Genomic DNA, 72089 nt, shown 5'->3' with positions numbered 1-72089 from the left:
ATGATAAGAGAAATGGGCGTTTTGAGATCGCCAAAAATGTTTTCGTTCAGAGAGATTTTTCTTGTATCTCTGATTCCTTTGCTGTTTTTGATCCTTCACTTGCTTCGGCTGTCGATGGATATTGGCTTTTTGCTTTTTCTTCTTGTCAGCCGGTTCACTTTGAACTGATGATGTTTCGCTTGAAGGAGTGACTTCTTCTGCAGGAGCTACTTTTTCTTTAGGAACTTCTTTTGTACCACTAGTACTTGGCACGTCGAAGTTTTCAGGTTTGTTTAGTGGCTCTGGCACATATCTGCCTTTGGTTTTCCAGGACGTCTGCTCCGACAGACCAACGGTTTCGTCAGCATTATCGATAGGGGTGGACCAAAAGAACTCATCACAACCATCAGCATTATCTTCATTTATAATGGTTGTGGGTTCGGCTGTCTGATGTTCGGTTACTCCTGTGACCTTATACACCTGATTTCGAGTCGTCCTTACCTTTTGGTATACAACAACTTTTTCTTCAAGGATCGGGGACTTTTTTTGGGACAGACGAGCAAACTCCACGAATTTTTTGAAATAAGATTTTTGTGGTTTTCGGGTTCGCTCTTGACAAACTCAGAACAGTCAACCTCATCCTCTACAGAAATTTCACTCATATCATTATCCTGATTAAGCTCAGATGCATTTTCAACATCACTTTTATTTTCTGAGCTCAAGTTGGCATTCAATGAGTCAAACTTTTGTATGGTTTCTGTCCATAGTTTCAGTTTATCATTTTCATCCAAAAGATTTTTCAGCATGTCCTTATGGTCCTTGGACTTTATGAAAGATTCGATTTTGTCTAGACCATACATATAAGTCGGATTTACATCCTCAGACGAAACTACACTTTCGCAATTATATGCTTCAGCGTCAATTTCATCTTCCTTAAACTCAAAGAAGGGCAAAATCATGCGATGAATTTTCTGTCCTATTTCACAGTTAAGATGAAGTTGAGTGATGTTAGAATAAAGACGCTTAGCAATAAAACAAAACACATTTCTTTGTTTCAAAAGTTTTAAATTGTCTCTTTGTAAATAAATGTTTTCGTCTTTGGATTTGATCAACTCCGACTCCTTCAGCTCTATCCACATCCTCCGTTCCTCACTCTTTGAAGACACCCTGCTTATTTGGTCAGTTAGGTTAGAATTGGTGACCTGTGTTTGTGTTAAACTGCTGTCTAGATGAGAGATTCTTGAATTTACATTTTTTAATTCTTTTTCATATGAATTTTGTGGGACTTTGAATGAAACAAAAATGGATTGTACCTTCTTGATTAATTCATCAAGCTCATTAAATTGCACGCTGAGAGGTTTTGTTGTGAAGCACAAGTCCTCTCGCTCCTTTGTGTCTTCATTCCCACCGTCTGTGTTGTATCCCCTCATTTGAGATACATCCGACACCATCAAACACTTTCCACTGCTTCCTTCACCTTTCGCAATGTAAGCCTTTCCGTGAGATGGCTTTCTGACTTCATCATCCTCAGAGTCAGTTGACCAGACCTCCACGCCACCGAACTCATCATCCGCTACCGAACCCTGCACAATTAAAGCATTCATAGAAGGGTTAGCAGTAGTTTTCTTTCTCTTGATCTCTTCCAGCTTTTTCATCAACACAGCTTCTTCATCTTTTTCTTCATCCTTTTCTGCCATTCTCTTTAGGACACAGTCTTTGGCATAGTGGTTCTTTTCTCCACAGTAGTAGCAGTTCATACCTGAATCTCCTTCAGCATTCGGCTCTTTCTTTGGTTCTTCTGCCTTCGGTTCCTCCCTCACTTTTTCAGAACTATAGCTTCCCTGCCAATTTTTGTTCTTATTGGTAGGAAACCTTTTCTTAATAAACCTCTTTGGATTTGACACCATCATTGCATAATCTTCAGAGGTAAGGTCATAGTCTTCTAAGTTAAGATCTTCATCTTCTACCACACTTTTGCTTTTAGATAGAAGGGCCAAGGAACCCAAGCTTGAAACCACATTTTTCTCCTGCAAGACAATCTTTTCTTGGGATTTCAAAATCCTTACCAGTTTAGCCAATGAATATGATTTGAATTGCTCATGAGCTTTAGCAGTGGACACAACCGCTCTCCACTCAGATCTAAGACCATTCAAAAACGTAACTTTTTGTTCAATCAACTTCCTTTCAATATCGTGTTTAATCATCTTACTGAGAAGATGATTGAAGCAATCGAATGTCTGAGTAACAGTTTCCTTGGGATTCTGCTTAAATTCGCCAAACTCAGATAAAAGTAAGGTCTGAATGGAATGCTCCAGATCTTCATCTGTAGAATATAACTCTCACAGCCTATCCCATATTTCTTTGGCAGTGCTGCATGAACTTACTAGCCTGAAAGTATCCGATTGAAGAGCGAATCTGATTAGTCTCAATGCTTTAATATTGCACTGAAACTTATCCTTTTCGTCTTGAGCAATATCTTTTACGTCCTTCAACAGATCATTATACTCTTTCTGAGTTTTAATGATTTTAGACGTTGCTGAATGAGCGAATGGTCCAGACACGATTGCTTCCCAAATAAGATATCCATTGCCTTCAGATCCAATGACATAATCTTCAAAGTGATGTGCCCAGACTTCGTAATCTTGGTTGTAAAGGATGGGAATCTTCATCGTTGATCCAATGTTGTTAGAGATGTTTATGGGATTTGATTGTGACTCGTCCATGCTTGATCGTATAACCTTTTTCACAGAAAAGATGTGTATGAATTACACAGCCTCCTGCTCTGATACCAAATGATAAGTCGTTAATTAACTTGATGATCGATTAGATCTGCTTAACAGGTAATGCGATGAAGTAAAAACAATAAATAACACAAGTATAGATCAAGATGTGTCGAATGATTAGACCAAACAATCCTCAGCAGAGCTCGACTAAGAACTGCCGCTGTAGAGGGTTCTAGGGTTACAAGAACGATAACAATAAACTTGCTGAATAATAACTCGCTTATCGTTCTATTATATCGTTACTTTCTAGGAGCATGCAAGCACCTATATATAAACTAAACCCTACTAAACTCACGAATGGACAAGCCCATACCGGAGATACATAATGGACTAGCTAACGAGCCTAATAGACGCAATACATAACACAAAACACGACCCAACACCATCAAAGGACGTGGGTTTTGCGTTCATGAAATCCTTATAGGAACCCTCTTTTCGGTGTACCTGACTGCTTTCTTGGTTTTGGGTTTGGGTACCACCTCCCGAACTACCGGAACCGCCAGAGTTCTGTTCAGACATGGCAGCTGCCACCGCTGCTGTAACAGCTGCCTGGAATACTACAGGGTCAATTTGGGGAGGAGGTGGTGGTGGAGGTTTGTTGGTATTGGAGCTGGGTCTCTTTCTTGGAGGCATCTTGATCTAATATTATCAAGGAAGAGAGGATGATAAGTCCTGTGAATTGAATCAAGAGATATGACAGATATATGCTAACAAGCGATAAAGCAAGAAAGAGTTATCAAAGCGGGAAAATTATCGCTAAGGGAATGATCAAAGAATAATGCATGAACGTGGATTTCTACCAAGGATTGTCTCGAGAAATACTCCCATAGTATTTCATGATTCGTTACGACGTTGGTTCGATGTTTGTGGTATTAGGGTAAGTTTTAGGCATGCCGCCTACCATAGTCACTCCCAAGCACATGTTGGTTGTGTCTCGAATGAATATAGTTGGCCAGGCTATATTGATCCTAGACACGACTACATAACTGCCCAGGTTTAACCGCAGTACACAACACCCATTTACTTATGTTTTGTTCTACTTGTAGTTACGGATCTCGACGGTTCGGTATACCTATATACTTTTGAAAATACTTATATTCTGAAGATTACTTTTAGTTCAGATCACTTAGGCCCCTTAATGTTTATAGTTTTATACCATGTAAGCTTTGGTATATTTCATTCACTATAAACAAGGGCTCTGATACCAATCTGTCACACCGCGAAAACCGAAGGCGGAAACATTTCCGGGGTTGACTCCACGTTGAGTATCAAATCCAATGCACATAGTAAGTAAAGTAAAACAACCATTACATTACATATAGAAAAGTTTACATTTGTTTCAAAAGTAGAGTTATACATGTGATACATAGTATATATGAACAAAATGAGACGAGTCTTCTGCGCACTCCGTCTTCGCCAAAAGAGATTGTCGGGTACCTGTCTAATGCGGACCTGAGAATACAAGCGGTTTGAAAATCAGCATAAAGTTGGTGACTTCATAAGCGGTTAGTTTTTCTGAAAATGTACGAGTTCCTTTACTCTCCTGAAAAAGTAGTTATCCAAGAAAATCCTATATTTTCTTAAAAGTTGGTTACCAAATCCAAAATGTAATGTAAAAGGTGTACAATGAAAACATGATTGTTCTTGTCAATTGTAAATTTTGGTTATCTAACTTGTTACACTTTTCTGGTTACGTACCACTGTTACCCAGGAAAATCCTATATTTTCCTACATGTGTGTATGTGATGAACTGTTACCAATTTTGATTATGTTCAATGTTATCCCCAGGAAAATCCCATATTTTCCTGAATGTGTGTGTGTGTACTATTACCAATTATGTGTGTGAAGTCTCCTGAAGGTCCAATTATCCTTAAATGTACATTACTTTTATTACGAACATAAAACTAATAATTAAGTGTAAAATGATAATAATCTTGATTGCGAGTTCCATAACCATACTTCAGACCAGATATGACTCGAGCCGTGGCCAGTATCCTTTTTATGACTTTCGTTACCCTTGAACTTTTCGGTTCGGATGTAGCTAGCAGCTAGGTGCGGGATTGTCAGTCACGTATAGATCTATACACTCAAGTCACGCTCCCTATCTAAGAGATTCTAGTTACAGGTGCGGTCCTCCACTCGCGTATCTCTGTGGAGTGTTCACCGAGGACGTGTCTCCAATCTTTAAGATTACTCTTTACTCTCGTGTCTAGGGAAGTAGTATCTATGACTAACTAAGTTCTAATGGTGCCTGTCCTTTACACTCGAGCCTAGGTGTTTTATTAAGGACATTACAAATGTTTCATGTTTTCTAATGGTGTCTATCCTTTACACTCGAGCCTAGGTGTTTTATTACAAACATTACAAAGGTTTTATGATCTCTATCAATATAAGTGTGAACAATCAATTTTGAAACATAATAGTATATAATAAGAATTGAAATCGTTTAAACAAACAACTCTGCTAGTTAAAACAGTTTGTTAGCAGGTTTTCAATTCTTAAAAGTGTGCGAATTATGAAACCATTTAAGTAAAATAATGAATTTAAGTACAAGATATTCTTGTACTTTTGCTTGTATTCCCCCCTGAAAACATTTAAAAAAAACATTGAAAAAGGGTAGGGGTATGAACTCACCGGACGCGGAATGTGACGACTAGGATGTTAAACGTCGAATCGAGGCTTGAATACGAGCATGGCTCCTATGTAATATGAAATGGTATACAAATATATCTAATTAGATTTATAAACTCTAATTAGATATGATATTACACTCCAATGAGCGAAAACACTTCAAAACGAGTGTTTGGAGTGACCCGGGTGACATCTACGGACTTGTATTGATGCGTGGGACTTGGGAATTGAGTTTACTCTTCAAGAATAAACTCCTTATGGAGTTTTCAGCCTCATATACCATACACACATGAGTTCACGGCCGTAAACTCACGTTGACAAGGGTTATGGAGCTTAAATGGCCAATATCACTAAGGAAGAGTTGGAACAATTTTTCCTAAGGCTTGGGATTGATTTAATTCATCAAATAACACCACTTAAGGGAGTTTATGGCCCTAGCATGGAGCTTACGGCCGTAAACTCCTATACCCCCCTTGAATAAGTGTTTTAATGTCCCAAAATTAATCACATGTGATTCCTAAAATTTATACAAGCCTTGATATGAATTTGGGGCACCATAAGACACACAATTGGGAGTTTACGGCCTTGGAGCACATACTATGGTCGTAAACACTCAAATGAAGAGTGTGGTTATGTTTAAGGTCCCCAAACTATTTTTGGTTGGTTCTATGATTTATTCTAAGGCCTTTGGTGAAGTTATATGGCTTTCTAACATGTTGGAAATGAGTTTACTCCCCATGTATGAGGATTTTACGGCCCAAGCAAGATCTTGGGCAGTAAACTCATTTTTACTCCTCTAATTTAATGTTCAAGGTGTTCCAAGGCCAAAACCAATATTCTACAATTCATATCTAAGCTTTAATGGAGTTTTGGAAGGGTTTAAGGGCATATAAACCCCATTTATATGATTTTACGGCCCAAGCATGTTCCTTGGCCGTAAACTCTTATTTAACCCTCAAAATCCATGTCTAGGGTGTTCTAAGTCCGGTTTTGCAAGCCTTAGGGTCATATCTAAGTCCTAATGATGGTTTGGAAGGGTTAAATTGCTCAAAAACCCATGTTTTTATGTGTTTACGACCAAAGCATGCTCCTTGGCTGTAAACACATGTTCCAAATCCAAAATGATAAATTAAACATGAATTTGAAGGCCTAAGAGGTTAAACAACAAGTTTGGGATGTTACCTCAAAGATTTGGAGCCTTAATTCAATGTTTTGGACCTTGAATCATTGATTGAGGAGAGAGGTTAGAGAGATGGTTGTGAAATGAAACAAAAGCTTCAAATGAAAGCTTCGTTCACTTTAAATAGTGTCCAAGTTTGGGACACGGTGGAATTCTACCCGATACCGGCGTTAGATGGGGCTTTTGGTCGCACCCGATTAAGTTGCCGTAACTCGATATGGTTGATTCTAGAAATGATTCGATCACTAATATGGGGTGTTTGAATGAGTTCTAAAGGTATTAAGACACCCATTAAGTCATAATATAAAATACACATTAATGACTTAATTAAATGACGGAATCGAAAACGAAATTGGAAACGGCGATCGGATTATCGAAATGAGTTACGAAAAGGGGTACAAGCAATGAAACGAAATTTCGGGTTGTTACAAATACCCAAGTGAAGCGAGTGAAGTCATCAACTATAACCAGTATGCACCTTTTGTGATGAAGACCGGCTACGGTTGATGGACCGCAGAGATCAATGTGTAGAAGTTCAAGTGGTTCAGATATTGATGAATCAATTACCATGGGGTGACTTGCCTTGGAATGCTTACCACATTCACAAGCAGGACATAAAGTGTCATTGCTGAACTTGTGAATGGGCAATCCTCTGACCAGCTCTCCAGTGACCAAGGTGTTGATATACTTGAAGTTTAGATGAGCGAGCTTGCGGTGCCATAACCAGCTAACTTCTGTGACATCCCCATTTTCACGGCCAGAAAAGACCGATTTTGTTTATGCTTTATAAAAATCAGAGTACTTCTTTTCATAAAAATGTTGCGGAATTTGTTCCCAGAAAAACACGATAAATACGTTATTAAAACATTTTCGAAGAAACGTATTTATTTCATTTTAAAACGTTTGGGATGTCATTGTTAATACAGAAACATAAGCATAAACAGAACTTACAATTATTTACACTAGTGATCTACATCTCTTTTAAATCTCTCAGTGTAATGTCACTTCACTTCGTCACCTGTGATATACATAAACTGAGTGGGTCAGGTTGGGAAACCTGGTGAGTACATAGGGTTTTCAACCCACAATAATATAATTATTATGTTCAATCAAACAATCAACCCAATTACCCATCCCCATTATCTTCTTTACTCTTTAAGGATTTAACCTAAGAGTCATCTATCATGCATTCGTTTATTCCGAAGTCCCTTACCTCCAGAGTTATAGGACTGGCACTAAATCCATAGCTGCCAATGTTCATTCATAAAGCACTAATTCCATAGCTGCTATAGTCTATTCATCGGGTACTAAATCCATAGCTACCAGTCTTTATCTAATAGGTACTAAGTCCATAGCTACCAATGTTCAACAGGTACTAAGTCCATAGCTACCAATTCCTACAGGTACTAAATCCTTAGCTACCAGCGTCTAACTAATAGGTACTAAGTCCATAGCTACCAATTCCCAACAGGCACTAAATCCATAGCTACCAACGTCTAAAAGGTACTAATTCCATAGCTACCAATTCCCAACAGGTACTAAATCCATAGCTACCAACGTCTAGAAGGTACTAAGTCCATAGCTACCGGTGTTTGTCCCATAGGCACTAAGTCTATAGCTGCCAATGTATACTCACGTCATCTTCTATCTCTCATCATTCATCTACCCATCTCATACCCAACATTTTCGTATATATAAAATATGTATACAGTTTAACTCCTTTAAAACATGTATAAAACGTTCAACCAGCATAGACAGCAAGTATTCAGATAATGTGCACACATAGCACGTAGTTTATATAAAATACTTCATATCTATGTGTAAGATGAAAGGGACTATGCACTCACTTGAAAGGTGGTGAGTCGGCACTCAGACAGCACTTCGTTACTCTTAAAACAATTATCCCTTGATGAAACCTAGTATCATTACCACTAGAGTTTAGTCTAACGCTTGACGAGACTAATTTAATAGTCTAGCTATTATTACTATTATATAAGCGTTAAATAACACTCAATATAACTCATAATAATAGCCTAAATAATTATTTTAAGGTCCTAACAATGTTACTATAATTAAATAAAATCTATATTAAATATACTATAGGCGTAGCTCAGTTACATCGGGTTTTTATTAAAAACCGGGCTTCGCTGGAGCAGCGTTTCCGAGCCGAAAGCTTTTCTTCTCGGAGTCGTCAGGCGCTCCGGGGCTTTCTTCTCGTGATAGGGAGGTTCCGTAGACTTGGGAGGGGTTTAGGGAGGCTAGAGAGAAGTTAGAGAGAGAAAGAAAGGCTTATGGTGTGAAGAAAATATGAGGAGTTCACCCTTGTATTTATAGGAAGTGTATAGTAAAGTAGTCTCCAAGCTTCGTCCGTAACTTTTGCATACGAGCTCCGTTTTTGTCTGTCTTTTTACTGTTGAGTTCCTATTAATGAGATCTTCAACTTTCATTTAGACCTCGTTGGCTAATTCTCATTCTATCTCGTATTTACAAGACTGTATCAAATTCGCCGCGCTCGAAAAGTAGGGACTAAGCTTCGTCCATAACTTTCGCATACGAGCTCCATTTTTGTCTGTCTTTTTACCGTTGAGTTCCTATTAATGAGATCTTCAACTCTCATTTAGACCTCGTTGGCTAATTCTCATTCTATCTCGTATTTACAAAACTGTGTCGAATTCGCCGCGCTCGAAAAGTAGGGACTAAGCTTCGTCCATAACTTTCGCATACGAGCTCTATTATCGACGTTCTTTATATCCACGCGTTGGTATTTGTGAGTACTACAACTTTCATTTAGATCCCGTCGGCTAAAAATCGACCGATCTAAAATTCAGATTTCGGGCTGTGCACTGCTATGCTAAATCTTAGAAAAATCATAACTTCCTCATACGAAGTCAGATTTGGGCGTTCTTTTTATCGATGTTCTTAGTTTAACATATTCTACGACTTTCGTTTAGATCGCTAAGGCTAAATCTCGCTCTATCGTAAATTCACTATTTACGCTTCCCGGTATCGTGCCGGTTCCGTCGCGAAACTTCAACGGGTCATAACTTCTTCGTTATAACTCGGATTTCGGCGTTCTTTATATGTACGAAAACCTTGTAACATACTCTACAACTTGATTAAGATTATTTATTCTAAATAATCTTTTGTCGAAAAGTCGTTTTCGACCCCTATTGCCTCTAATTTGACTAGCCTAGATTTGCGGGCGTTACAATTTCGGATACAACTTTGGAGAGAAAACACAACTGCGGTTTTCCAATGATGAGAGAGACATCCAAAGGATACATGGTACCTTCGGATTTTGACTTAATCAAAAAGGTATTTCTGTCACTCGTCATAACATAACAGAATTGATCATCAAACTCAACTCGATGTCCTGCCTTACATAGTTGGCCAACACTGATAAGATTGTGTTTAAGGCTTTCTACATAAGCAACCTTCTGAATTGAAAAGTTCCCCGTAGTGAGTAAACTGTAACCTCGGATGATTCCATTTGCATGGTTGCCAAATGTAACATTTCCACCATTGCATATAGGCCTGAAATCCTGAAGGTATTCTAACCTTCCGGTCATGTGCAAGGAGCAGGCTCTATCGATCAACCATTCTTCTTCTTGATCCTCCTTGTACAAAGCCTACAAAAATTAAGTGGTTAATTTGGGCACCCAAGTGAGTTTGGAGCCCGGAGTCACATACGAGATATTAATCGATGCATGATCTGAGGTGGCAGGGACAGGTTTTAAGTCAACTTTTAAGCCTAGTCCTGGGTGTTTGAGATTTTTTGAAGTTGTGTGAGATTGTGGATAGTTACGAGTCTTTTGAGAACGATGAGATTTGTCATGAGAGAAGATCTTTTGACATTGACATTGACACGTGAACTTTATATCATTTTCTCTGACATTTGGCTTAGTCTGTGGTTTTGAAGAAAAAGTATGCATTTGTCCAGTCCGAGGATTGTAAGATTTGACCCTTTTGTTTGTGTGTTTTGAAAAGGTGTTTTTTGCAGGTCTTGCAGGTGTGTAGACACGTGCATGCCTTTTGTGAGGTGATTTCGTAAACTCTTGAGGTGACCTTTTGAGTGCCGGAGTTGGCAAATTTTTTTCCACTTTTGAGTTTTTGAAAGTGACTTTGGAAGGGTCGGAGTAGGTAGAATACCTTTCCATTTTGGATTGTCTAATGAATAGACCTGAAAACCATTTGATCGAAAAGACTTATCCTTAGAGTCAGGTGATTTTTGAGCAATGTCAGAAATAGTAAACTCCTTCCTTTTTGTTTTCTTGGAAACAATTGATTTGAAATGATAATTTGAGAAAACAAGTTTTTCCGGACTCTTTGACTTGGGATATTTCTCAAATTTCTTTCGTTTTGAATGAGTTTCCCGTTGCTTCCCACGGGAACGAAATTCTTCTTAAAAAGCTCTTTTTGCTTCAGTCTTAGGAGAACCACAGTCAATGAAATTTAATTGCGGTTTCCTTAAATCTTTGGGAGATTTTAAAAAACAGGGACTTGATTCATCCGAACTGGAGAAGTCAGGACTTTGAGAACATTAACCAAATTCAAAATTTCCGATCGGTAATTCATGATTAATTGGTTTAATAGTCACATAACTTTTGACTATGGTCTGCGATTTAGTGCTTTGGACAACCGTAGAGTAAGTCTTGGTGGATACTTTAGTGGGACAAATGTTACTGGGTAATAGCACGGTTTGTAGTTCATGACTGCGGTTAGGAACACTACGGTCAGACTGTAAAGATGGGAAGTCTAATGTGACTTCAGAACTTTCTACAACAATTTCCTCATAGGCTACGGATGATGATTGAGAATCAGAGTGATCTATGTTATCAACATGATTATAAAATTCAGGGAGAATTTCTTCGATAACACAGTTATTACTCAGATCATGGAGTTTACCAAAATGAGCTTGGATATCTTCAGGAAATGTTTTGGCATTGATTGGGAATAAGAAGTTGCGGTCTGGAGGGACATAGGGACGTTCCGGTGTGAACCGAGGTGAGGAGTCTGTTACGGTTGGATACCTATTGGACGAACCCCAATTAAAAGTGTTATCAACATTCCCATTATTAACAAGATTCTCAATGGCCTTAGTTTCATTAAAAAGCTTTTTAATTAAAATATTTAAGCGTACAATTTCACTCTGTGCTAAATCTCTCTGATTTAAAGCTATTTCTAATTGTGTTTCGCTTAACATCCTAGCATCCTTTTCTAGCATCAAGTCCTTCTCTAACATTGCCATTTTGAGTCTCTTATTGTCCAAACGTCCTCTAACGTGGAACATCTCATGCGAAGCGATGTTCTTCTCATCTAAGGCTTTATTGTAGTCTATAAGGACGGCAGCACATGTGTCATTAAGGGTGCCCAAGTAAGGTTGACAGTCATGCATGCTATGATTTAAAGTTTGAATCATAAGTTATACCTGTTCCACAATGCTGAGAGTTCCATTTTTCGCCATATAGCAATGGTTCTTCTTTAGCTTGGTTGAACCGTCTTCATCAACAGTTGCCATCATACAGATCTTGCCTTCTTCTTTACTGCAATCGTCTTCATCTTCGTCTCCGGATGACCACACTTGATGATTTCTTTTCACTTGAGCAACGTAGGCTTTTCCCTTTTCTTTGTCCTCCAGTTCTTGAGGCATTCTGAGATAGAAGGCTCTATCTTTCACTACGTTTTCCTTGCAATTCTGGGAAAAATGGTTTTCTTTGTTGCACTTGTGACATATAACAATGTCACTTTTGTCTTCTAAAGAGGTGCCGGAGTCAGTTGATTGAGGTTGTGGTGATACGTCTTTAGATTGTGTTTGCTGAGACTGCGGTGGAGGGAGAGGATTCTTGGTGGAAAGAAAATGATTGTTTTGAAAGTTGCGATTGAAAGGTGGTCGATTGTATTGTTGGTTTTTACAAAATGAAGGTGGTAAGCGATTGAATTTTTGACTGACAAGGGCAATGACATTTTGAAACTCTTCTTCATCGTCATATTCTGAGTCTGGTTCATATGACTGCGGTGATGAGTCATACGAAGTGGGATAAGTTTGCGTGTTAGGTGATTGTGCTACAAGAGCAAGTGGACCTCCGAAGTCTGAGCAGTCCTTGAGTACAGTGAACTCTTGAGCTTGCAACTCTCCATAGAGTTTATAGAGTGACAACGAGTGAATCTTCTTGTCTCCTTGAACAATCATTTTTCAACTTGATTGTCACAAAACTGTCCAATGCGGGCACCGTTCATAACAATGATTTTGGCTGTTGTCCAATGTCTTCCCAAGCCATTAAGGAACTGTAAGTTTTTTCATGATTGTTGCGGACGGTGGCCACATTGGACAGTTTTGTGACAATCAAGTTGAATCTCTTAAAAGAGTCTTCCAAACTTTCACCGGAGTGAGCTTTGAAATTGTTGAAGTCATTGAGGGTCGTAGTGAGCTTCTTGACTTGAGCCTGTTCTGAACCTTCGTACAAGTTTATGATGATGTCGAAGTTGTCAGGAGCAAATCCACAAGAGATTTCATTAAAGGCAATAACATCATTTTCCATCTTGTCGAGATCATCTTTGGTGGGACGGTTCAAAGTTGGTTGACCTCCTCCTAGCCTTGTTGTAGCTCCATTAGTTTGAACTGGTGTGAGGACTGGAACATGTGTTCCTTCTTCTACAGATCACCAAACATCTCTACCAAGTCTTCTGAGATATATCTTTCCATCCTTTGAGACCAGTGATGGTATTCATTCGCAACCAGTATTAGGGCTCGATTAGAACCACCAACACTGTTGGAGACATTTAGTGATAACGATTGTGCCATTTTGAAGTTTCTTTTTGTGTTTTAGAAATGAGCTTCGGTGGTATAGAAAGCTCTTCGACAAATCAGAGTTCCGATTTTCAAAAAGCAACCAATATGGCTCTGATACCAATTGTTGAGAGAAAAACTTTGAGATACACTTGAACAAATCGTTAGTACAAGTATATAGCGGAATAGTTAATCTCGAAGGATCTGTTAGCTCAACAATAATATTAAGAGTTAGAAGTTAGTGAGTTAGATACGGAAAAGTAAAGGAATGTAAATGACAACAATTGTTATATCAAGTATACACATAGACAGATTCATAACAAGGAATGCATTCAAACCAAGTTAGTAAATGAGATCTAGCTTAGTGATTTTGTCACAAGTGACTTGCTCTTGAAAAGAGATGGTAATTGATTATGAGAGTAAGAAGGTTTGACAAGTAAGATAGAATATGAACTGATGTGTATTAGAAATTGAAAAGAGATTCACACCGGTGCTGATTACATGAGAAATGAACTCTATTTATAGAGACAAGTTTACAGCTCTAAAAGTAGTCATGCAAAGCATACTTGATATTAGAGTGTTTTACAGAAAAGAAAAAATAAACTAAGTAAAGATAATGACTGCGGTGCTGAAGACTTCGGATGGCTTTTGTTGATAGATTTCTTGACTGCGGTTGCTTGGAGGCTACGGTAGCTGAAGTTCAAGAGGGTCAATTTTTGATTCAACAAGTATGTTGATCTTTAGATGTCTTTTAGTTCATGCACTTTATCATATTTGTCTTATTGTCAGTTCTTTTCTATTTAAGGAGTTGTAACCTTGTGTTATGTATGCATTAGTGAAAACATTCACCTTTCTCATCAATACCAAAAATCATTCAGACAATCATTCTCTCTATGATTCTTATTATTCTTGAATCTCTTTACACTGTTCATATGTATTATTTATATACTTTGAGCACTTTGATGAAATTCTTAATTGCGTGACAAGACTTGTTTAGCAGACTTGACTGGACCTTTATTAGTGGTAGACATTGATCTTAAGTTAATTCAAGGTTTGAGTTTTCAAAACTTGTCCGCACAGATCTTTGCTTTCATATCTGGGGAAACGAACCATGTATGTAAGGATAAACGGTTGTTTGAAATATTAACACTGATTGACGATGGATCTGTGTAGAGAATGGGAGATGATTATTTATACCTATTTGTGGTGTCGGTGCCTTGTGTCTTGAATTTACTTCCTAAAAGACTATTAGGTTTTTTGATGTTTTGTTTGTTCCTAAGATTCAAAAGAATCTTATCAGCTTTAGTTGTTTGAATTATGATGGTTTCAAACAAGTTATTTAGTTGAATAAGATTAACTTATGTCGAGGTGGAATGTTTATTGGTTTTGGATATTTATATAATATAATGTTTTGTTTGAGTATTGTTGACAAATTATTACTTGTTCAAAATTTTGCATTTGTATCTTCTAGTTCTAATGTTGATAAATCTATGCTTTGGCATGTAAGATTAGGTCATGTTAACTTTAGAAGGATGCATGAGATGTCAAAAGATGGATTAGTTCCAGCCTTTGACATGACTTCTGATAAACGTAAAACATACATTCTTAAAAAAGTAATAAAACAACCCCTTCCTAGTGTCCTTAGAAATTCGGCTATTTTGGAACTTATACATAGTGACATGTGTGATTTTTACTCCACTCCTTCATTGGGAAATAAAAATTATGCAGTCACCTTCATTGATGACTACACTTGGTTTTGCTATGTGTATTTGTTACATTCTAAGGACGAAGCCTTAGATAAACTCAAAATATACAAAACCAAGGTTGAATTGCAACTGGGCAATCTGGTTAAGTTTCTTAGGACTGATAGAGGAGGTGAACATATAAATCTCATATACTTTTAATCAGTGGGTATCATTCATGAGACCACAACACCTTACTCTCCTTAACATAATGGAATTAGTGAACGCAAAAATCAAGTTTTAAATAAATTCATAAACTCGATTCTGTCATACTCAGGATTATGTAATGCATTCGTATGCCCTTTACTGAGCAAAAGTTTTTAAACAAATATTCAAACCAAATATCCCTAAACAAACATAAATTGCACCTGTAACTATAAAACAACAATAAGTTATAACCATATATCATTTCATTTCATTACTCCTTAAAAGCTCCCACCCCCCCCCCTCCAAACATTCAAACGAACGACACTCCAACACATTTATAAAAAACAATATATATATGCATTCCATGAAAAGTATTGTGTTGCCACACCTTCAATTCATCAATAACAACTTTGATCTTCTCACGCTCTTCAGTGGATACAAGTTCAATAAACATGCAATTCTAATTTCACATAAAACACACCAACAAATACCGACATACAATTACGAATGTATGTATGAAATTTAACAACAAAATATACACCTCTAACGCATGATAACTATGAACAATGTTTACCAGCCAAAGTCATTGCAACAACCTCTTGTGTTTAGTGATAATTCTATGATTCGTTAGCAACTTAATAAAAGGCAAACAAAGGATGAAATAGTAGATATAGGAGAACCACATGAGCACTAAACCACACCATTTAATCAGCCAATAAAAGCACATAAACTCAATGTAATCTGACCAATTAAACTCAATAAAGAATAGAAATATTGAAACCTTTTATGACCAAGTGCTTGTACATCTATTCAAGTTGATTTTGAATTGATTCCAGTCACTTTCGCCAATTTGAATCAATAATCAGGTTGCCAAAAAATTCCATCAAACCAATGAATTCACCAATTCCATCCATAAACAAGAAATCAAAAATCAATCAATGATGCTTTAGATCAAATTTTAAACCAATTAAGGAAAAACACCATGTTCGATTACATACCTTACTTGTGGATATGGATAACAAGGGCGGTTGATGATCTACGATGGAGTATGTTCAGTCGTCTAAGTTGCTTTGATGGGTGGAGGAGGAGGGTTGCACCGATGCTGACAAAAGGGCGATCAAACTCCAATGAAGACTTCGGGAAAGGGAGAAAGGGTTGGGTCGTTCACGATGGAGTGTTGAAAGCATGCGGGAAATGTGGGAAATGTTCCAGCCAATGCCTTTTTGACCTAGGACCGAATCATACATTTTCTCATAACCAAACCAGCTCATTAGACGGGGTTCGACAAGATTAGCCCTTTATCAAACAAGCTTACTAGACCGAGTTAGCCAAAAGAGCTTACCAGGTGGCGGAACCTAAGGCCCATGTAGCCAGCTCGCGTAACAAATAATACTTGTCTGACTTCCAAAGCATTGTCATAGCATAAGACCTCGGTTAAAGTCCATACTTTTCTTAACCTTGTAATCGGAGACCTTTAGATAGGTCAAATTTTACTAACTACAAAATGTAACGCACCATGTTTTATAATAAGTATGATGTATTTCCTTTATTAAACCCTTTGCATACCCCTCAAATTCATGAGTTTATCTACTCTCCTGATGAGTCGAACTAAAAACCCTATTCAAGGATAAACGAAACTTCTAATATAACAAATCACTAATGCGCGACTCTCGAATCATTAAAACTTATAGTTTTTCTTGTTATTTCCTTATCAGAACAATGTCTCCTCGTAGATCAGCACGTAGAAACGCAACCCCACCACCACCTCCTCAATATGACCCCAACATAGTGCAATCTGCTATCACTGCGGCAGTAATAGCTGCACTGTCTCAAACAAACTTTAGCGGCGCAGCAAGGGCCGGAAATAATCAACTTACCAACGCAACCCCATTCCTACAATTGGACACCGCCACTTTGCAAGCTACAGTTATAGCCACAGTGGCAGCCATTATAGCATACAATAACTCTGTCAACTCAAGCAGGGAAGGAAACAATATCAAAAATCCTAATCAAAGAAACAATCGAAACCACCTACCAGTAGATACCTATAAGAATACCGCAAGGTGCGAACACAAGAACATGAAACAAAAACCCTGGAGAAAGAAGGGAGGCAAATCAACTCAAAGAAACGCCAAAAAGCAATCAACAAACCATACCCCTACACCCAAAAGGTCGTACAACGGCAACCAGCCTAAGTGCAACCGATGCAACTTTCATCATCACGGACCCTGCCGTGAAATGCATTGTGTTAGGTGCAATAAAAAGGGACACACCATCCGCTACTGCAGAGAACTAGCCCAACCAACTGCTCCAACCACAAATGTAGGAATAGACCGTGCTTGTTATAAGTGCGGAGTATCAGGACACTTCCGAAGGGACTGCCCGGAGTCAAACGTCGTGAATGCTGGTGAAGGAGGCCGAGTATTCGCAATGGGCCAAGGGGAGGCTATTGCAGACTCCACAGTTATTATGGGTACATTTCTCCTCGATAACTTATTTGCATACATTCCATTTGATAGTAGGGACGCAGAGGAGTTCCGTGAGTCACAAGTTTAAAAATCTACTCGAACAAACACCCCAATCATTCAACAAAACTTTCATAGCAGTAATAATAGAGATAGACTAAAAAGCACTAAAAACACATATGTATATTTCACTATCCCACTAACAAGCGTCTTACAATGAGAAGTACCGACATCGGCATTCGACGTGGATTGGTATGGCCCTACCCATACCAGTTCAATGTGTTATAAAAGACCCTTTCACTTTAACCATCGACTAATGAAACACGATCGATTCATAATGACAAACCCAACACAAACCCCAATTGGTTTCTAGTTTCAAAACCCCGAAGTACTCATGTGAGGAATCTTTACAACCTTCCCGTAGTATCCCCCAACAGATCATTTAGAAATACCACGCATACAACAAGTCAAATCCAAGCTCAGAAACTAGTAGTGAATTCAACCATGAACTTCAAAACGTAGCTGCCCTAATGCATCGAGTGAATATGCTAACATTTAGAAGAACATAAGTAATTAAACCCAAAACCACACGATCCCGATCAGTCGAAGTGATAGGCGGAGTAATGAAGGTCCGCTAAAACATGCACATTAGGATCTAGATTCATAAAGGAACAAGCGGAACAAATGGACCAGAAGCACTCACTCCGGAAACAATCAGCCAAGCAACGAAACCCCGATCCTCCATATCAACGCCGCTACATTACAAGTTGCAGTAGCAGCTGCTGTGACAACTTTCCTTTCACACATCAACTCAGGCAACACAAGCAAGACCGACAAAGGAGTCGAGAGTTTCGATGGTAGTACCAAACCAGGAAACCAACAAATGGCAACAGTCATAGACTTGCGAAGCCATAAGACCGAAAGGAAGTAACGATATCGTCAAGCCCTAAAGGAGCGCAAGAGATCCCAAAGACTTGCCATGCCACAACAAGTGGCAGCTCCTGCAGAATGCTTTAGGAAGCAATTTCCAAGGTGGGGTAATGAGGAAGGCACTCGTGCCCACATAACACTGGCTGAACACCTCACTCCCGCCACTAAGGCTAGCACTAGCCAGTCATGCCACCAATGCGAGGAGATAGGGGCACCTCAAGAAGGATTGCCCTATCACAAAGAATTCTGGCATAGACGGTAGGATTCTCAGGACCACAGTTACAGGAGAACCTACTCCGAACCCACATTAATGTAATTTAGGCGTTTCGTTGTAACAGACTTATAAACCATCCAAAACTAGTGCAACCAGAGCCTTGTCTTTTGCGGGATCCCGTCGGTATAGGGATGCTCATGCTGCGTATACTTGCCTTTGTAGTATACCTTATTCGCAGCAATAGTCTTGTAGTAGTCTAAAGTACTGTAACTCTGTTGATGGTTTCACGGTTGTGTTTTGTCGGTAAACGTCTTATGTTCAAATCTAATGTCTTTAACTTTCCTTATGATTTCGAAATTATCATACGAATTGATTCAATTTGATTCTCACAAAAACAGTTTCATACGTACATCTCTTTCTTCGAAATCGCCTTTCCAGCGAAGTCGTCGTATCAGAACACCAATTACTCATGAATGGAGTACCTCATAATTCTTTTCCTTTCCGAAGAAATCCCTGAAGTGCCACTCGTACAGTACGTCAAGTTCAAATCCAAAGATCCATACGGTTGATCTGTCACTGATGAATGTATACGTAGGGGTGATATATAATCAAGATTCTACAGGTTTAGAATTGACGATTCCACTTTAACTTTTTTTTCCTCGATGGGATGTGAGCTAAAAGAAGAATCAGTTATTCGACTACCTTTTCAATCTTAATTATATACGACTTGTATACACGAGATTATGATCGTTGAACCATGTATGAATTTCTAATATGAACTTCAGGATGGAGACTGCCTAAGACTAGGAGTGATCATGCTGCCATACAAATAAACTTAGAAGCGCAACACATGCCCTTTCTGTCGATTGGTACAAGAGAGACAGATAGAACAAAAATACCCATCCTTTTTCCTTAATTCGGGAGTAATCATACTTTCTTTTAGATCTTCATGACATCTAATCCACTTCCAAGATTTTGACATCATAATCAGTATGAATTGGTTGTGTTCTCATGCAAAAGGAAAGGTCACTACCTATACCTCAAGACAGCTTAAGACACAGGAAGTTAACTATACAACACATGAGCTTGAGTCAGGAGCATCGGTAATTACTTTGAAGATCTGGAGACACCACTTGTAGGGTACAAGATGTACTGCTCTCACAGCCCACAAAAACATTCAACATACGTTCGACCAAGAAGAGTTATCATGCCAGTGAAGTCAAACGAAAGAAGCAAAGTCGTATCCCGATAGTGAAAGGTTCGCTGAAATGCCAAGCGAGGAACCGAATTCAATTAAGAACATGAGGAGCAAATAAAACTTCTATCCGTAGCATGAACTCTAATTTCGGGATGAAATTCCCTCTAACGGGGGGATGATGTAACAACCCGTCATTTCAGGTCATTGAAAATCGAGTCTTGTAACCTCTTTGAAAAAGTAATTAGAATATCATCAAAAAATGAAGTATTCAAAGGCTCTGTTTGGAGTACGCTATGTAGTAGATATCGTCTTAAGGTTTCCAAGCATATAAAGAACACTAAAATCCGAGTTATAACGAAGAAGTTATGACCATTCTAAGTTTTCTGACAAAAACCAGCAATACGAAGTTACGTAAAAACGTAAAGTTTCAATAAAATACTTTTTGACCTTAGGTGTCTAAATGACAGTCATAGATATCGTTAAACTGCAAACGCACATAAAAAGAACGCCCAAAACGGACATCGTATGAAGAAGTTATGAATTTTTAACGAATTTTCTTACCCCGACCTTTTAAAAATAAATAATAAAAAATAATTTCGGAATTTGCCAATGGAATCTAAACGAAAGTTGTAGATCGTAGTCTCACCTTCACGTGGATATAAAGAACATCGAAAATGGAGTTCGTATGACAAAGATATAAATTTTCGAAGTTTGCTAAATAATAAAAATATAAATTAAATTAAAACCCGATATTATCCGAAGAGTGAGTCAGCGGTCCGATCCTTCGTACGCCCCGCGTACCCTCGTACGCCCAGCGTATTAGGATGCAAGGCTCCGGTTCGTCCACGTCGCTCCAATGCTTCGACCGAGGATGCGGTCATCCGTGACGTCTCATACGCCCCGCGTACCGAGGTCCTCCAGCCCCTATATAAAGGGTGCGAGGGTGCCGGCCAAATTTGCTAATTTCCTTCCTTTCTCGCGCCGAAGCTTTGCATTTCAACCCTCGGAGTCATCCCAAAGGCCCGGTTTTCATATCCAAGGTGGGAAGAAAGTTTTACACTCCCGAGACTCCCAAGATTTTCCGAGAATCTCGAGATATCCGCTTTCTCGAGTAGAAATTCTGCTCGGTTTTCGTCACGCTTTCTTCAATCAATCAAGTGAGTTCATACCCCTACAACCACACTTTAAAGGCTTTTTAAATGCTTTTTAAAAACTTTTGGGGGGGGGGGGATACAAGTAAACACACGACTAAAATCGTGTGAAACATCGATCTTTTGCTATACTTTTCATACTGTTGTTTTAACTATCTTATGAAGTCATCATCATGCAAAACACCTCACAACACAGCTTTACCCTCTTGGGATACAATATGTTTTGATAAATAGAAATAATGTTTAATTATACGTTTACATACAAATACATCATATCAAGGGTAACATTCTTTACTAAATCATTTTATGCATTCAAAGAACTTATGATTTATGCTTTGTCAAACATTGTGAAAAAGGATAAACTTTGCATACAAAACTACTACTTTAATACAGACTTAGTTGAGAATCCGTGAGACGTGTACATCTTCAAATCATACCTTTTTGCTAAAAGGTACCGCTTCAAGTCCTGTCTATAACCAGAGTCTCCCATTCGGAGAACGTGTCAAATGTGTATAGATCTATACGGGAAGTCATGATCCCACGCCCTGACTGTTAGCTACAGTCCGTCCTTTGGGGTGACAGTTTGTCATAACGCTACGACGCCCGAAGAACGTCGCTACAGGCATATTATGTTCAGTATGGTTATAAAACTCATCGGATATACAATTATTATGGTATTATGCTTTTATGAACAAGTAGTTACTAAAACTATTCTTCATCTAACAAGTGCGATCTTCGCATAGCTTTATTATATAAAACTATGCCACACCTTTTAAGCACGTCGGTTGCTTGCAATTTTCGGTCTTAGAGACTGCAGTTACTTTAGAAAATAAGGGTTTTTCCCGCATCTAGAACAAACAACTAATAGGAAAATAAGGGATTTTCCTGGTACAATTGTTTACAACTTATAACACGAACATTCATATGCATTTCATACTTTTATAAGAAAATAAGGGTTTTTCTTGGAAAACACAACAAATCAAATCTCAACTATTAGGGAAAAATATGGGATTTTCTGGATCTAATACATTCATTTTCAACACAACGAATCATAACTCTTTTCATTTGAAAATGCCGCATTTTCTGGAAAACATACACGAACTTTCGAATGGCGTACATTTCTCAAAACATTACTTATGAACTCACCAACTTAATTGTTGACACTTTCTCTTTGAAATCACTTGTATTCTCAGTGAACCGCTAAGCAGGTTTGGAATTCAACTTTTGGGGATTAAACGTGTTGACGTTAATTATTTCTTTTGATAGATGTTTATGTATTTATCTTTTGAACATGTAACGAATACAATTATGTAAACATTTTCTAAAACCTTAATATATATGGTGGTGTGTACTTTCCTTTCTATGAACTGTTATGATACTGAATATGACGTCCTCCGCCCCCGAACGTTTCCGCCGTTCTGGTTTGGGGGTGTGACAATTATTGTTATTTAAAAAAAACTTATATTTGTAAAGACTTCAACTATATAGGTGTTTATGCGCAACACACGGGCATTCGCCTAGTGTGTGTATATATATATATATATATATATATATATATATATATATATATATATATATATATATATAACAGGCGAGTAGCAAAATCGAGAAGTTTGTACAATGGTGTCGTGTTTGTCAAATGTTAAAGGACATGACAATAAATGTTGGACTATATATGTTGTTAAATGTGCCAATGAAACCATGGGTTGACATCAATATGAACTTTGTAGTAGGGCAGGTGTGTTCTTCTTATGCACGTACATTAATCCTGACAACTAATGTTAATGCTCTTTTGTTAATTAATTTGATATCTATGTTGGTAAGTCATGTATCCCTACATTTCTGGAACTTTTTGTTATTACCGACCTTACTGCAGAGGCCAAGAAAAAATTCAAGGCTAAAGATTATGATATAATTCAAGAGTTGGAGTTTTGTACACCTACTGCTAGAGCAATATGTGTAATTTATCTTTTCCTTTATAGATAATTAGTGCTTCAACTTCAAATAGTACAATAATAACAATCGTTTTGTTTTGATAAATTGTAGGAGAGATACACTAGTGCCATGGTTGAAAAGTACGGGGATGACCTAACTCAACATCCAGAGGGTGATGTTGACTTGTGGGTGCAAGCACAAGAAGGGAGAGGCAAGTGCAGACGTATTTACGGGCTAGGAAGTTCATATCTACATTTCGTTGTCACGGGGACATCATCCAACGGGAACAAACCGACCTCTTCTGAGTACCAGCAGTTACAACAGTGGGTATTTTTCTTTGAATTAAAAAAAAAATGCAAAGTAGATAAAATATGTTGTTATTATAGATAAAAAAAAATCAAGTTTGTTACTATTATGGATAAAATAAAGTTGTTGCTATTATTTAAAAAACATAGAAGTATATGGTCTTTGATAATAAATAACAATTATAGTATGTTGGTACTATGAAAAAAAAAAGGTAAAATGCTATAACTGATAGTGTTGGGTCAAAAATATGGTTTATACTTTGCTTTTCTAAGAAAATATATTTTTCTGTAATATAATATGTAATATTGTGGTTGTGTACGGCTACACATGTGTGTGCGGCCGCACACGCGTGTGCAGCTGTACACTTGTGTGCTGCTGGTGGCCCATGTCTCATATAAATAGAGGAGTGCATGTGGGAGTGTACGGTTAGAAGAGAAAAGGCAAGAAGAGAGAGAAAGTTAGAGAGAAGAAGTGTGTGTGAGAGAGAATCTATTGTAAGGAGCATCAATCATATCATCAATACATTAGATTCAAGTTATTCTTCTTCTCCTTCTCTTCTATTTGATCTGAAATCATCCAATTGATTGGGATTCCACACCATCAATTGGATCTAATTGATACACAAGCAATTTTAGGGACTTACAATTGGTATCAGAGCAAGGTTGTATCTGTCAATTTTGTCAGATGTAAAGCTTATTTGATCTTATTTTGAAAAGATAATTGCGTTTTTGGATAGATGTCGGAAAAATAAGGGGGGTTTCTTCTTTGCATTTTTCATAAAAACGAGTTTTTGATCAAGTTTTGTAGCAAAAAATGGTGAAAAACGTCGTTTTTTCGCGAATCTGTTGAAGGTGTGCGGCCACTTGAAGGTGTGCGGCTCGGAGTGTGCGGCCTCGGTGTATGCGGTCGGCTCGGTGTGCGGCTTCGCACCTCGTTCTCAGTCTTCGCTTCGGTCTCGGTCAATAGTTGTAGTGGTCCTCGCACCTCGCACCTTGCACCTGTTCAGCAACCCTCGCCATCGCATAAGTTTCATATAAAAAAAGGAAATCAGATTTTTAGAGGTGTTGGGGATCGAACCCGGGACCTCTTGGTCACAACTCGTCTAGGAGGCTCCTTGTGTCCTCGCACCTCGGTCAACAGTTGTAGTGGTCCTCGCACCTCGCACCTGTTCAGCAACCCTCGCCCTCGCATAAGTTTCATATAAAAAAAGGAAATCAGATTTTTAGAGGTGCTGGGGATCGAACCCGGGACATCTTGGTCATTACCACAGCGCCTTAACCAACTCGTCTAGGAGGCTCCTTATGTCCTACATCCGAAATTTAGAATATAACTCAACCTTTTCGCATATAATTTCGCAAATTGACATTTTCAACCCCAAAAATTCAAAATTTTGTTTTTAAAATCCTTTTTCAACCCAAAAATTTTAGTTTTTAAATTTTAACTTTTATTTTTAACTTTTTACTTAAAATTTTGACTTTGACTTTTAAAAGTTGACACTTGACTTTCTCGTTTGACTTTTAATTTTTCAAATTTGGCTTTTCGGTTTGACTTTTAAGTTTGAATTTTGAGTTTGACTTTTTAAAATTGACTTTTAAGGTTGACTTTCTCGGTTTTTAAGTCAAAGGGCAATTAAATATATATATATATATATATATATATGTATATATATATATATATATAATAAAAAATAAAAAATAAAGATAAATAAATAAATAAATAAATAAAAATAAAAAAACAAAAGAAAATGAGTTCCACATCAATTCCGGTAAATGAAGTTTCATGTACTCCATCTTGTAAAGTTACAATTAAATTTCTTCGCGAACAAATTGATTTGCTAAAAAGGGAAAATGAGGACCTTAAATATGAAGACTATACTCTAAGGAAAGGTCAGAAACCGTTAAAAGCACAACTAGAAGCAAAAACTAAAGACTTTAAAGGAAGAGTACAACAACAAGTGTGAAAATTACGATCACATTAAACGCAAACTTGTTGCTGTAACTGAAGAACTTGACGCTTTTAAAATTAAGTGTGGAAAAACATATATTAGTTTCAAAAATTACACTGCATCAAGTAAGACAGTCGATTCATTATTTGAAAACCAATTAAAATTCAAAGATAATCAAAACAAGGGTCTAGGGTATGATAGTGTTCCTCCACCTTTCAATCACAACTATAACCCACCCCTTGAGACCAATGAGGAAGAAATGCCTGCTCAGTATGGCCAAACCCCTGCTTCAGCTTCAGTTAAGACTGAATAATCAGGGCCAAGTGAGGATGTTGAGATGAACGATACTAATGATTCTACTTCTTGTGCAGGTAAAGTAGTAGAGAATGAGAAAAAGGAGAAAACTATTGAACACACCAATGACTCCTTGAACTCTGAATCTGTTGCTTCGAACTCAATTGCTTCTGATCAACCTGCTGTTGAGAAGTACAGGCCACCAAATCAAGTGAAACAGCCGACTTGCTGCAAGTGTGCTTGTGGGAACAATCAGAAACGAGGCAAGGTTACGCCACCAGGGGTAGGAAGAAATAACTTCATGGTGAAGAAAAAGACTTGCTTTCACTGTGGAACACCTAGACACATTGCCAGAAATTGTCCAAATCGCGCATACGTTCCGTACTACGCACAAGGATGGAAAATGCACCAAGAGGGAGATACTCCAAAAGAAATCCCTCAAGTTCACGTTCAGATAATGGTGACTGGAACGCGCAGAAAGCCAAGAATCAAACCCACAAGGCCAAGAATCTAAATCCCACGGTCAAGAAGGGAATGTCGGCCAAGAAGCCAAATCCAAGAGATGCTCCCTTGAAGCCAAAATCAACGTCATCTCAACGGCCGACATCAAGTTCAAAATCAAGTGCTGAGCCACCCATCAGATCGAAAAAGAAATGGGTTAAACCCAACTACAAATGGGTTCCGAAGGCTCAATCTCCCAAATCATCTAATGCTTCTAATATTTTTACATCTTCTATTTGTGATAAACAGGATACGTCATGGGAGAAAGTACCGTGCAAGGATGACAAAGGTCGACCCAGTTTCAAAATGGACTGGGTTCCAAAGACCGACTGATCCCGCTCTGTGTCGGAGCAGCTATGGAGGCATATCATCAGACTTCGGTTTGTTGGTAGTGGCTGTTCTTGGCCCTTGATGGGGGACATCTCTCAACTGTACAACATTCAGACATTTGTTTGAGTGTATGTGTCCTTTGCGGGAAGGGAAGAAAGGAAGTGATCACTCACGGGGTCTGTGGTTAACGACATGAAGAATTTTCGGATCTGTTCTGAGATTATGCGTGCTGTTCTCAGACCTTCTAGATGCAAATTCAATCGGTGACTTACGGTTTGAGTTTTCTTCTCTATACTCCTGAGTTTTTCTTAAGCTGATTTGCTTTAAAGACAAATTTTTGTTTTAGGATAGTTTAAATTTGCGCATTTACTTTCGTTTCTCTCCTATGCACAAATTTAGGGGGAGAAATAAAAACAAAACAAAAATTTTAAAGTTTTAAAAAAATAAAAAATCAAAAATAATAATAATAATAATAATAATAATAATAATAATAATAATATGTTGGTTTTGGAATGTGCTTGAGGGAGATGTTTTGAGAAGTGAGTGATAATAGGCAATCTAAGTCTACGTAACGTACCCAAAGTTGAAGGGTCTATGCTTTGGTTTAATGCGTCGGTAGGCACGAAGAATTTAACAGACTTAACTAGGTGCAGATGAACTTAAGGAGTCTATAGACTTGACAAATCTTGACCTAGTTAGATCTGTTTAACCTGATAATACGACGCTTGGATAGGTTGAGCAGGAAGATATATATAGGAATCTACTCGTCACATTAATCGAACCCATATCTGGAACCGTGGTTTAACTTTTCCTTCATGTGCGGATTCTGTCCTTAATTCCGGTATTGATGGGGCGACTGGTAAATTCCGATAAATTAGGTCTGTAGAAAATCATTTTCTTTCTTTCTGTCTGTTAGTCATATGTTACCTCCTCTGTGTGATTGGAAGAGATCCGACCTGGACTGTAACGTATGCAACTATATTTCTCTGCGTATTATATATATATATATATATATATATATATATATATATATATATATATATATGAAATTCCTCTTATCTGTTAGCCATATGTTGTCTCCTTTGCGTGACTAACAATCCGACCTGGTACACAGCATATGCACTATAAGTGATAATACCTGAATCTATCTTCTCCCCTAATGATGGTCTGCTCATCCAATGTAAGGAGTACTCTGGAAGTCCTTGATTACCGGGGCATATCAGGAAGCGGGAAACATGTTAATATACAAATAAAATTGAACACTCAAAGATTGTCTATAGATCTCGCTGCTCAATTTAGGTGGACAACAATAGCCCTGGTCGTCATCAGCTGAATGGTCCTTAAGATATAGTATCTAGAAACTTAGGATCAGATATAATATCTAGGAACTTAGGATCACATTGTCTTGTCACTTATAGTATGTCCTAATTTTGTCACAATTTTTCGTGTTTAAGTGGACAACAATACCGGCGATCGACCAGACAAAGACGTGAAGATGGAAGTGTTGGATTAGTGTCTAAGTCCATAACTATTTTGGTATGTACTTGACCCGATGGTGCATGGTCCTTTTGGGTTGCCTTCACCAAAGCAACTTGATAGGATGAATTATGGAGAGAAAGGATTAAATATGATTTATTAATATGTTATGGGAATAATATATTAAAGGAGAAATCATATTGTTTAATTAATATTAGTCAAGAATTAATAAGAATTAAGTTTGTGACTAAAAGAGATTAATTAAACTTAAGGGACTAGAATTGTAATTATAAGATAATTACAATTGGGCCATGGATTACCTTATAATATAAGGTTGGACGAATTCTATGGGGAAACCCATTAGAAATTGTCCAAGGCTTGTTAAGGAAGGAGTCCATGAGTTACTTAGGGCTTAAGCATCCAAATTAGGGTTTCCTTGTTAGATAACCATAATAGCCTCACTATTTAAGGACCCCTTGGGAACCAAAAACATGGGCAACTGAATCCTTAGGGTTTCTACACGTTTTTGGGTGTTTCTTCTCTTCTCCTATTCATCCTCTTGCTCTTGGTGTTTGTGAACTATTAGAGGAGTGACATTTGTGACTCTAAGCTTTCTAAAGTCATTACAAAGAAGGATTTGAGATTGTTATTGCTACATAACAATCAAGGTATGATCTAAACCCTAATTTATATGTTATATTGATCATCATATACTAGATCTAGGGTTTATAGTCTTGGATAACTTGCATGTACAATAGAGAAACCTAGATCTAAGCATTAGGGTTTGTATGAGCACATAGAGTGTTCTTATAGCTAAAACCCATCAGTGGTATCAGAGCCTTGATTGGTTTCTATTGTATTGATGCTTTGTATGTTTGTTCAAGTTGCAAAATCGAGTTTTGAGCTCCCTGCCTGATGAACTCGGTGAGTACCACAGTGTACTCGGCGAGTAGGCCTCAACTCGGCGAGTCCAGTGTGGTACTCGGCGAGTTCAAGCGTCAGATGGAGCTATTTTCGGGATTTCTTGCTGTTTTACTCATGGATACTTGCCTTATCTGTTTTAGATCATTAAAATCCGATTTTATACATATTTATGAGTATATCCTTGATTAAACAAAATATAATTACCAATTGATTAGATAATAACTTCCTTATATGATAAAGTTTGATTATTTGTATTAATTGGGTAACTTATTTTGCAAGAAATTGAAATTAGGTCAAATATAGATAATGATGAAATTAATTGTTTAATTTATATTATTTGTTATTTGATCCTTGTGTTATGAAAAGTTTCATTTTTCCCCTTTAGGTTTTATAGTTTAAATTTGAACTCAAAAGTTTTGTTATTGAAATTTAAATAGTTGAAAACCTAATGGTTTTGAAATGTTTCAAAACTTGCCCTCAAGTTTTTGAAGTTAAATTTTTGATTAAAAGATTTGATTTTGAAATATTTAAATTCTAAACCCTAATGTTTTGAAATGTTTCAAAACTTGCCCTCAAGTTTTGGAATTTAAAAGTTGATTAAAAGTTTAATTAAGGAATGTTAAATTCTAAAACCCTAATATTATTTTGAAAAGTTCAAATCATACCCTTATGGTTTTATTAATTAATTAATGTGTATAATTAAAAGAGATTTAATAAATCCATATAGTTTTAGGTTTACATTTAATTGAGTTAAAGGTATAATCTTTAAATTAAACCACCTAGTATTTTAAAAGTGTAAAATACACCCTATACTATATATATAACATTAAAAGTCTAACATTATATATAAGTATGAGTAAAAGTCAGTCTTACCGTTAGTAGGCCTCATTCACGAAGCTGGTCTATAAGGGGTGTTTAAGGAAATTGCCTATAATATGGCGATTGAATAAGTATCCGCTCTTACCCACCACACTCTTGACTAGTGGAGGGCCGTTAGCCGAACGGGTAGGATAGGACAAAACCTTCCAGTATAAGTATAATGAAGTACAAAAGTAACTAGAATGTTTTACAAAATTCCCAATCTTAGTTACTTTAGGCAAAAGTGAATTGATGCAATTCCATGAAATTACACTTTGTGTCCTTGCGAAGACGTTAGTGGAGCGTGTGTAGTTTACCGGCACACTAAATGGTTCTAAGCAAAGGTAGCAAAGGGTGACTCAATGTTTGTCATAGTTCGGTGGAGCGTGTGTGGTTTACCGGCACATCGAATAGGTGACTGTAGCATGTGAGGGCACCATGTAGATTTGCATGGTTATTCACACCCGCTTTGTGATCCTCGGCATCCCAGTCACAAAATAGAGGGGCATATCGAGATTTAAACATGCCATTGAAATTTGCAATGAATCTCAAAGGATCTAGGAGTTTTCATAGACTTAAAACTTAAAATTCATTTTTCTGTTTTTTAATGGTGGAAATTAGTGAATCGTCATTCACTTACCTTCAAATATTCTGCAACTAGATTACGGCATCCCTTTTCTAGGTTGTAGTGTATTGTGTTGGGTCCTAGCCTTAATATCTCATTTGGGTGATTTATTAAGGACTCAATCAATCAACTAACTTGAATTTATGTTCTCCCATTTTGTAGATGTCAAAGTACGACAACTATGGTCTTCCCAAAACCCGTGGAACAAGCATTCCACATGAAGATGATATTCCACGATTCGATCAAGGAACAAGAAATCATGATGCACTTCCTCCACCTCCTCTAATTATTCTCCCTAACCCACAAGATCGAAGAATTGAAAGGTTCAATGTCACTAAAGCCCTATTGGAAATGAAACATGAAGATGGTAAACCCGTGTGTGCCCACGTTCTAGGAATGAAATCACACATCGATAGGTTGATAATGTTGGGTGCGTCATTCCCTGATAAGTTGGCTATGAACTGGGTTCTGCAGTCACTTCCTGAATGATATAATGAGTTCAAAAGAAAGTATTATATGATGGATCATGACGAAAACCTCATTGACCTAACTTACATGCTCATTGCTGCTGAATCAGAAATGATTTGGCAAAGCGATGGAGCATATTTGTTGGGAAAGTCAACCAACCATGCTTCCGAGGACGTTCTAGGAGAACCGACCTGCGTTTGCTGCCAAGAGAAAGGGCGTTGGATACAAGTCTGCCCTAAGAGCCTGAAGAGCCCAGAAGATGGGAGAGTCAAAGAGTATGGCTATGCTTCAGGTAAAATACACTATCTAACTCCATTAAGTTCCTATTCATTGATTCTTAATACATAATGTGATAAGATTGCATTTAAATGTTTTGCAGGAACGGTGAAAAGAGAGGAAGCTTGATGGAAGAGCAAGATGAGTCTAATCACAAAGAAATGGATCTCGATCTCATGGATTTGAAGATTAGACTTTTAGCTTAGAAAGTTATGATAGAGTTGTTAGAAATTTTATTTTTTGACTACATAGTTTTTCAATTGATTTTGCATTGTAAGGACAAATGTTTTCCGCTGCTTTTATGAATAAAATAAATTTTGGTTTGACTCATTTATTTATTTATTTATTTCCTTGCAATGAAATCATTATGAAAAATTGATGTTCGTATATTTCTACAATGAATGGATGTGATTCTTAATTATGTTTGTGGAAATGTGAAGAATTTACCAAATAGGGAGAGTTTCTCATCGCCCAAGTTTCAAGTGGACAGAAACATGGAATCATGCAACTTGGTTGCACGATGAATGAGAAATTTCACATTTGTAAATTAGATTAATTCATTGACCAAGTGTCAAGTGAAGGACTAAGAGATCGATTACACAAAGTTGTGTGTTGATCAAATCCACCACAAGAGTAACAAAGATATTCGTCATGATTTACTAAAGGTTTAGTAAATATGATTATAGTTACAAGATTAAGTGTAATTCTGAATTGATTGAAAGAGTTTAAATCAATAGCAGAACGAATAAGAAGAATCAAGTAGGCAGAAAGATAAAAGTTTCTCTATTCTAAGAAGAAGGGAGAGTACCTTTTATGCTTTATGATATGTCTTAATGATTAAGAACCATATCTCAATTAATACTCTAAGTGAGTCTTAGTACAATTGTATGTCTAAGAAGAGGAATTAACAATTGAAAAAATGATTAAATCAGAAAGTCAATCACACTTCGTTCCAAAACAAATCTTAAAGTTAAGATTATGACCCTGAGTGACAAGTCTAAATAAGGTTTATAACATTCATCAAATGTAGAATTTAGAAAAGGTTTTCATTATTCTTGCACATTTGAAATTGGTAAGTTGTGATGTCTTGGATAAGACAAAGACCAACTAGGACCAATTTTGTGAAGTGTTTTGTCTTAGTAAAGGCTACACTAACTCTTGAATATTTGTTTGTCAAGAAATGTTTATTGACAAGAGAATCTTATATATAAATGAGTCAGTGGGAGTCTTAATGGTCCTGAAAAGTTTAAGAACTAATCAAGAATAAACCTTATCGATCATAACTAGCACACGAGTTAAGGTTTACAACCTATCGTGTAGACACTATCTTGTTTATGTGCCGTTCCAATCGAGTTAATTATGCATATGAGTTCTATGAGTTCTCATTTGCATGCATAAAAGGCAAGCACCTTGATCAATGAAAATTACATTGATAAGAAAGGGTGAGCCGCTTAACTACTTGGAAGACATGGTAGGCAGCCGTGTTACCATAAGGCAAGAAATCAAGATTAAGAGTTTGGTCCATATGAGTTTGAATTTGTCATAAACTTTGGTTTTAACAAATTCACATGGATAGGAACACATACACCATTAAAATCTAAGTGTCATAAGATTCCCTCCTTCATGAAAGTGACTGTGAGGAAATGCTTTCACTAAGAGAGATTTTAAGAAGATAGTGATTGTGAAAATTGGAATCTCGAATTCGATTATGGTTACGATATCCCTTTCCATGATTCAAATTGTGAGATTTGGCAATTACTCTGAATTGTTTGGACACACATACAAGCTATCTAAGACAAAGGTGTATAAAGAAGCCTTGATAAAAGATTATCAAAGCATTAAGTATTAGAAACATGAACTTAAGAAATTCAATAAGTATTGTTTTTCTAGAAGTTAAGCTGGTTTCTGAATACATGTCAAAGTTAGTGGGAGCATAAGTGTTATGTTTATAATAATCATCATGATAGTGGGAGCATAAATGTTATGATTGTATGATTATTAAGGCAAGTATTGCAAGTTAGCAATATTAATTATAGAAAAACAAGAGTCATACTTTGCAAAGTTGTAAGGGTTGAATAGTTGTTTTTCTATAATTAAGGGAGAGAATATTATGCTTCATTTCAAATCTAAAGGCTTAGGTTGTGGGATGTTAATAAATTAGTCAATGATACATAGTGCGTTCTTAAATTTCGATTATGATTACGGCATTCCTCTTCATAGTTCGAATTGTGAGAACGTAGCACATAAAATATTATGGCAGAAGATTGATAAAGTATCAAATCTTCATCTAAGACATTATGCATCGTGTCCCATACGCTTCGGGTATAGGATTGATTGCAAATGCTATAATATTTGACCATTCTAAAATTTTCCAAATGTCTAGTGCATTTAGAGGGAAAAGGACAAGAATGGGTTTTGATTAAGATAATTAAACAACTATCAAAGGACAATCCAAAGTTCGCCAAGGATTGGTCGCTTGTGAGTAGTTGGAAGTATGATATTGGATAGACCATATCGACATTATTATGAATAGATAAAATTCTATTAAGAATGAGTTGTCATATGGAAAATATGGAAATGTTTCCATATTGGGAGTTGGATAATGAGAGTCTATGTCTAGATTAGAAACTTTTATGCAAAAGGATGTTCAAAGGAATGTACTTTGAGTGAGAGACATCACATCTATGGAATTGTCTTGTAACAATCTCCGATAGAGGACTTTGTAATTTCATTGGCAATAGTCATTGTGACTTTAGTGCATTGATATTACGAAAGGATCATTGCATAAAATGATAGAATCTAACATATTCCATAAGTGGCAAGAATTTGATATTCTTTCACTTGTGAAAAGGATTAGGAGTTGTGAAATGAGTATGATTGGAAATGTGTTCATTTGATCTATTTCACAAAGTAAGAACCATAGGTAAGCATTGTGTGCATGCTAAGAGCATGGGACAAGTGTGGTAATAATTCAAGTAAGAAGTTGATTACCCGAAACAACAAATAATGAGTAATCGATATGGTGATAAATAAAATGTGTTTTATTTATACTCAAATGTTTGAGGCCATATGGGATTAGTATTATTCTTGTGTTTCACTTTGCATGTTTTGACTTCCTGAATAATTTAATTGGTCAAGAACAGTCAAATTATTCGAACGGGCCACAGTCGTTCATATGTTGGGAGTAGGTATGAATGAAGACTGTCGTGAATTGGTGTGTGGATTGTCTAAAGTGTATTAGACATAAGCAAATGTTTGCTGCAACGTTCATGAGTGCTTATGAATATGATTTGAGCATTGGATTAAACCCACACTCACTTGGATCACTTCATGGATTTAATCACGAGTGATTGGTGAGACGATAACATCTTATATTCTTGAAACCGAGATGTGTGAGTTGTATCTTACGAGTCGGTTGCACATTGATAATATGTAAACGCACCAGTAACTTGGTGTTATAAAACATATTGTTGTGTGTGATTCAGTAAGTGAGTGCAAGCAAGCATTGAGTCAAAGTTTATCCGTTCCTTTTATCCAAAGTAGGATAAAAGTGATTTATGTGGGCCCCTCGATGATTTAGTGATGGCACCTAAGTGCTTGCCAAGCCGGGACTAAATTGATGTGTTCAATTGTAGTATGTTGTCAGTCGTCATAAATCTGAGATCGGGAAACAGCACATAGACAGAGAGAATGATTTAGATCCATGTCTCAGTCTATACGATATCTAGAATGGAGGAATATATGATCCCTTATCTAAAGGACACGCGTATCTGATAAGATCAGAGTTGACAACGGCTTTAGAAAACTACGATTGCAGATCGGGATATGAAGTCATACGCAGAATAGTTATTAGACTAATCCAAGTGGGAGACTGTTGGATTAGTGTCTAAGTCCATAACTATTTTGGTATGTACTTGACCCGATGGTGCATGGTCCTCTTGGGTTGCCTTCACCAAAGCAACTTGATAGGATGAATTATGGAGAGAAAGGATTAAATATGATTTATTAATATGTTATGGGAATAATATATTAAAGGAGAAATCATATTGTTTAATTACTATTAGTCAAGAATTAATAAGAATTAAGTTTGTGACTAAAAGAGATTAACTAAACTTAAGGGACTGGAATTGTAATTATAAGATAATTGCAATTGGGCCATGGATTACCTTATAATATAAGGTTGGACGAATTCTATGGGGAAACCCATTAGAAATCTTCCAAGGCTTGTTAAGGAAGGAGTGCATGAGTTGCTTAGGGATTAAGCATCCCAATTAGGGTTTCCTTGTTAGATAACCCTAATAGCCTCACTATTTAAGGACTCCTTGGGCACCAAAAACGTGGGCAACTGAATCCTTAGGGTTTCTACACGTTTTTGGGTGTTTCTTCTCTTCTCCTATTCATCCTCTTGCTCTTGGTGTTTGTGAACCATTAGAGGAGTGACATTTGTGACTCTAAGCTTTCTAAAGTCATTACAAAGGAGGATTTGAGATTGTTATTGCTACATAACAATCAAGGTATGATCTAAAACCTAATTCATATGTTATATTGATCATCATATGCTAGATCTAGGGTTTATAGTCTTGGATAACTTGCATGTACAATAGAGAAACCTAGATCCAAGCATTAGGGTTTGTATGAGCACATAGGGTGTTCTTATAGCTAAAACCCATCAGGAAGGTACCGACAAACGGATAAAGGCTGTCTAAAAACTTTGATCCAAAATCATTCTTAAAGTTAGATATCATTTTATTTTTATTTTAGGGGGAGAATTAAAAATAATTCAAAAATCAAACAAAAATCAGAAAATTAAAAATCCAAAAAATAGTGTTATTTCTTGTTCAAAAAAATCAGGAAATCCAAAAATATTTTTGTTTATGTTTTTATTTTTCCATAAAATATCAAAAATCCAAAAATATTCTTTTGTGTGCTAATTTTTTCTTTTAGTTTTGTTTTGTCTTGAAAAGTGATTTCAAGCGTAGATGAGACTCGTGGAGACTGTATTGAAGATCTTCTGAGCCAAGGCTTCATCCGTGAGCATCGAAGAATTTTCATTCGAAGGAGCAAGAAATGAAGATTATTCTTTCAACATTCAATCTGTCAACCTCAGAAGCATGGTGAAGCTGTTCTTGAAGATTATGTGACAGATTGCATTGAAGCCTCCTCAATCAATTTGCTGCTATCTATGAACCTGCTGAAGTGATCCAGAAGATTATTTCTCTCTATTGTTCTCTCTGAAGATTCTCAAGCTGAAAGTGCTATCTTTCAAGAATCAATTCATCAAGCCTCCTCACCCAATGTGCGTTAAATGTCAAATTCTGAAGAAAATCCCAACCGCTCGAGATGAAGTCATTCATGAAGATTCATCAAGTTCATCTTGAAGCTGTGAAGAAATCAAAGATTAAAGCTGAAGCCAAAGCTCCTATTGAAGATTGACAAGAAAAGCCAGCTACTTTTTAGGGGGAGCTTGTTGGGTCATTTAGAAAAGAAAGTTATAAACCAAGGGGGAGATTGTTGGGTCAAAAATATGGTTTATACTTTGCTTTTCTAAGAAAATATATTTTTCTGTAATATAATATGTAATATTGTGGTTGTGTTCGGCTACACATGTGTGTGCGGCCGCACACGCGTGTGCAGCTGTACACTCGTGTGCTAGTGGTGGCCCATGTCTCATATAAATAGAGGAGTGCATGTGGGAGTGTACGGTTAGAAGAGAAAAGGCAAGAAGAGAGAGAAAGTTAGAGAGAAGAAGTGTATGTGAGAGAGAATCTATTGTAAGGAGCATCAATCATATCATCAATACATTATATTCAAGTTATTCTTCTTCTCCTTCTCTTCTATTTGATCTAACATCATCCAATTGATTGGGATTCCGCACTATCAATTGGATCTGATTGATACACAAGCAATTTTGGGGACTTACAGATAGAAAATAAAAATATGTTGCTATTGTGAATAAGAAAATTTAAGTTCATTCCATTTATAAGTGAAATATATGTTGGTATAATAGATATCAATGTTAATATATACTTTGTTTTTACTATTTTTTATGTTACTAATGTATGTAAGTTTCTTTTAACATTTTTTTAGGTCCAAGAATTGGAAGAAGCTCATGCCGAATTGGCCCGACAAAATGGTGAAATGGCCAAAATACAAGCACAAATGGAAAAACAAATGGAGGAAATGGTCGAGTTCATGAGACGATATGACACTAATAACCGTCCTGACAATCCATCCAATCCCTCAAATGCTCCTTAGGTTATTTGTTGTAAACGTTTGTACGTTTTTAAGACTTCTATATTATCTTTTTTGTTTACACGATTGTTGAAACTTTTGTTTTAAAGTGTAAACATTTGTATGACTTTTAGATATATGGAATGAACTAAGTTTTTTTGTATTAGTTCTTTTTCTGCATTTTAGGCTAAATTTTTTGGTTTTTTTTGTTTTTTATTTTTTTATAGCTGCATTGTTCCTAAGAACTTCTGTCACGAACAACTATCACAAAAAGCTGTCAAGAAAGTTTCCTAAAAGATTCCACAGAAACAAATTTCCTCGGAGATCCCTCAGAAATAATCCTTGGAAATTTGTCAGAAATAAACCTCCTTGGAAATTTGTCAGAAATAAACCTCCTTGGAAATTCGTCGAAAATAAACTTCCTCGGAAATAAACTTCCTCGGAAATCCGTCGGAAATAATTTTCCTTAGAAATTACTCGGAAATGATCTTCCTAGGAAAACCCTCAGTACTTACGACAAAACCATTTCCTAGGTAATGCGTCAGAATGTTCCTCGGAAATCCCTTACAAAACATTTCTTAGGAAGGTTTTACTGACGCACAAGATTTTCTCGGCATTTCGTCGGAAACACCGTTTTCTTAGGAATTTCCAAAGAAAGTGTTGTCACACCCCCGAACCAGACGGCGGAAACGTCCGGGGGCTGTCGTGACTCAATTGAATACCATAACATTGAGTATATATGAAACATAACAACATTCGTCACCGTGCATTAATATATTACAACCAGTAGTGTTTACATGTCATACATTGTTCAAACATTACATTCCCAAAAATTAAATTGTTTGATTCATACATAAATAAACTGCAATCGTCACTGAATATGATTTCCCTTGATTCACTGGTTCCCTGAGAATACAAGTATTTTGAAAAACGTCAACATATGAAATGTTGGTGAGTTCATAAGTAGTGTTTGAAATCGAATGTTTGTATTGTTTGAAAAACCACCAGAAAATCCGATATTTTCTGAAAAGAAAAGCTTTTGAAAACGTTTGTGAAGATCCATAGGTATGCTTGTTTCTTTCTATACTTGTAAAAAAATGTTCATTGAAGATGTATACATTTCAAATCTGTATGTATTGAAAACCCTAGGAAAACCCGATGTTCTCCTAGTTCCTTGAATTACATGAAGTTACATTGAAACCATTGCATAGCGTATAGTGTCAGTCCCAGGCGACGTTGGAAGGTTCTCGAGCAGGATTATTTACTACAAACCCGCGTTACACAAACGCCCAGTTTATAGTTATACTAACGAACCCGAAGGCGTCGTCAGTACTAATCGCGTTATCCAATCGCCCTGACTAGGTGTAGTCCCACATCCGAAGAGAAAGAGGTCACGAAGACCCCGATAACTCCATTAACGGTTGGGGATAAAAATGTACGAGGGGTCCCAGACCCGCCTTGCAAAAAGGCAGACTCCACTAGCGACACTAAAGGACCCTTGGGGACCAGTAGTCTACAGCCATTGAAAGTCCGGTTACGTCGTGTCGGATTGGTAAAACCCAACACTTCGTAAGATAGAGGTCTTCGGGCCTTAAGATCAGGTCATTGGGCTAGCTAGGCTCAACGAACAAGATTTTACACTTGTGGGGCCCAAAGATAGTGCGTAGACATCTGTGCACACTCGTATGTAAGCTAAGTTCCCAAACGTTATTTATATGAACCGTAGTGTCGTAGAGTTAGTAGTTGTAGATTTCTATTGGCTCGAGACCGAGCCAATTCGTTTAACAACGACTTTTGGTATTGTAATGTGTTGTATTTCGTCGATAGTCGCGATGCCATTATTTAATCAAATTGTGTATATTGAATTAGCCTTGAAATATTTCTGTTTTCAGCCCCTCATTATTTGTAAAATTTACATTTTCAACCCTTTTTATTAAATACTTCCCGGTTGGGTCCTTAAACTATTTTTCTTGACATTTTAACACCAAAAATTATTGAAATTAATATTTTTCAGCATATCTTTCATAGAAAACAGTTTAAGTCCCTGAAAACGCAGTTTTCTCGGTTTTAATCCCTTCTTTTCAAAACTTTGACAATTTTGGCCCAAATTGGAAAATTTTTGCAACTTTGGTCCTTTTTAAATTTAAAAAGCATTTTAAACCTTTGAAAAGGATTTGGAACACTTATAGTCCACTGTTTTACAGAAAATCACAGTTTTGGCCCTCCAAAACAGAAAAATTCGCATAATGGGCCTCATTGGGCCAAAAATGTCATTTTTAGCCCATTAAGCTTGGAATTTATGTTTTTAATCCCCTAAATGAGTATATTTACAGAAATTGAGTTATGGAAACTGTTTTGGCACACTTCATCCAGCAGAATCCGTGATATGCCCATTTGGACCCTTAATTTTGTATTTTTCACATTTTTGGCCCAAAATTTGTGTTTTTAGCTTAAAGAAAATTGTTGCTAACCACTTAGCTATTTTTCTTGTAACACTTTATATGTAGAAATCTATTTGAAGCTAAAATGATAAAACATAAGTTATATCTCGGTTTTGAGGGGTTTTATGGCTACATCCAACATTAAAACACATAAAAGCATACATGTAAGCATGGAAATCATACAAGGCATACAAAACACATATAGATCTACACTTTCACTTGTATTCCCCCCCCCCCCACAAAACTCATAAAAACAGAAAATAGGGGGTATGAAGCTCACCTTAGGGGGTAGTTTCGGTTCTTGAAGAAAAGATGGAAGAAAACTTGGTGATTTTCGGCCCTAGCACCCCTTGATGAAGATCTCGAGTTTATGGAGTTTTATAGGAGCATGATCACCAAAGAAACTTGTTTAGAATAAGAGATCTCATGTGAGAGGGGAGTTTTGAAGCTTAGGCATGGAAAAACTTACCAAAGGATGATGATAACCTTGAAGAATCCTCTTGAAACACAAGAAAATTTCGAGACTTTGAATGGAGAGGAAGAGAGAAGTCTTGAGTGATTTAGAGAGATTTTTGTGAGATGTGTGTGTGTGTGTGTAAACTCTCGGCCAAATCAAGAAGGGAGAGGGAGGGAGAGAAGAAAAGACTTTGAGGTGATGTTTGCATGGAAGAATGAGAATGCATGGATATTTGAAGGGTAATGCCTAGATATCCTCCATACGAAGATGATGTGTCATGAAAAGTCAACTCCTCCCTTTTATTTGAGCTTGGGCTGAGAATGGTGGGGGAAAAGAGGATGTTTGGGCCATAAATGCTTAAGCCCAATTTTCATGGTTAAATTGAGTGATTTTTGGTCCAAATAAATATAAAGGTGATTTTTATGACTTGTTAGGGTCAAATTAGGTTAATTATGGTTCATAGTCATTAATTTATTTCATTCTAGGCCCAATATGGCCCAAAATGTTGAAATAATTTAGTGTGGGTCCAATTAGAGCCCAATTGGGGTTCTAAGCCCATGATAGTCCAATTGGAAGCTTATTGGTCTACTTGGATCCAATAAGGAAGTTCTAGTCCAAAATAGACTTAACAAGAACTTCTAGGGTTTTCCAATTGTTTGATGACTACTTGTGGTACTTGTATAATGTATTTGATTGAAGTTTTTGATTCACATTAACTTGAATGTATAGATTACATGACACAAAATTTCCAGTTGTGACATCATCCCCCCGTTAGAGGGAATTTCGTCCCGAAATTCTGTTTGAAAGCTAGATTTGAGAATGCTAGAATAGGTGAGGGTACTTCTGCTTCATTTGATCTTCGCGTTCCCACGTGAATTCTGGCCCACGCTTTGCGTTCCACCGTACCTTCACGATCGGGATGCGGCTCTGCTTAGTACGCTTCACCTCCCTGTCCATGATTTCGATTGGTTCTTCGACGAACAGGAGATTCTCATTGATTTCGATTTCGTCAAGAGGAACGACAAGGGTTTCATCTGATAGGCACTTTTTCAGATTAGAGACATGAAACACGGGGTGTACCCCGTTGAGCTCCGCGGGTAGTTGTAGTCTGTATGCTACTGGACCCATTCGGGCGACGATTTCGAAAGGTCCAATGTATCGCGGGTTCAGTTTTCCCCGTTTTCCGAAACGTATAACCCCTTTCCAGGGTGAGACCTTTAACAATACTCGATCACCGACCTGGAATTCTAAGGGCTTTCGCCGTTTATCAGCGTAGCTCTTTTGCCGGTCACGCGATGCTTGTAATCGAGCTTTGATCTGGACAATCTTTTCTGTGGTCTCACGAATGATTTCCGGTCCCGTTAATGCCCTGTTTGACGTATGTGTTCTTGCTAGCTGGGTGTCACCTACTTCAGCCCAACATAACGGTGATCTACATTTACGCCCGTACAGTGCTTCGAAAGGAGCCACCTTGATGCTCGAATGATAACTATTGTTATATGAAAACTCGATCAACGGTAGGTGGGTATCCCAAGACTTTCCAAAGTCTATCACACATGCACGAAGCATGTCCTCGAGCGTCTGGATGGTTCGTTCACTTTGACCGTCCGTTTGTGGGTGATACGCGGTGCTCATATCGAGATGAGTTCCCATTGCCTTGTGGAGCGATTGCCAAAAGCGCGATGTGAACCTACTGGCCCTATCCGAGATGATAGATTTTGGCACTCCATGGAGTCTTACGATCTCTCGTAGGTACAACCGCGTCAGTCTCTCCATCTTGTAGGACTCTTTGATTGGTAGGAAATGGGCAGATTTCGTCAGTCGGTCGATTATTACCCATATGGTGTCCAGTCCGTCCGACGTCTTGGGCAGCTTGGTCACGAAGTCCATAGATATCCCCTCCCATTTCCACTTAGGGATTGCCGGTTGCTGTAACAATCCGGAAGGTTTCTGGTATTCCACTTTTACTTTGGCGCATGTAAGGCACTTACCAACATAAGTCGCGATTTCCGCCTTCATGTTAGGCCACCAATAGTGTTGCTTGATGTCCAAATACATCTTGTCCGAACCGGGATGAATGGAGTATCGTGTCTTGTGGGCTTCCTTCATAACGGTCTCCCTAAATCCTACGATTTTTGGGACCCAAATACGGTTCATGAAGTAGTATACCCCATTCTCCTTGACTTCTAGGTTCTTCTCCATTCTGCGCAATGCCTCGCTAGTTCTATTTTCCGCTTTCATAGCCTCTGCCTAGGCTAGTGCAATTTGAGTGGCCAGATGAGACTGAATAGTTATCGAGTGTGTTTTCGTACGGCGGTTTGTGTACTCCTTCCGACTTAATGCATCAGCTACCACGTTGGCCTTGCCTGGGTGGTACTTGATCTCGCATTCATAGTCATTTAGTAATTCCACCCATCGCCGATGTCTCATGTTCAGCTCCTTTTGATTCAAGATGTGCTGGAGGCTCTTGTGGTCTGTGAAGATGGTGCACTTTGTACCGTACAGGTAGTGCCTCCAAATTTTCAAAGCGAAGACCACGGCTCCCAGTTCTAGGTCATGGGTCGTGTAATTTACTTCGTGCGTCTTTAGCTGACGGGACGCATATGCTATCACTCTTCCACGTTGCATGAGAACGCAACCTAAACCTTGATTCGACGCGTCACAGTAGACTACAAAATATTCCGTTCCCTCGGGTAGAGATAGCACAGGAGCGCTACAGAGGGCTTGCTTCAAGGTTCGAAACGCAATCTCTTGTCGGTCTGTCCACTTGAATGGCACGCTCTTTTGCGTAAGCAAGGTAAGCGGCTTGGCGATCTTAGAGAAGTTTTGGATGAACCTCCTATAGTAGCCTGCTAGGCCTAAGAACTGACGAATTTTTGTGGGCGTAGTCGGAGTTGCCCATCCTTCTACAGCTTTGACCTTAGAGGGGTCCACATGAATTCCGTCTTGGCTAACTACGTGGCCTAGGAAATTCACACTCCGTAGCCAAAACTCACACTTAGAGAGTTTGGCGTAAAGCTTTTCCGATCGCAGCGTTTCTAGGACTTGTCGGAGATGTTGGCCATGCTCCTCTTTGCTTCGAGAATAGACGAGGATGTCATCAATAAACACAATGACGAAGTTGTCCAGAAACGGTCGACAGATTCGATTCATTAGGTCCATAAATGCGGCAGGTGCATTTGTTAGACCGAAGGGCATTACAACGAATTCATAATGTCCATAGCGGGTTCGGAAAGCAGTTTTGGGAATATCCTCTTCTCGGACCTTGAGTTGGTGGTATCCGGACCGTAGATCTATTTTGGAGAAATAACTAGCTCCTTGGAGCTGGTCGAATAGATCATCGATTCGGGGGAGTGGGTAGCGGTTTTTGACAGTGAGTTTCTTCAACTCTCTGTAATCGATGCACATTCTGAAAGATCCGTCCTTCTTTTTGACAAAGAGCACTGGGGCTCCCCATGGCGAGTAGCTAGGTCGGATAAATCCCTTGTCCAGAAGCTCACTGAGTTGGCTGGACAGTTCCTGCATTTCAGCAGGAGCCAATCGATATGGTGATTTAGCGAGAGGAGTCGCTCCTGGAACGAGGTCGATTCGGAACTCAACCTGTCTCTCTGGGGGTACTCCCGGAAGATCTTCAGGAAACACGTCCGGGAATTCACACACTACCGGAATGTCTTGGATGTTAGTCTCTTCTTTGGTCCTGTCCACTATGTGAGCCAGGAACGCCAAATTGTTCTTTCGCAAGTGTTTTTGTGCTTTGATGCACGAGATGAGGCGGAGATTCGTACTGGGTTTGTCTCCGTAGATCACTAGGGTTTCGTGATTCGGAAGACGAAGGCGAACGGCCTTCTCGTGGCACATAATCTCAGCATGGTGGGGGCTTAACCAATCCATGCCGATAATCACATCGAAACTCCTAATTGATACTGGCATTAGGTCTATTCGAAAGACGTGCTGGTTAAGGGTTAGGGTACATCCAGTGTAAATCTCCTTAGTGGATTCGGTTTTCCCATTGGCCATTTCCACCGTATAGGTTTCATTTAGCTTCTGGGGTTGTTGTTTTAGTAAATGTTTAAACTTCTCGCTTACGAAACTTCGCTCCACTCCGGTATCAAATAAGATGCATGCATAAGTGTGGTTTAAGAGGAACGTACCGGTCACAACTGCGGGGTCTTGAACTGCATCACTCTGACCCATAGTCAGCATTCTTCCTGCTCCTCTGTTTCCTGAGTTGTGGTTGTTGTTAGGACAATCTCGACGGAAATGTCCCGTCCTCCCACACCCAAAACAGGTGTGGCTAGGCCCTGCGTTGTAGCCGCCGGTATGGGTGTTGATGTTATTGCGGGGGTTGTTGTTGTTCTGGTTGTTTCCCTGACTCTGGTTCTGAGAAGGATAAGTCCTGCAGAACCTTGCAGTGTGTCCCCTTCGGTTGCAACTGGTGCAATGGAGTTCCCTGCATTCTCCTTCGTGATGGAAACTGCACTTGTTGCATTTGGGAAAACTACCGGAATAGGGTCTTGAAGCATTTGAAGCAGCTGAGGCTGGAGCATGTGGGGTGACTGGAACCGGCGCAGTGACAGCGTGAACTGCCACCGTTTGCTACCTTTTAGAGGTCTCGGGGCCCTGACGCCCCTTCCTCTTGTTGTTCCATCCTTTCCTACCATCACTCTCCTTCTTCTTCTCCGTCTCTACCGGTTTCTCGCCCTTTTTGTGGTTATGATCATATAGCCTCTTTGCCAATCTCTTTGCACTGTCAAACGTTTCAGGGTTCGCAGCTATCACATTCCCTTGAATGGGGGATGTCAGTCCCCAGATGAATCGTTCAATCTTCTTTCCCTCTGATGTAATCATACCCGGGCACAACAGGGATAGTTCGCTGAATCTCGATATGTAAGCATCGATGTTCCCATTCTGCACCGTGAGATTCCATAGTTCCTGCTCCATCTTCTGTATTTCGCCTCGGGGGCAGTACTCAGCCGTCAACATCTCTTTCATTTCTACCCAGGGAATAGAGTTGGCGACAGGAAGTGTCAAAGCTTCCACATGTCCATTCCACCAAGTGAGGGCTTGGTCCACGAAAGTGCAGGCCGTGAACTTCACCTTCATCTGCTCGGGGCATTCGCATATCTCAAACACCGACTCTACCTTCTCGATCCATCTCTTCACGGAAATCACCCCTCCCGTGCCATTGAAAGTACGGGGTTTAGCGTTCGCAAAGTCCTTGTAGGTGCACGTTTTAGTGAGTCCTTGGTTCGTCCCGTTGTTCGAACTTCCGGATCCTTGCCCGTTACCTCCTCCGTTGTTCCCTCGGTGAAGTTGTGCCATAGCTGCTGTGACCGCAGCAGACACGGCTGCCTGGAAAGCAGTGGAGTCAACTTCGGGCGGGGTTGGTTCGGGATTTCCGCGAGTAGCTGGGCGAGGCATCTTTCTGTCATGAAACGGAAAGATGTTGAGTGTACGTGATTTCTGTGAGGTTGTGATCCTACTAACTAGGTGTATGATACGAACCTAAACATTACTATCATCAAGCATACAATCATAACGTCTCAACACATAACAACTGAGAATATCATAGCAAAACACACAAAAGTTTATTAATATTATCCGTGTTTAGTACAAGAAAATTTGCTCATAAGAGCATACATAAGTAACACTAATCCGACAGCATAATGGCTCCATGAGTAGTGTAGTCACTTAAATATAGAACCGGAGTACATAACATAGTTCCTAATAACCTACTATGATAAGTCTATCCCTAACCGCGATGAGTTGCGTCAGGAGGTGGTGCCGAGGTCATATGCTGAAATGTTGCGCCAGTAGCTGCGCCATCTCTGCCATGTCTCCTATAACTTCGTCCCTCTCGTGCTCTGCTCTCACTGCCCGAGCTTCCATAGCGTACAGCTGTTGTCGCAGCGCGGCGATCTCCGCTTCGAGAGAACGGTTCTCTCTTGGGGAATTCACTGGCGGAGCGGGGTGATCTAGCTGTGTCTCGATCTCGCATGGTGGGACGGGGTCCTGACCCCCGACCTGACCTTCCTCGTCGTCGTCGTCGATCTCCCCAAACTCGTAGTCAGTGTCTACATATTCGTCGGGTTCGACACCGTGTGCTTCCCCCGGATTCTCCTCCGGTTCCTCCCCAATTACCTCTTGGGCTACTAGAGCCGGATGAAGCTGGATACCCTGCTGCTCTTCCTCAGGCTCCTCCTCCTCCTCTAGCCACCCGTTGTTTCCCTGATTAGGGAAGTAGGGGTCTCCCGGGTGATGAAAACCAGCCATGCTGTCTGCGTGAGTACGTGAATATGCTAACATTATTCCTAGGGTACTATGACTATTATACAGACTAAGCAAACATTCTCTTTTTGGATGATAAAGGGTATAGTTTTAGGTTACCTAGTCATCCCAATCTCATCAAGACGTGTGTTAGTTTTACTTTGGAGAGAATGTAGTTGATCAGGCTACATTCACTCCTTGGTATCACTAAGAACAGTCCCGAATTAACCGAGATACCAGTTTTATTGTGTTTGATTCGGCGTTAGGTTCCTATCTATAATGCAAGCAAGTGTATTTTATTTACTTGTTTTGTTCAGAGTTATGTTAGTCCCTCTTTTTGGTTTATAGTTGCATATCAATGTATGGCTCGACATGCTAGTTCACTATAAACAAAGCTCTGATACCAACCTGTCACACCCCCGAACCAGACGGCGGAAACGTCCGGGGGCTGTCGTGACTCAATTGAATACCATAACATTGAGTATATATGAAACATAACAACATTCGTCACCGTGCATTAATATATTACAACCAGTAGTGTTTACATGTCATACATTGTTCAAACATTACATTCCCAAAAATTAAATTGTTTGATTCATACATAAATAAACTGCAATCGTCACTGAATATGATTTCCCTTGATTCACTGGTTCCCTGAGAATACAAGTATTTTGAAAAATGTCAACCTATGAAATGTTGGTGAGTTCATAAGTAGTGTTTGAAATCGAATGTTTGTATTGTTTGAAAAACCACCAGAAAATCCGATATTTTCTGAAAAGAAAAGCTTTTGAAAACGTTTGTGAAGATCCATAGGTATGCTTGTTTGTTTCTATACTTTTAAAAAAATGTTCATTGAAGATGTATGCATTTCAAATCTGTATGTATTGAAAACCCTAGGAAAACCCGATGTTCTCCTAGTTCCTTGAATTACATGAAGTTACATTGAAACCATTGCATAGCGTATAGTGTCAGTCCCAGGCGACGTTGGAAGGTTCTCGAGCAGGATTATTTACTACAAACCCGCGTTACACAAACGCCCAGTTTATAGTTATACTAACGAACCCGAAGGCGTCGTCAGTACTAATCGCGTTATCCAATCGCCCTGACTAGGTGTAGTCCCACATCCGAAGAGAAAGAGGTCACGAAGACCCCGGTAACTCCATTAACCGGTTGGGGATAAAAATGTACGAGGGGTCCCAGACCCGCCTCGCAAAAAGGCAGACTCCACTAGCGACACTAAAGGACCCTTGGGGACCAGTAGTCTACAGCCATTGAAAGTCCGGTTACGTCGTGTCGGATTGGTAAAACCCAACACTTCGTAAGATAGAGGTCTTCGGGCCTTAAGATCAGGTCATTGGGCTAGCTAGGCTCAACGAACAAGATTTTACACTTGTGGGGCCCGAAGATAGTGCGTAGACGTCTGTGCACACTCGTATGTAAGCTAAGTTCCCAAACGTTATTTATATGAACCGTAGTGTCGTAGAGTTAGTAGTTGTAGATTTCTATTGGCTCGAGACCGAGCCAATTCGTTTAACAACAACTTTTGGTATTGTAATGTGTTGTATTTCGTCGATAGTCGCGATGCCATTATTTAATCAAATTGTGTATATTGAATTAGCCTTGAAATATTTCTGTTTTCAGCCCCTCATTATTTGTAAAATTTACATTTTCAACCCTTTTTATTAAATACTTCCCGGTTGGGTCCTTAAACTATTTTTCTTGACATTTTAACACCAAAAATTATTGAAATTAATATTTTTCAGCATATCTTTCATAGAAAACAGTTTAAGTCCATGAAAATGCAGTTTTCTCGGTTTTAATCCCTTCTTTTCGCAACTTTGACAATTTTGGCCCAATTTGGAAAAATTTTGCAACTTTGGTCCTTTTTAAATTTAAAAAGCATTTTAAACCTTTGAAAAGGATTTGGAACACTTATAGTCCACTGTTTTACAGAAAATCACAGTTTTGGCCCTCCAAAACAGAAAAATTCGCATAATGGGCCTCATTGGGCCAAAAATGTCATTTTTAGCCCATTAAGCTTGGAATTTATGTTTTTAATCCCCTAAATGAGTATATTTCCAGAAATTGAGTTATGGAAACTGTTTTGGCACACTTCATCCAGCAGAATCCGTGATATGCCAATTTGGACCCGTAATTTTGTATTTTTCACATTTTTGGCCCAAAATTTGTGTTTTTAGCTTAAAGAAAATTGTTGCTAACCACTTAGCTATTTTTCTTGTAACACTTTATATGTAGAAATATATTTGAAGCTAAAATCATAAAACATAAGTTATATCTCGGTTTTGAGGGGTTTTATGGCTAGATCCAACATTAAAACACATAAAAGCATACATGTAAGCATGGAAATCATACAAGGCATACAAAACACATATAGATCTACACTTTCACTTGTATTTCCCCCCCCCCCCCCACAAAACTCATAAAAACAGAAAAATAGGGGGTATGAAGCTCACCTTAGGGGGTAGTCTCGGTTCTTGAAGAAAAGATGGAAGAAAACTTGGTGATTTTCGGCCCTAGCACCCCTTGATGAAGATCTCGAGTTTATGGAGTTTTCTAGGAGCATGATCACCAAAGAAACTTGTTTAGAATAAGAGATCTCATGTGAGAGGGGAGTTTTGAAGCTTAGGCATGGAAAAACTTACCAAAGGATGATGATAACCTTGAAGAATCCTCTTGAAACACAAGAAAATTTCGAGACTTTGAATGGAGAGGAAGAGAGAAGTCTTGAGTGATTTAGAGAGATTTTTGTGAGATGTGTGTGTGTGTGTGTGTAAACTCTCGGCCAAATCAAGAAGGGAGAGGGAGGGAGAGAAGAAAAGACTTTGAGGTGATGTTTGCATGGAAGAATGAGAATGCATGGATATTTGAAGGGTAATGCCTAGATATCCTCCATACATAGATGATGTGTCATGAAAAGTCAACTCCTCCCTTTTATTTGAGCTTGGGCCGAGAATGGTGGGGGAAAAGAGGATGTTTGGGCCATAAATGCTTAAGCCCAATTTTCATGGTTAAATTGAGTGATTTTTGGTCCAAATAAATATAAAGGTGATTTTTATGACTTGTTAGGGTCAAATTAGGTTAATTATGGTTCATAGTCATTAATTTATTTCATTCTAGGCCCAATATGGCCCAAAATGTTGAAATAATTTAGTGTGGGTCCAATTAGAGCCCAATTGGGGTTCTAAGCCCATGATAGTCCAATTGGAAGCTTATTGGTCCACTTGGATCCAATAAGGAAGTTCTAGTCCAAAATAGACTTAACAAGAACTTCTAGGGTTTTCCAATTGTTTGATGACTACTTGTGGTACTTGTATAATGTATTTGATTGAAGTTTTTGATTCACATTAACTTGAATGTATAGATTACATGACACAAAATTTCCAGTTGTGACAAGTGTCCCTCGGAAATAGCGCTTTTTTTTAGTAGTGTTGAACACAAACAACTAAATCTATAAACCAAATAGGAAATCAAAATACCATGATCGAGTGAACATGCGATTAACTTATTGGAGATTAATGGTTCTTTGCCAGTAGTGAGAGTATTTCACTATTTCCCTTCCGTGAAATAGTTGGAAATACGTTAAATGTTATTACGGTGGTGGTTCTCAAGTTCAAGAGTGTTAATATTCGCATAAAACAAAAAAAATGTTAGGATAAGATGGATATATATAGATATTGTGTTCTTATCGTAATACAGATTTTCCAACGGTAAACAATATTAATCTCGTATTTAATGTTAAGATACAATTTTCTATATTACCATGCGAAAATACTATATAGATTGTTTTAAACGATTAGATTTTTTTTCGAAACGACAAATATAACTTACTTCTAAACTGTTCTTTGAATCCACATATGTCCATCACGGGACTTAAATCATCAACCTTAAGAAGGAAGACAATATTTGATACTGCTTGGACTAGAAGTCATTTGGTATTGAATGAATTTTAAATTTGACTCTTTTAATATATTAAATGAATTTTAGAAGAAAAATTATTGCATATATTTAATTTCAAAATGATATTTAATTGCAATATATTTTTTGTCACTAAAATTCAATATTACATATACCACAAAAGCTTAAAAAGTTAGGGAATAGGAACTTTTTTTCTCTTTCCTAAATTCACACGGGACTTTTATTTTTCGTTTTTTTGACACCCATGTTTTCATCTTCATTCTTACAAACCTGATATATATTTTCCTTTATTATCTTCTAACGCCTTGCCTTATCTTTACGTTCCACCGGCTTGCCTCACCAATCAGATGCAAGAACCCTTCTCCAACCTTCTTCTACATTCCTTCTAATTTATTTCTCCGTCTTTGTTTTCTCCATTTTGACCTCCCGCTTCCCAATGATACAGTTTTTTTTCGGATTCCTGGTCGACCGACTTGCTTCACCCGCTCAGCCTTAATCAATCGGGTCTTTGTCTCATGCTTCCCAGTGATACAGTTTTTTTTTCGGATTCCTGGTCGACCGACTTGCTTCACCCGCTCAGCCTTAATCGATCGGGTCTTTATCTCATGCTTGGTTTCAAGTGAAGCTTATCAGCAGCTTCTGTATCTCTATCAACCTATCCCTATTTCGTGGACCCTAATAGAAGTGTTAGTCCGTCTGTTGAAGTGTTTCATGTCCCAAACCTTGCCACCGCCATCATTGGGACATGTGGGGATGAGTCTTCCCACCTTCGAGTCTTCCCACCACCTCCAAGAAAGCTAAGAAGTTTACATTTCGGTACAGAGGTAGGGTTGACTGTGTTGTTGGTGTTGATCGACGGTGGTGGTGGGTCGAAGTGGCCATGGGGATGTGATCATTGCAATCATTAGCCGTAAATTTTCTCATTTTATGCCATATATCAACTTTGAAGGTAAATCTTTCAATCTTAAGTAAGAAATCTGAAATTTTTGGAGTTTATTTCTGTATGTTCTTCAATAGATTTGCCAAGTCATTAACATCATATACCTTTCCCTATGCTGTTGCTTTTTTTAGATGTTGGTCGGTGAAAAAGGTACTCAATCAATGAGGGATTGGATTGTTTTTGTTGTTCAAAGTTGGAAAATTTTGAGGACGCATATCAACTGTTTGATGAAATGCTTCAAAGAACAGGTAAGATGAGTTATATTATGTCATCGACTGCCCAATCTCCTTACTCACACATTCGTGATTTGTTATGGGCTGATCCTGATAGAGATGTGGAAGGCTGAAAAAAAAGGTATACATAACAGGTATGCATGAGATATGAGAATCAATTTTCTTTGAATTTGGTTTAATGTTTATCTTTTTTTATTACATAAAATTAGTTGATGTAACAATATTTTTTACAAATTAAGGATTATTGATTGCTTGTGTTGATACTTTAATGTAGGTAATACAACTACGTGGACCTCTTTTCTGGTACAGACCCATAACTATTGTCTCAATTTATTTATAAATCATAAAAGATGTTCATGAATTTTGAGTGTTTATAATTTTTTTCAGGCAAGTGGAAAAACTGGTAGTCTTAGACTAGCTACTTCAGAGGCTACATACTTCTAGATACGGTGTTCTTCTGTTTGCACAGATGAGACATACATTTCATGTATCGCAGGTTTACTTCCTACTTTCTTCATACAGATTAACTTCAAAACTGCCACCATGTATATCCATTTGTGATTATTTAAACTTTTTTTTTTAATATTTTTGAAATACAGGAGTATATGGAGTTGAGAAAATACCCTTATCAGCGCCTCAATGAACCTACTAACTTAATACTCTTTCTTGTGTTTTCTCAGCCAGTATTTTCTAGATATGGATGACACCATTACTCAGAAGGTCAATACTTTGATATATTACATTCAATATTAGCTTCATGAAAGTATTATTATTAATGGTTAACAAAGTTTAGTAGTTTGTTCTTACGTAATCTTTTTTGTCTTTTTAACAGATTGTAGTTCATGTCAATACTCCCCAATCCATACATTTTTAACGTGCTACACCCCGCCAAAAGATGTATTTTAAATTAGATGATGTTCATGCTTGTATTGTAACATGTGGGGGCTTATGCCCATGTCTGAACACCGTCACTAGAGAAATAGTTTGCAGTTTGCATGCTATGTATGGAATTGCAAGAATTGAAGGGATTGAAGTAAGTAAAAAAAATCTTTAATTTTCATTAGTTTCCTTCATAAAAAACAAAATACTATGGGTATGATCTTAATTATATACTACTTGAATTTAGATACAGGGTGGATACGAAGGATTTTATTCCTGAAATACAATATCATTCACACCTAAAGTTGCTAATGGTATTCATAAATGAGGTGGCTATGATAACAAAAATGTATCGCGGAATTAATCAGACTATTATATAAAACACAAAAAACAAGTAATATTACTAATTTTGTGACATGTACAACCTTGACGGTTACGAAGTTTGTTTCTTGAACTTCTTAAAATCTTCAAGATGGATGGAATCCAATTTTCATTCGTATTTTCCCTCCCATGCTTACCTTACATCTACGTAGATAGATAATGATGATGATGGTAATGTTTCTACTAAATATTGAACTTTGGATGTGACATGGTTAGACTTACATTACACTAAATACATTCAATATTGATGTGATGAGTGATGCAGGTTTGCTTCTGCAAGAAACCATGGGTTGGTCGATGCACCGGTTAGAAGTACAATATGTAAGAAGACGGGTGTGATTGTACTTCCATGAGGGATCAACATTCTGGATTGGAGGCTGTGTAGCATCTTCTTTAATTGAGCTCAAACTAAACAAATTCTATTTATATAACTTTTAATGTTATTTTGAAAAAAATTATTCTGAGCTTTCTGCTTCCAAGCATTATTGAAATTAGCGCCAATGGCGCAACCGAATTCCTTCTAGTTATAAATAGTGACATGTTGTAAAAGATAATGAAAGTAATGCATTTATAAAAGAGCGTGTAGCACTTGATAGATGAAAGTGTTGCCATAGATTACGAATAAACTTTTTAAGTGTTTCACTTGATGTAAAACATGTTGTAATTGGTATAAAAGGTATTGCACATTCAAAGTGTTTGCCTCTAGAAAATATATGAAATACTTCAAAAACAATAAACCATGATGCATATAATGATAAAACCCTTACATTAGGCCTAATATGATATTACACAAGAAATGACCAGGTAAAATGCTACATTGTGCCTATTTTTCACTGCCTAATACGACACCTAAAGTAGCTTCATTTTTCTATACTAAACACCCTTATATTTTATTTAACAAATGCAATTACGATTTTACACAACAAACACCACTACGTTTCCATATACTATGGTCGTACGCAATCTGGTCATATGTCATGTTTTATTGAGCATTTGTCATACACAAACTTGCATCTTAACTTTATGGATTGAGTAAATCAAATCTGTTGAAAACACGGATTTTCAATGGACCATCGACGTGAAGATTAATCGAGGTTCTGTATCTTGAAATATTGTTGTCATCACTCAACTTGAATACGAAACAACCTAATAAGATAGATGAGAATATCTTCATTTGCCTATATGCGAAATCTTGACCCAAACATGACCTCAACCCAGCCTATGGATGAACAAGAAAAATACAAGGGTTAGTTTTATTGTAGAAATTTACCCGAATATATTCCGATGATTAATGATAAAAAAAAATAGTTTAACTAACTAATAGTGTTTTCTATTTAAACTAATTACACATTTAAGAAAAAAAAAACATGAATACATTACATGAGATGTTCACATCTACAAAATAAATAAATAAATTTATGCATCACATAACATGTTCGTATGTGGGATGATAATTTGGAAATTTAACATGTCTCGATTAATTAACAAATTATGTATGTCAGAAAATCTGGCCCAATAGGGGTCAAGTTGCACCATGGCCTCGGGCCTAATAATGGTTTGGGACCCAAAAATTAATTTCGCTTCATATTGGCACCCAAAAATTAATAAACACTGGTTCGATTCCCCCCAATTAGTATTTTTTTTGTCAAAGTGATAAAAGTTTTAATACATGGAGTCTTTCAAACTTTATTGGGCCTGCCAGTTGGTTTCAAAAAATTATTATTTTTTCTACAGAATTCTAATTAAGATGTATATATCTATTTAAGATACAAAAAGTCGTTTGAATCGGTAGCTATAACTTTCAGTAAATATTTTTATGTTTATGTTTAAGTATATATTTTTTTCGTCATAAAATTATAGTCCATCTTTTATTTTTTTGTTTGTTCCAAAATAATAATATGCTTCTAAAAATAAATAACATTTTTACCAAAACACCCTTCATTATTATTTAACCAACTAAACATTTAATGAAACATTAAATGTAAAGTAACGACAAAAATATCATTTTTATTGTATAAAATTAATAGTAATTAATGTTTCCTTAATCTGTGTTTTTTTTGTTTGTGGAGTATAAACTTTTCAAATTTATATATAAACTTTTCAAATTTATATATACAAGGATATATTTGAATAATCTTAAATGTCCGGTTCTAAGTTTTGGGTTTTATATAAACAAAGAGACATAAAAAATTAGTTTTTAAAACCCAAAAACCAAACCGATGGTTTTTTTTTTTTTTTAAATGGTTTAGCTGTTTGGATTTGGTTTGTTATTTTATTTTATTTATTTATGTTTTTAGCAGCGTATTGTGGATGTGATATGAAATGAAAGAAAGATAATCATGGATATGTTTAGCAAAAATAGTTGAAAATTCCAGCACAATGATGTTACATTAGTATACCTTTCATATTCAAAGTTGTAACTTTTTCTTGTGAAATTGAAATACACTAACCTGAAATGCTGTAAATTTGAAGGGGCTCTCTGGATGGAAGCAACCATTTTCATCAAGCCACCTTTCTGGTTTAAACTCAAGTGCATCGTCACCCCATACGAATTTCATCCTCCCCATTGCATATGGCAGATACGATACCATATCCCCTTTCTTCACAATACCACCATCTGGTAGAACATCATCTGCAAAGCATATCTTTGGGTCCTACATAAATAATATGCATCATGTCATCTCTATATATATTGTTAATTAGGATATCATAGGTAAAAATTCAAACTAAGATGCATGTGGTTTTGATAGAGTAATTAAATGTTCCTTATCTATCAATTAAGATGAGATACAGTACTATACATCTAGTAGCTAAAACCTTCAACAAACAACATGAAGGAACATGGATTGATCTTTGGCTCAATGGTACCAAACCTTGCCTTAAATGTGTATTTGTGTGTGTGTGTGTGTTGCTTGTTGTTCGTGTTCCCTAACACAACACCACCATGGATGTTGAAATGCGCTCATCCTTAGGAAATACTAGCGATCAACTTATCAGAAATTAAACAAGTCATGAACAAGATTGCATACCAATGGCAATGCAGGATAGAGTCTGATAGTTTCTGTCAAAGCTGCGTGAAGATATTGCATCTTCCCAAGCGCAAGTTCACTCACATGGGCAGCAAAATCTGCAACATTTCTGACTATATCTTCTTTTACGTTCGTTGCTTCTTTGATTTCTTTTGCAACCCTATCTTGAACATCAGGATGCTTGCAAAGCATGTAAATGAACCAAGACATAGTAAGCCCTATGGGATCTTTACCAGCAAGTACGAAGTTTAGTATTATATCTCGTATGAACTTTGGGTCTTTATCTTTGATCTGCAGAAACCTCGATAGGATGTCTTTTTTTATGAACTGCATGTTAATTAGTAAAACAAGGTGGTCAAAACAGTGAATTAGAAGAGCAAAATATGTTCCTAGCTAGCTACCATAGATATTGTATGATTACGTCGATATCATCATACAGTATATGATATTTTTTTATATGTAAAGAAATGTGATTTAATAGTTGCCGGATAATATTAAATTATCAATTTAAGTTGGTTTGCAGTCTTCTAATTATATAAGCTTACGACTGAATGCTCATTCTTTGTCTTATGCATTTCTTCGGTCTTGATCTGGATCAACTTGTAAACGAACTCATCAATGATTTGTATATTTTTCTTCAACTCCGCTTCGGAGCCAATATTCAGATATTTCTTTATCTTCCAAAATACGTCAACAAATCTTCGATATGTTAAGGTGTTCGCATCGTCAAATGCACGACTGAATCTGACACCTTCTTCACTAGAACCACTCATGTTATCAAGATCAATCCCAAAACCAACATTGAATATTGAATCCATGGTTGTCTTCAAGAATAAATCCTGTATATATACACGTGTATCATGAATATTGTGATATCTATCGAATGGCAATAATCAATGAGTTTCTTTAGGGTTAATCATATCAAATAATAGCGCGCAAAGGAGTAACTTACGTTTATATCGACTATTTGCATGTTGTTTGCTGCTTCTGACAATATGTTCCCCAGTTTTATTGTATTGTTTCTGAAAATTACACTACTAAAATCTCTTAAGACTGTCGTAGAGAACTCATGACTAGAAACCTTCCTTTGTTCTCGCCATTTGTCCCCATCGACTGTGAATATTCCATCACCAAGTAGCTCCTTTAGAATGTCGCGGGTATATGTTCCCTATAGATATATAGCATATATATTTTCAACATTATTTCAGTGTGTAAGCGAAACTAAACAAGTGGAACCTTATATATATATATATATATATATATATATATATATATATATATATATATATATATATATATATATATATATATATATATATATATATATATAGTTCATGGCAATATCTATTTAAACGGTAGATATATAAATAGTATAAAAAAAAAATAAGAAAACTGCATCATTCGCTCATGTGTCATCCCTCCACCCACTTATAAAACTATCACTTACCAAGTACTAAAAAGGAGTACAGTAAGCTTGGCAACAATTAAACACTATGAATCATTAATTAATATTAAAGTGAAACAACATATAATTTCGAATTAGCTAGTGACACATACCTTTCCATAATTTTTGAAATTCGTTTTGAGAATATATTCCACATTTGTGGGATCAATTGTAAAAATTTCACGATGCAAAGGGCTAAGCATTCTGTAAGTTTTGTATTTTTCTGCTCGATGAGCCATGTAATCATGCATCGTGTTGAAGTTAATGAGTATGCCAAACACATTCCCCCCAACCGGATAATACTTCCTCCCATTTGTTTGTTGTTGCTTGTAGACATATAGGAAAACAAGGAGTAAAAATAGAGGTGTCACTGTTGTTATGATGATTGGATCTGAGAGAAGATTCATGTAAGAGGCCATTTGAAAAATGAGAGGGATGATCCATAAGGTGTTTGCGTGTGCTCTATATATAGGCAATAATAAGCACCTACGTATTGCACCCGAGCTCAAATAATTTGTATTAACTCCAAGGCTCGAACTAATGAAGGCTCTTTGACCAAACAAGTGTTCTTTAAAATTTTATTTATTAAATAGGTGTAGTTTTAAAAATATTTACCACATAGGTGTAGTTTTCAAAAATTTATATTTTTTAAAACTTTTTTTTTTTTTTAACTTTTTGCTGTTAATTTTTATAAATTTACAAACAACATTTTTACCTTTTAATATGTTTTATTTCATCATCACTAACAACTTTTTGAATCCAAATAATTTTTTTTAGCACTAAGAACTTTTATTAAGAGAAAATGACAGAATACAGATTACAACATGAAAATAAGGAAACAACTACACATGAATTGATAATAAAGATAATGCCAACAGGGATGAAACAAGACAGGATAAGAAAGATAGCTATATCCCTTCAGAAGACCAATAAAACTCATGTCCTTTGAAGGCACCGGTAGAAGAAAGCAAACACATGGGAGACAACATTGAAACCTTAAACCCCTTCAATGCAACTGAACTTTAAATCCAACGAGACTACCTGCAATTGAGATTAGAACATAAGCGCAAACAAGAATAACTCACGTCAATGAAACAAACTATTCAATAGAACATCATATTTTGTCGTTACAATACTGAATGCTATGTGTCCAATCAATCGTTGTAATTTTCATGGACTTTGAAAACAATTAGTATAATATTGTCGCGCGTTAACATCAAGAATACGAGGCAAATTTAATAAAATCTAACTATTGATCATATATATGAAACATTTGAGCAAAGAACATAGTTCAACTACAAAATCAATTGCCATAATTCAACTGAAGATCATAAACGTACCTGATCCTCCATCATTTTATCATCTTCCAAACCATCAAAGGGACCCATTTCAAACCCGCAATATATTCCAAACCCTTACCTGTGTGATGGAACATCGAAGGTAGACCGGTGGAGACCAGCGGGATCGCTGGAGGTTAGCGGTCGACGGCATGGAGGAAGCGCCGGAAATGAGCGGTCGATGGAGAGTCTTCCGGTGCGGCTGAATGTGAGAGTTGCGAAGGAATTGTGATGTAGGCGCACTGGTGTGGCCGGAGAGTCCGGCATCTAGCCGGAGATGGAGCCGACTGGAGTAATCGCGATGTTGGTGCTGAGGAGTTAGGGCGTCGACATTGATTTCTTTTTTATTTAACCATAATTTGGTAAATATGCTTAAAAATATATATTTTTATAAATATTTTTATAGGATACACCATTTTGGTCAAAAACTCGCGCCATACATGGGTTATCAAATCGTAAGACGAAACACGTTGGCTACTTCACTTAGGATTTGCCAAATCGGGACGAGGTATGTGGTCTTCGACCAACTCCAACCATCAAACACTAAAGGCTTAGACCGGTATTAACTATCGAACATAAAATTATAAATCGTGCATTTTTAACATTAAAATGATGATTGCTTTCCAACTAAACATATGAAATTTTGTTTTTTAACTGGTTGTTGTATCTATATTTGAAATCTAAAGTTATCCAACACACTAAGATCATCTCCAATTTATCTTTATTTTTTTCCTTATAAATGAAGTAAAAATGGATATATAGTGTTTCATTACCAACCTTACTTCATTTTTTTTACTTCATTTTTAGTAGTCCTGTATGAAGCGGGATTTGTATTGCTATGTGGAGCGGTGTTTGACTTGAAGGAAAGTCAAGGCCGAGCACCAACGACCTCACGGCAAGATGCAACCGTTAGAGATTCCCGTTTGAAAATGTGAAAATATTACCAGGGATTTTATCACGAAGCTACCCAGGATTGCACGTAGAGTGGATTCGATTTAGGCATCGTGGATCGTTTGATCAAGAGTACGCATTTCATCATGATTCTGGAGAGTATTTCTGCAGAGAAGCTGGCCAAGATCACTACAAATAAAATTACATTTAGTGGCACAAAAAAAGTGTCGCTAAAACCAAAAAAAGTGCCACTAAAGACCCTTTTTGCAATCAGCGGCACAAAAAATAAAATGCCACTAGAAACGCTACCACTAAAAGCCTTTAGTGGCACTTTTCGGATGTGTCGTTGCAGCATTTTGGTTTTTAGTGGCATGTCACTATAGCATTTTTTATTTTTAGTGGCATTTTTTTATGTCACTATATATTGGGTAAAATAAAATGGATTTTATGCTTTTAGATGGGCATTTTTTTCTCATAAAATCTATACTGAAATGTTAGATAAGATTTTTTTTGTTAATTTAAATAAAATATAAAATAATAAAAAGACAATTAAAATAATTAATGAAAAACACAATATCTTCCAAAAAGTTTAATATGTCTAAATATTATGCTAGTAACACTCAAAACATAAAACCATCAAACTAAATACTTTCTAACTAACTAAGTGATGATTAAATATGCATGATACTCATCATCCATGGATGTTGTCTTCAATTGTGTGAATTTTTGTGGTAGACAGTCCAAACCCCTTGCAGCGCCTTATATAGTTTCCTACAACCAACCAAATATATTAAGCAACGAACATAGACCAAAATTAATTTAAGTAAAGCACAAGATGAGAAAAACTCACATTATTTGGTATTTTTTTTGGGAGGAGGGGGGGGGGGGGGGGAGGGATTTACATAACAGAATAAGAAAAACTCAAATTATCACTTTCAAAACACACATCATCTAAGATTCAAAAATGTTAAAAAGAGCACAATAAATATATAACCTGAACTTTAAATGTCAAAAGTGATGGATGTGAACTTATCATTCAAAAATTACAAAATATTGTCCATATAGAAATCACCTCCTACAAAAGTTGATGTGAATATCATTATGAATGAAATAGAGAGTTAAAATATCATAGAAGTTACCATCATTATTGAATTAAAAAATAAATGTTGTCACTGGTAAAATTTATTAAATGATAAGACATGAGTTATTAGTTTTGTGTTTGAAAATACACTCGTTTCTAGTAATTAAGTACCTTGAATATGTAAAATAAACCAGTTGCAAACATAGAATGTTTCTTGAGGAAACTTTTTGCTTCATCTCTATAATTGTTTATAAATACTGGGTTTATAGACTTTAAAGCTTTATGACCTGCAATTGCAAAAAGAACCAAGAAATATGCATCAATATTTTAATATAATAATATGAATACTAAGAGTGTGAACAAATTAATCAAAATGCTAAAATAGAGAATCCACTCACATAAACTAAGACAACAGACGCCATGTAGTGAAACTTTCATTCTTCATTTTAAAAAACTAACAACATACTTTTAAATATATTCTTCTTCTCCATATGATCATAATAATAAACAATAAAGATCATCACTTCTCTTTTCTGTGAAAATAAGCGTGACCATCATCTTTTATTCCATACTCACAAGTTACTCCATTACGTAGCTGCGCCAACACATTAATGGTTAATAGGGAAAATGCCAAAATCATATTTGATTTAACTAAAGCATAAAGCAACATACCTACTAATAAATGCATATAATAATAAATGGCTTCTGGAAATGTATCATATTGAGGAATTTCATCAAGCACTTGGTGTTCGTCAAAAAAACTAAAGTGATTAAAAGAATACATATAATTGAGAAAACAATAGCATTCCTAATGTTGGTTACTCGTATAGATATTCAAAATTACCGAAATTAATAATTTTATACCACCTTATTCGTCATCCTTGTTGTCACGATCTTCAATATCATTTGTTTCCCCATAAGGATCTTCTCTCTTGTCCTCTTCAAACTATGGCTCAACTCTCATCTATTCGTTTATGTGAAAAATCGTCAACCAAAAATAAACAAAAAATCTACTAAATAAACACATAAATCGAATATGATATTTATTAATTGAAAGATTTAGGTAAATAAGAAAGACTTCTTTGCTTGGCTATACGTTGCTACTAGTAAATCAAAGATAGTGTTTAATGAATGTTTAAGCCAACAAAAGGAATCATATAAGCAAAAAAAAGATATATGGAAAGGAGTAGGAGTCGAATATCTTACCGGTGGAACTCTAAGGTCTGAATCTAATTTTCAAAAACCCTAGGTTCGCAAAAGGAACAAAAGGAGAATGGTTAGCGCCGATAGACTTCGATCTCCGATGAGTGAGTTGAGTCGTAATCGGTCTTCAATTAGCAAGGTAAAGTAGTCATCAGTTGCCGGTGAGACTTGAGAGAGATAAAGAGAGGCCATGGAGGTTTAGAGATGACTGTACGATGTTCTAGTGTATTTTGGTAGGGATTGCGAAGCTACAGAGAAATTAAAATCTAAAATTTTGAGGGGCGAAGATCTTTTTTCCCAGCGGGAATTAGGAGCGCAAATGAAAATTAAAGTTTTCACAAGATATAGTGGCACTTTTTTTCGTGTCATTAAAACCATAGTACAGTGGCACAAATTAAAATATGCCACTAAAAACTTATGCCACTAAATGTAAGTTTGTTTGTAGTGGATTTATATCAGGGAGGTTGTGGCACGTCAAGGGGTGCCGGTATCAGTGGTTTCTAACAGAGATATTCGGTTTACATCCAAGTTCTGGAAGAGGTTCCATGAAGATTTGGGCACTCATCTCCATTTCAGCACAACTTCCATCCGCGGTCTGATGGTTAGAGTGAACAGACTATTCAGACCCTTAAGGATATGCTGCGAGCATGTGTTTTGGATTTCTATGGGAGTTAAGATACGTATCTTCCGTTAGCAGAATTTTCGTAGATCACGCCAACATTTATCGACTTCCTTTAGAGATGTTCTATAGGAGGAAGTGTAGGACCCCGATTTGTTGGGGCGAGGTCGGTCAGCGGGTTATGAGGAGTACCGAAGTGGTAATCAAGATCACTGAGTTGATTCAGTAGGTTAGGAGCAGGATCGAGATAGCTCAGAGTTGGAAGAAGAGTTATGACGACAGGCTCCGATCAAATTTAGAGTTCCAGGTGGGAGATATGGTTGTCCTGAAGGTGTCACCTTGGAAAGGTGTCATCTGGTTCAGGAAGCGGGGCAAGTTGGGCCCCATGTAGATTGGTCCGTTCAAGGTTTTGGCTCGGGTGGGTTGGGTTGCTTATCGTTTGGATCTTCCATATAAGCTTAGTCAGATTCATAACACGTTTCTTGTCTCTCAGCTGAGGAAATGCTTAATGGATGATTTCGCAGTGGTACCATTGGAGGATATTCAGGTGGACGACCGCTTGAATTATATTGAGAGACCAGTGACGATTCTAGATTGGAAGACGAAAACCTTGAGGAACAATGTTGTCGAGTTGGTGAAGGTGCAATTGCAGCGCCAAAATGGTTCGAAGTGGACTTGGGAGCCTGAAGATGAGATGAGAGAGCATTATTCGGAGTTTTTCGGGGCAACGGACTTCGAGGATGAAGTCTAATTCAAGTGGGGAAAATTGTAACTCTTGGATCTTGGTATGTTTTATTATTTCCCTTTATTATTTAAGTGTTACATTTTAGCCCTTAGAGTAGTACGCGGGACATAACACATGGTACGCTTAGCGTACTAAGCAGATGCGGAGGGGATTGCGAGGCCTCGTACACTGGGCATACAAGGGTTACACTTAGCATACGAGGAGGATATGAAACCCTAATTTTAGGATGTTGCACCCTATTAAAAGACCTTAAGTCCCTAAGGTTGGCCTCTTTACTAGCCCACATACCTCCTAAAACCCTAAATTGGTCCTTAAGCCTTCTTTGTGGTGTTCTTGAACTCTTGAGAAGATTTTGGTGGTTATTTTTCCCTTTGTGAAGGAAGTAAAGAAGATTGAAGGTGTTTTACTTGGTGAGGAGTCTATAGATCCAGAACCATCACCCCTTTTGTAAGACTTTGGAGGTATCAGTTTCATACCTTGGCTTGTAAATTCTTAGATCTCTTTATGGCTTGATTTGTTATGCTTTTGGTCCCTTTTTCAGTTGTTAGATGAGTTAAGATGTTTGAAGGACTTATTCTTTTAGATCTGACCTTATAAGGAGTTCCTTGAGCATAAAGGTGCCAACTATATGGGGTATTGGGTCTCATGCATGCAATAAGTCACCCATTAAGTCCTTTTTAAGCTTAAGAGCTTTATTTAGTGATGCATGAATGTAAAGTTAGCAACTTTACATGATAATCCAACTCAAGGAAGTCAGATCTACATTTTGGAGTAATGTCTTAATGGATTAAGGGTTAAAAGTGAGTTTTGGTTGAATGGGTGAGTACGATGGGCGTGCAAGTCTGTACGTGCCGCGTACAAGCCATTTAGCATGTACGCTTAGCGTACAGCTGAGTACGTCCTGCATATTCAGTCAGATGTGATTCGCATCTTGGGCTTTGAGTTTGGGCCATTTTATTGGGCTTAGATGCTTGGGGCCTTGTTAGGCCATCTGAATGCAAGTGTTTGGACTAGGAAAAATTGGTAGGCGTTGGGGTAAGGCCCATGTAAGGGTTTGGTCCCAATTTGGAAAATTGGGCCATGTTTAGGCCTTGGATGGTTAGTTAGTTTTTGGGCCTTTTAGATTGTAGGTTGGGGCCTTCGTCTTGGACCAAACTAGGTAAGGGGTAAAAGGGTCTTTTTACCCTAAGTATGGATTGATAGTTATAGATTGGAATCCAATTGTTAAATAGGAGTTATTTGATATTAATAGCTCGGGGATTTGTCAGACCAGCAGCCAAAGATTTATCAGTATGATTCAACAGTGTGAGGTGAGTTTCCTTACTGTGTTTAACGGGTCAAATACACCAACGTCGGCCCATAGTTTTGCTATGTTAGGGTGCTAGGTGTCTGCATCACTCTTCCATATGTTATGTATTTGTATGCTTACCAGTTGGGGCCCGATGACGACCCGATGACCATTTTGTATGCTATGTATCTTTGTAATTATTGTATGTATATGCGTTTATTTGATATATGTTATATGTATGTTAGCCGGGGCACGATCTATATACCGAGCGGGGTCCGATGACGGACGGGGCCCATTATGTGTTTATTATGTATGGTATGTGGTCTTTTGGGGAACTCAGTAAACTTTGTTCTTACAATTTTTAGTTTATGTTTCAAGTACTTCCAATTCCAAAGGGGATAGCTCGGAATGATTGCTGGTTACACACCACCTCGTTCCATATTTTCTTGTTTACTCTAATATGTCATGATGATTGATACATTTGTTTATCTGGATTTGTATGACAATGTTTTGGAATACTAGTTTTATTATTTTTAAAAATGAATTTTTTGGGTCTTATTTTTGAGACGTTTCAAAATAAGATTATATTTATAAAACATTTATAAATAAATATTATACATGTATCTTTATAAATATTACAAATACAACTTTTAAATAAATATTATCGGCAAACTCTTCCTACATCTTCATCGTATGGAATATATTTTAATAACCTTGGGAGATCGAGATCTTATAATATATATTTTAATTATAAGTTTTTTTAAAATATGTCATCATGTTTTAAAATTTCAATATATAGAAACACAAAAAACAAACTTTATAGTTATAACTAATTAATATAACTTAATATATAACAAAATATTATAAATATTAAATATTACATTTAAATTATAATTAGTAGATAAAAATAAACTAAAAATGTAGAAATAAAAAAGAGAGGGACTAAATATGGTGGAATAAAAAAGAGAGGGCAACTGAAACTTCAACTCTATTTTAGGATAAATGAACAGTGTTCCTCCATATTTGGTGGAATAGTATTCATATCTCCCAAAATGTTCTTCCATGTTTGGTGGAATAGTATTCATATCTCTCAAAATAGAGATATAAACAGGGTAGGTTTATGAAGAAAATAGGGGAATAAATTGAAGAACAAATGAAGTTTGTGAGTGTGTTGGAGATACTCTAAATGACATCAAAATTGTGATTTTTAGATGACTATTGGAGTTAGTCATAGATCATAGTGTTATTTCTCCACATACACATCAATAGTTATTTATATATTTTTATAAATATCTTATAATTACTTCTATCTAACAAAATATTTAATAATATACTAACATAAATATATTAATTTTACCAAAAAAAATAATAATATATTCTTTAACATACAAATTATATATATATATATATATATATATATATATATATGTGTGTGTGTGTGTGTGTGTGTGTGTATGTGTGTTTACCATTCATTTATTTTTTTGTGTCTACAACATGGTTGTCAAGACCTATAATTTAATCTTACGTTTTTACGATTTTAGGATCTTACAAGAAAAAAATGATCTCAGTCACATTATTAACTATTTGAAGTAAGATATATACTTGGATCTTATGATCAGAAGTTTGATCTTACAAGCTTAACTCGATCTGATCTCGCCTAGTTAGTTTTATTGTATAATCGAGCCTCAAAAATTCGTCTGTTCAACTTGAAATCGAGCAACGAAAGTTGCAAGATATTTCATAAAGCATCATCACTTCATCGATTCATCTCGAAGTAGGCAAAGCACACTCATTATATTTCTTTAGTGTTCTTATGTCATTATTTCTACATAATCATAATGATCTTGTTTCTCTTTCTAATTAAGATGTTTTCTTCTTAATTTTTATGGTTTGCAACAATAATAACTATGGTTGATGTTTAAGTGGTTAAAGTTAATTCCACTATTGACGTCTTAATCAACATTGTAACGTATATTGAACATCAAAGACCTTGCGAGCAAATTTGAATATGTGTTCCATTTGGTAAAATCTTACAATCACGATTTTGCAAAATATAAAACGATGCTAAGTACGATTCCGATTTTAAGAGCCTTACTTCACATTTTCAATTAAGTTTATATTCTTATTTTGTTTTATAGTATAAGATTAACTGAATAAATATAAATAAACATAATTAAATAAATATCAATAATTTATCTTATTATGTTATATAACATGCCATTTTTTGGACCAAATGGGTGTTTGGCACAGATAGTTTGTGAGCTTTTAGCTTCTAGTTTTTTCACAAAACACTTTAGTTTAAACAAAATGTTTTGTTTGGTTGTACGAGCATTTAGTTTTTAGTTTAAAAAAATACTCCAAATCTAAAAGCTACTTAATGTAGCATTTAAAAAACTGCTACTGAACTTTTATGATCAATTTCTAGAATTGGCCTTAAAATATATTTATATATTTAGTTTTTTAAACAATTGTCATTTATATATAATGTTATATATTTCAAAAGCTTCCACCTACTATTGTCAAACACTTATATAACAAATACTTCCCAGGTCTCATATTAATACTTTATGTTTTCTTTTTGGTTTTTCCCAAAATAATAGTGTACTTCTAAAACTAAATATCATTTTTACCAAAATATCACTCATTATTAGTATGGAATTAAATGCAACAAAATGATGGAATTAAATTCAACAAATGGTATAATTATCATTTCTTCCTCTACTACTAAAACAATAGTTATTAGTGTCACTTGTCATTTTCTCATAATTTAGGTTTTCTTTTCAAATGCTCTATAAAAATGACACTTGTTATTTACTCATTATTTTTATTTTTTTAAAAGTATTGATGATAATAAGTTAGGCCATCATTTATTTGATCACTGATTTTTAGGAAAAATTTAAATTCGTCTTGAATAAGTTTCATATGAGTGCTGATAATTAATTGTATTTCTATATTGAAAACTAGGTATGAGATCCATGTATTAAACATGTTTATTAAAAATAAAAGTTTAATATCAATGTATAAATATTAAATATTTGAAAAAAAAGACTTTTACATAAGTATGAATGATATAATGAATAAGTAAGTAATTCAATCTACATTAATAAAAAAACTATTGACATATTTTAAATAATGATGTTGAAAATTAAGGTATAAACATTAAATATTTTTTAAATTAACTTTCGAAATAAATACAAACGAAATGATAAATAAGTAGTTATTGAATATATACTAATAAAAAAAATTATTGACATACTGTAAATAGTTGTTATGAATAAAACTTTTTAAATATTTCTTTGAAGATGATATTGTTTTTCATTTATTAGGGTAGAGATATAGATTTATTATACACATATTTATTTATAAAATTTGAATAAATAATAAATATGTTACAATTGAAATTAAAAGTATAAAAAATTAAAAGTATGTTTTGAATTCAAATATATCATCAAATACATGACATTAATTAATTGTATCGTTAGAGCATCCATTTGAATTCAAATATATTTGTAAATTAATACACATTTAAATACAATGAATACTTTAGATATATAATAGTAGACTTAGTAATTAGTGGAATTGATTATTGATTAATAAAAAAATAAAGATACCACATAATGACATGGGTAATTTAAATAATTATAAAATCCCATATAATAACACGTGACAAAAGCTTTGAGAGAGTGACAAGTGATAAAAAAAAACATTCATTTATTAAAGATGACCCTACAAAATCATATTTAATTAATAATTTATTGAAAATAATTTGATTAGTAATTATGAGTTTTATTATAAAAATTTAATTGTTTTTGTAGTTGTGGTTCCCACGTGTTATAAACTAATCATTTAATAAAGTTAGAGGTAACTAATGTTTCATTAATTTGTGTGTTTTTGTCTGTGGACAATAATTTTGAGACGGAAAGAGTAAAAACTACAGTTTCTACCTATCAACTACCCGCAACAGGTAGCAACTACAAGCTGACAGCTACTTTTGTCAAACACTCTAAAAAAAGAAATGTCATTTTTTAATTTGATAATATATGATGTTTTTCTTTAAATACATACAAGGCTTTAAATTCTTAATTGTTATTTTTGTAAATTAGTTTATATATAATAAACATATGTATGACAATGGATATAGACGTATGATATGTGGTAGTAAATGAGAATAATTTATTTTTACATGAAGTTTTAGTTAAAAAAGAAAATAGTAAAGTTAAATATTGAAAGACGGTTGAAAGTTTTTATGACATATTAACTTCTCAACTTTTATTCTGAACGATAAAATTATTAGATAAAAAATAAATCAACACGTGCTGCAAATTACAAAGAGTTGAACACCAAAAAGAGAGGACAGAAGCTACATATACCATTGGAAAAACAAGAACAGGCAATTACATTCATGTTAGAAGGCATAACAAAAATTAATTTCTCAACTATCTTCATCTTACTATTTCTTTGATATGTTTTTCTTTCTTCATCTAAACCGCCGAGGAAGAACAAGTGTTCAATACATAATGGGACCCGATATTTAATGAGGCGGCTTGTATCAAATCTTCCAAACGTTTCAAGATAAGTTATGATGTGTCTATTACAAAACTTTAATCCACATTTTTTATTTATCCCTTATGAACTTTAGCTTATTTTTAAGCCGTACCCCAGCCCATGTGCTAACATCTTGAAAATCATTACAAGTTTATTAATCACTTCCTCAAAACCTTCCCTATTAAAATCGTCAGGACAACCTACCAATTAACATTAGAATAAGCATGAATGTCAAAGGATGAAGTATGTTAGATAATAAGAGCATGATATAATGTGCCATGAAGATAACAAATGATCATTTTTACTGCAACCCAAGATTAATCAACAACTATATGAAGAAACTAATACACTTTACTAAACATATAAGCAATTTATAAACGAGTGGTTACAAGATATTGAAGTGCATTAACGATACTTCGATATACAAGGATATCAGCATAGGAATCCTACTAAAACGGGATATTTTTTTATCCAAAAGAGAGGATATGGGTTTGTAACGATCCATACCTAGGACCGAACCTAAAGAGGTGATGGGTGTGTGGCCACATTAGCCCTGTCGAAAAAACCCAAAATCCGTTCTACCCACCCGACCCGTTCCAAATTCGGGTAGAATGGGTCGGGTAGAACGAGTAACGGGTATGAACATTCGGGTAATAGGTTAACCCGATAATAATATAAGTCGGGTTTTAGGTATGAATATTTATTTTCGGGTATACCTGAATACCCGAATTCGTTTTTTAAATAATACCAAATATACAATGCAGTCACGTACGCACACTTCAAATAAAACAAAATCCTTCATTTCCTTCTTATGAACGACACCTCGACAGTTGACACAAACTTGCAAAGGGAATACGACGCTAAAGCTCAAGTCCTGAACCGTCATCACAATTCTCAGTTTCTCACTATCGCACTGAATAGAATTAAAAAAGTACATAACATATTATAATGATTTGTATTGTTATCATATATGTACTTGTTAATTGTATGAAGTATTTTCCTACCTGATTTTTTATTAAACCAACCAACATGTAAAAAATAAAAAAAATAAAGAAAAAAATTATCAATAAGTGTCATTTAAGAAATTTTCGGGTATACCCGATAATTACCCGACCCGACCTCAAACCCGAATACCCGAAACCCGAAAACCCGAATTACAATATAGGTCTGATATCGGGTATTATTTTCTTAAGGAAATACCCGTTCTACCCGAAGCCCGAAAATTTTACCCGTTCGGCACCCCTAGGCCACATAGGGCCGTATCATGAAGGAGCCTAGAATTTTAATATATTGTTAATTTGTCGCTATCATTTGTTAATCTGAAGTTAATCTGTCTCTAATCAGTTGCTAATATGAATTTAAGGGCTCATTTTTACTCATCTTATGGGATTCAAAATCAATGGACTGACCTTGTCCATACCCATACGATGTAACAAATCTAATAGATATTTATATTAGGTGAAATGTAAGGTAGTATTAGAAAATGAAGCATCAATTCCATGAAACTTGGACGTCAAAGACCATTGATAGCGAAATAGACATTAAGTCACTGAGTTAAGGTAGCTACTATGGATGATGAACTCCCAATGCTAATGATGTCATCAACATATACAAGAACATAAGTAATAGAGGTAGGAATGTTGCAAAAAGGTGTCAGATAGATATTATGTATAAACAAAGAGGATTTACAAAGCCTTATTGTTAGGACATGTAAACGGTTTCAATAAGATCCGCGTGCAAGAGTTGTTTGTATCAATTAATGAGGTGTAAAAAAAATTGATGCTTCTTTTGCTTCTAACTTGGAAAAAGAAGAAAGATTTTGGGATATTTAGAGGAGTTATAAGAGATGGAGAGATTAAAAACAATGGGTATTTATCAAAAGGATTATATCCAATGGGATGTAGAAGGAGATTAAAATATGAAGTTTTTTCACGGTTTGCTCAAACAATGACGTAGGGGCTGATGGTACAAGGTGTGATGCATAATGGTACTTGGTGTTCGAATCCAAATCAAGTGAAAAACATGCGTTTGAATTTTAACGAAGATAAGTTTGTTGGATTTAAACTGCAACTATAGATTATACTAAATCCTTGGTTTGTGAAGTTGTCAAAAATCAAGAGACATTGTGTGGGGGGTTTGTCACTTGATGAGATACAGAATGTGGTTTGGTCATATGGTAGTGACAAAGCATCGGGGCCGGATGAGTATTCTTTTCAATTTTAAAAAACTTATTGGAATGTTTTTAAAGGTAACATCAAAGAGTTTGTGTTAGAGTTATTTAGGAAAAGGGTTCTAGGTTGTAATTCTATCTTCATTATACACATTCTAAAATTCAAAAACCCACTGTTTGTTAAGGACTTTTGGCCGATTTCTTTAATTAGCCTATAATATAAAATTTTACCCAAATTAATATCAATCTAACTAGTTGGGGTTGTAGGTAAATTAGGTAGCAACGAACAATATGCATTTGTTTCATGAAGACAAATTTTGGATGGTCCTCCGATGTTGTTGGGTGAGGTAACTCATTGGTAGAAATAGAAGAAGCGATTGATTTTCAATTTTGATTTTGAAAAAGTCTATCACTTGGTAAGTCGGGAATATTTGGATTATGTGTTGATTCAATTTGGTTTTGGTGTGAAATGGAGGGATGAAGTCGAGAGTGTTTATAGATGGCCATAGCTTCAAATCTTGTCAATGGTAGCCATATTCTGAGTTATCTTTACATAGGGACCTTCGTCGGGGTGATCATTTATCACTTTTTTTATTCATATTAGTAATGAAAGGATTGCACATTGATATTAATGAGGTCATGGAAGATAACTTGCTGAGAGATGTGTTAGTCGACGAACCTTACATAAAATTGCCACACTTTATGTTACGCATATGATGTTGACGTGGTGATAAAACGGAGGCAACATAATAAGGATAATATAGTTTGTGTGCTTAATTTCTTTTGTTTGTCTTTAGGGTTAAAGTTGAATATAAACAAATCAATTT

At 36.5% G+C, this 72089-nt stretch overlaps 1 protein-coding gene across 1 annotated transcript; it reads right to left on the bottom strand.

Annotated features, from left to right (window-relative positions):
• Positions 1-53629: 53629 nt before the first annotated feature.
• Positions 53630-57830, bottom strand: LOC111902705 (cytochrome P450 704C1). The gene is made up of 6 exons (XM_023898521.3): positions 57497-57830; positions 56892-57107; positions 56485-56778; positions 55940-56266; positions 55361-55564; positions 53630-54129 (listed from the first exon to the last, which is right to left on the bottom strand). Exons 1-6 carry the CDS (start codon positions 57800-57802, stop codon positions 53932-53934), a joined length of 1545 nt encoding a protein of 514 aa, XP_023754289.1. The 5' UTR covers positions 57803-57830; the 3' UTR covers positions 53630-53931.
• Between the last annotated feature and the right edge of the window lie 14259 nt (positions 57831-72089).

This window comes from Lactuca sativa, chromosome 8 (genome assembly GCF_002870075.4).
Source record: "Lactuca sativa cultivar Salinas chromosome 8, Lsat_Salinas_v11, whole genome shotgun sequence".
NCBI classification, from domain to species: Eukaryota; Viridiplantae; Streptophyta; class Magnoliopsida; order Asterales; family Asteraceae; genus Lactuca; species Lactuca sativa.
Note: the sequence above shows the minus strand (reverse complement) of the source record. Positions and strands in the feature narration are given on the sequence as shown.

Coding starts and splice junctions, on each gene's coding strand:
- LOC111902705 (XM_023898521.3), bottom strand. CDS start 57,802: ATGGCCTCTTACATGAATCTTCTCTCAGATCCAATCATCATAACAACA. Junction 56,779..56,891: donor TGCAAATAGTCGATATAAAC/GTAAGTTACTCC, acceptor GTATATATACAG/GATTTATTCTTGAAGACAAC. Junction 54,130..55,360: donor TCAAATTTACAGCATTTCAG/GTTAGTGTATTT, acceptor GTTCATCCATAG/GCTGGGTTGAGGTCATGTTT.